Raw genomic sequence first — 72089 nt, forward strand, 5'->3', positions numbered from 1 at the left:
GCAAAATGTACATTCCACCGAATTCAAAAACATTCTTCTATAAACTCCACTCTCAAACATTGTCGGTAAACACATGGTTAGAAAGAAGAGGTATTTTCATTCTGTCTGTTAACTGCCGTCTATGTGAGGTGCCGGAAACTATTAAACATTGCTTTGTTAGCGGCAAAGATGCCATACTATTTTGAGATGTCCTTCAGCGAGCACTGAAAAAACGTTTCGTCATTACTTCTCACACAATACGTTATCTTCTACCAGAAACGCTTGATGAAGTACCATATGATATGTTTTTCCTCATGGATTTGCACAGCTTGTGGAAGACACAAATGCAAGACCGCAATGCAGAGCCCACCACCTCTTCAAGCGCACACTTCATTCAAATGGCTATCCAACTAAAAAACATTTACGACAAGCTAGACTTTAGACCAGACTGGTACTCCGTCTTAGAGAACTGTTTGACCTCACCCCTTTTTTGTTTGTATAACACGATGTGAAGAACTCTCCATGTGAGGAACTCGCGCTGTGTTAGCCATTTAGTGTTTATGAGTAACGCTTGAACGCTTACTTTCGCGAATTGATTGTACTTTTGTTCGCTTGATTTTGTTTTTATTGCCCAAGTACTTTAATAAATACCATAAAAAATAAAGCAAAATAAATTAAGTAAAACATTAGGAAATTTGACGTTTCGACAATCGCATGGAAGCGTACGGCAGATTTCTTGGCAGCGTTCTAAAACAGACGTAAGCTCATTTTGCTGGGCCGCATAAAGATGTGCACAAGGTTAACTGATGGAAACAGAAACGTCAGTTTTTTTAATGTTTTCTACCTTTCCGTTTTGGTCAGCGCTATTTCAATTTATTTGTTCTTCGTTCTTTCCTACTCTTGACAATACTATAATAATCGATCGCCCTTTCTGTAAATTGCTCTTGTGACCCATCAAGACATGTGTGAACCGTTAGCGTCTTTACCCCAAGAAATGATTTTGACCACTGATGTGATGGCCACCAAGCATTTTTTACTCAAGCCTTTATCACACGTAAGTGAATACGTACTCTGCAGAGTGCTGAAGCAGCAAATGGTGTACGCGCAAAAAGCGAAAGTAACGACCCCAAAGGGTTTACGAGAGATTATTTGCGGTATGAGGCCATCGTTAATCCTCATCAGCACCCGTGGCCTCGAGTACAAGCTGTCCCTCTCACATGCCCCACATCATCTGTTCAGCCGCGCAGGCGTGAGCCGACCGTAGTCGCCGTCGGTTGGCACTGAACAAATGACACGTCAGTCTCTGGAAGACATTTGTGGTTGCCCTGCAAACGCGAACCGGTTGTTGTGTGGCTGCAACGCCATAGGCGACTGCGACGTTTGTCTGTAGTACTGAAGATTACCTTTTTATCGTTAATCTCGCTTTCATGCATTGTCTATTACCAAGTGACTTCAGCTCGCAGTGCCTTCGCTCCGGGGGACGTGCTGATGTAGAGCACATGCTTTGGTGGTGCCCTTCGTTTAAGGACCTCACAGAGCATAAATGGAGCTGGGCGCTCAAGAGCTCGAAATATCAGCATCAACTTTGGGCTGTTCGGTGAGCCTGCGATGTGGCAGTTAGGCTAAGTATAACTGTCCCCCCCCCCCTAGTGGGGGCTGCCCATGGTGTCGCCCTAAGGCGTGATACTTTTTTTTATCTTTAAATAAAATTTTTCGTGTTGTACCTGACATTTTCTGTACAACCTAAAATGAAAATTATTACTCCTTTAAGATGATAGGAGTATAAACAAAATTTTGGTAATAAAATACGCTTTGGCGTCCAGAGATTGTGCACTTTACCTACTCAAAGCCGCAGTAGCATGTATCGAGCAGAGAGAAACGATGAAAGTGGTGCATCATGAAATATTCTGTTTTCCGCGTATGCAATCGCAGAGAATCTGTGTGCGAGTGATATCATCAGCGAAAGTAGAATTCTAATCGCTACAGCAACCTCTGTATTGACACCGGCAACCTGTCAGTCTTCAGCAACACCAGCTGCTTGGAAGCAAAAGTGCGATTTGAAACTCTACGTAAAACCAGTGACCCTTTCCTAAATTGTATTGTGTAAAGGTCGGTGTTTCGGCTGCCTAATATTGTTGATACGATAACGCTGAAAATAGCGTACCATAACACCACTCCCGTCGACGTCTATGGAGGGAGCCGTTGTTTGCGCTTTGCCTAGGTAACAGGCACGTTAATGTATACTACCTTGTTGATTGTGCAAAAAACAACGTTCTTGGCTGAGTAAAAATTCCGCTTCACCAACTTGGATTAACGAACGTCAAACGCCCGCTCATTACCAATCGGCGCCAAGATTTATGTTCCCCATCTTTGCCTTCGCGTCAAATAAAAAAATGTAACGGGAGCGTCACCAGATATTTCATAAATCTCCAAAAGAATAAAAGCAATCATGCCAACTGGGTATGCACTTAAAATCAGGAAATGGTCCTTGCATTGCGTTGTTCCAATCGCCCAGTATCTGCTTTGCTGTACCCTAATTTTACTGAAGTAAATCTCAACGCTTCAGAGAAGCTTCGTATTTTTTCCTTAAAAAATAAAAATTTTATTTATTTCCTTCCAAATAAACGTAAGATTTCGTCCCTGCTGGTCGCGCGAAAACGTATATCTTGGATGTACTTGCAAAACCGAAGCCTAAATCGCACGAAAACGGACTAATTGACGCAGTAACACATGTGCAGCCAAAGCTCCGCCCACGTAGCTTTGGCTGGCTGCAAGATAATGTTGCCACCGAGTATAGGTCCCACTACCATGGCCCCAATAATAACGTGGCATATGTGATCTCCGCGAAACACACTGACTGTCAGGGTGAGGGCCCCCGGAGTAAAAGTCAGGCCATGGTGTTCGTTTTGTCGATATTTAGCATCGTTCCTGTGTACACTTAATGCGCACTTTCACCTTTGATGTTTTAACTTGGGTTCGCAATATAAGAATGAACTTTGGTTCGCAATGTAGGCCACAGGAGCGTTTGCGAAGCCGTTTGCGATTTCCTTTGGGAGACGAGAAGAATACAATGCTAAGTTCATCGTTAAAAATTATCGAAACCAAGCATACTCGTTAAAAGTTTAACATTTCCAAATTATGAACATTTCCTTTTATATAGAAAGACACCGTTCGTTTCATGGCCGATCCTCCATGGTGGTTTGCGCTAGGATAAGAGGGACAATCAAACAAACAAACAAACAAACAAAGAAAAGCAAGCTTTTGTAATAGGTTCGAGCATTGGATGACCCACTCGCATTGTTATTCGCATTGTGCGACGACTGCTTGTTCGTTCGCTTGTTTAAAATGCTTTATAAGTCGTAATAATGCGATTTCTTTCCCGACATCAAGCCTGTCTGAGGCAAATTTGCCAACAAGTCCCAAGCACCGGCGTGGCACAATGGTGGAATACTGGGCCGGCACGCAGCGGACCCTGGTTCGAACCACACTGTGCCCTTGCTACTAGGTATTTTTTCTAATTTCGCGCGATGTGGCTACGGACACCGGCGGTGGCGGGGGCGGTCAACTACGGCGCTGGGCAAGACCCGAGTGGTGATCTAGTACAGCTTTCGCTGTAAAACTGACCACCCTGTACATGAAGCGTCCTTTGGCGGAATAGGTAAAATAACCGTGGCAGTATGTATACGTTGTATTAATACAAATTAATAGGAATTTCAAAATTACAGACATGTTAACTTATTGATCGTTGTCTACAGGCTATTGAAAAAAATAAAAGCTAATACTATAACGATGACATTCGAGTTCAATCAACCTGAAGACCACGCAGGTATTCTGTAGAGGCTTATCAAAATAAATGACGTTCTCACTATCAATCAGGCGATAGCAAAATGCATGAAATCCAACCAATATCTATACTTATGCTTAGGAGAATACGAGAGGATATTTCATTTTGTCTAGATGTCAGCAGCCATCCAAGCACTGCGAAATCTCGGGCTTAGAAGAAGTCTATTTGAGCATACTAGGAAAAATTTACAAGTACATAGCCAGCGTAATCTTTAAGAAAGAAAGCGACAAAATCCCCAAAAGAAGATTGTAAGGCAAAAAAGTTGATTAAAAAGTATGATTGAACGATAAAGTAGTGTTCAAGCATACCTTAAGCATCATCTTGTATGCGTTTGTTTGTGTGCGTGTATACACAACGAATATTGAAATTATGAAGGAGGGAGGAGGAAGGGTTTGGCACTGCTTCGTAACAACACCATTCTGAGGGCGGGCGAGATGAAGAAAAGTACCGGTATAACGTGGTAGCGGAAAGCCCCAGATCCGAGTGGTTGAACATTAGAGTAGTTTTGCCCTCTAGTGGGCGTAGTGGAACTGCTGATAATGAAAGTCATAATGTTTATGCGAGAAAAGAGTCCCCAGAAGTAAACTGGCAGGAAAGATTGCTTTTACGGTCATTGCTTAGGTCCCGCTGCTCTGAAAAGCAACTTCTACTGGGCGACAACCTTCTGTGGCAGCGCATACGTGGGTGGAGCTTTGGTACAGGTGTTACCATGCCAAGTACTCCGTTTTCGTGCAATTTCTGTTTCGCAAGCGCATCAAACATGGACATTTTAACACGAGTACCATACTATAAATGATACATTCATTTGGAAGGTTATCAACAAACTATGATCAATGAACAATTCATTTGAAGAAAAGAACACAAAGATTCATGGAAGCGTGCAGATGTATTTCAGGAAAAATAAAGGTACTGCCCAGCTGGAACTGGGTGATTTGAAAAGCAACGCCACGACAAGAAACCATTTCCTGATTTTCAACGCATACTTTATCGGCATTGCTGTTTTCCTACCTTTAGAGACACAAAAAATGGCAGCATATCCACGAAGTGAATGATGGAGAGTTGGGCGAAGCATCCGTCTGTCCATTTGTTCTTGCCTCCGTCCATCCATGCGTCCGTCTGTGTGACCGTCCGTACGTCCATCCACCCGTCCGAGCGTGCGTCTGTTCGTGCGTCCGCACATTTCATCTGTGCGTCTGCCCCTGCGTTATTCCTTGTATCCAGCCCTGCGTCCGTGCGTGCGTCCATCTGTCCGTGCAGCCATCTGTGCGTCTGTCCATGCGTATGCCTGTGTGGCCGTTCGTCTACATAATCAACACTCCGAGTACCACCACCTCGCATCTTTTCTTCATATATTCCCCATATAGAAGCACCGCCATCCAGTGGATGTCCAAGGACTAAATGAGAGGTGGCACACGTACACTTTCTTACGGCTTGCGTTTCGTGTCTACTTCCCGCATTTAACCACCTCGAATTCATGGTATATACTAGTTATCTGTATTCATGGCACCGCTGCCCAACGCTCGCTAAACCTTTCTAAAACCAAGGAAGTTACGCCCAGCGAGTTTAGCCCGCAACCCTTTCTTGTCAGATAGTGCTCAATGTACACGCCAATGGCTGCTAATGGGGAATAAGAGACAGGAGAATTCGGCTTTTACTTTTTTACGGCTAGCGCTTCGTATATATATACGTCCTATCTTTATCCACCTCAAGTTCATGGTATATACTAGCTCATTGTATTCATGGCTCTGCGGCTCAACGCTCGCTAAACCTTTCTAAAACCAAGGAGTTTACGCCCAGCGAGTATAACGTAGCAACCCTTTCTTGTCAGATAGTGCTCAATGTACATGCCAATGGCTGATAATGGGGAATGAGAGACAAAAGAATTCGGCTTTTAATTACCACGCACGCTGCAAATTTTTATTTGTTTAACAACACACAGGAGGAGCCTCCAACCGGTACCACCTTGCAGGTCAAAATGTAACACTAGTTACACACTGCGACTACGACTACAACTACTGCGAGGGACGAACCGGTGCCGCTCAGTCGTTTTGTTGTGCTCCTTTCGGCGTTCCAGTCTTCAACGCGGTCAGCGTTCTGGCGGCGTTGCTGCCGGGTGCCCGCTCACGGCTTTACCAGCCAGCTTTTTTGAGGCCTGATCGCATCGTCGTCGGCCCCTCCCGGGACCAGCGAGGATGGCGTTAAGGCCTGCGGCGCTCCCCCTCAAGGAGCACTGCTTAAACTTCATCGTCCCGGAGGGGACGGCGTTCGTCGACGAGATCATCGATGGTCTCGAAGACGTCATGAGGAGTGAAGGGGTGCTGTTTCTGCAACACCTCGAAGTTTCAAAGTTCTTAGTTGCGGCTCGGTCGGCTGCACAAGCAACCAAGTTGATGGGAAACCATGGGTTCATATTACAAGGTCACAAGGTACAAGTTGATGCAGTTGGTGTGCCAAGCGTACAAGTCAGTGGGTTCCACCTCCCACCGTACGTGTCACATGACGCAGTTATTTTGGCTCTTCAGTCATACGGAAAAGTCAAGGGTATCATATTTGTTACCTTGCAAAGATATCAATCAACGTACACTGGTACTCGCATTGTCCGAATCGAGATGACCCAGCCCACCCCTAACTTCCTATCAATTCAAAGTCACCGCGTAATGCTCGAGTATCGCGGTATGCGCAGTGTGTGCGCACGCAGCAGAGAAGGTCATGTTGCGGCTACTTGCACAACACCCTTTTGTAAACGATGTGCCAACTTCGGCACTACATCTAAGGGTTGTGCGTCCAAGTGTAAGTGCTGTAATGGGGACCACGCGACGAAAGATTGCTTCCGTCCCAAGTCATACGCAGACGCAGCTGGCGCAGAGCACCTCACAGTCACTGAAAGAATTCCCAGAACTTGGAGAGTCTGCTTCGAAAAGGATGATCCAAATTGGAAGCTCCTGGCACATGGAAGTTTTGCAATGCAAAACCAAGCCACGGCTACCGAAGATTCCAGATTATTGAGATGAAGACAGCGCAACAGAAACAGAATTTAATGATGCCAAGACAGATTACGCCAGCGGCGTTGATGCCACGTCGCCATGCACGAGTGACAACGACGTGTCTGCGCTGACTGGGGACACCACAGCGTTGTCATCTTCAACAACGTCGTCAGAGGAGCCCAGCAACAATGTGGAGACGCCGAGTGCGTCTACTACGTGTTCATCAGAGGAACTCAAGGCCACAGAAAATGAACAATCCTCGAATGCATCACCTCTGGAGGAAGCGTCCCAAGCATCTCAGGGCACTGGTCAATCGGGAAAATTGCTCCAACCTTCCGAAGCGACAAGTGCAAGTGACGAGTTCCATGAACGGCCAACTGTGGTCCTGGAAGGTAGCGTGAAGACGGCGCCCACGAAAGAAGTAAAGGTCACGTCTGCAAAGAAGCCTAAAACGCCTCGCACACATGCTGTACAGGCCCAAGAAGAAGCATCCGACAAGACATCGAGACATCGTTGGAGCCGATAATCATCACGAAAATTAAGGAGTGACATATTTTCGCAAGCCTCATGGTCGGTACTTTTGTCATCTGAAAATACGTGTTCTCCCGACAAGTTGTCTAGAGCCACCAACTCTCAGCGTCGCACCATGCATGGTACCTCAAGCAGTGGAAGTGATGTAAGCACCTCCGGAACATTTTCCAAAAAGCCTGAGTGGATGCGCCAAACCGAGATCCCTCACCTGATGCGGGTGAGGACTCAATTTTTTTATATGTGCTGACCACACCTATTCTTTTCGCGTCCTGTGTCCTGTACCGTTGCAATGCTTGCTTCTCAGCCGTACAACCACTATGCATTTGTTGTCTCTGATACATGCAAACTGTTTAGTATTCCATATGCTACTGTCAATCACGTTGGAACCTTCATGTGTCAATTAGAGAGTTATATGCTGTGGCGGCTATGCTCTGTTATAATAATTGCATCATGTGAGTTACGTTGCATGCTGTATGTACTATTTCTGTTAATATTGGTGTTGCTTACTGGGTCCGTTCTGTCTGTGCACGTGAGTAAATCTCAGTGTTAGTCGTTCGAGTATCATCACGTTGACTTCATGTACTGCCGCTTGACACAGGAGAGGCCGTGGCGTGCCCTGACTCATCGCTGTTAAAAAACGATTGTTTCGTTTCCCCCTAAATTTATTTTAAACAGATAGGCTATCTTTCATGACTTTTAATGTTCGTGGTTTCAAAAATCTTGTAAAACAACAGGATATAATGAACCTTGTGCGCTCGCTCGGGATCTACGTGCTTTCTCTGCAAGAGACCAACTTTCAAACGCGGCACAATGTCATGACCTTCCGTAATAAATTTTTGGTTGAAGCCGTCTTGTCCTTAACGCAGACGAAGTCGCGTGGCACCGGTGTCGTGTTTCTCAATTCGAGGTTCAGGCGGGGTGCACATTGCCTCTTCGATGCAGAAGGCCGTGTTATTGCGGTGGACATGTGAATAACGACCAGAAAATACGATTCACCAACTTTTACGCGCCCGTGAATAGGTCTTTTGTCAATGACTTTTTTACAGGGGCGAGGTCATTCCTGATAAACTCAGCACCATGCGTGTTGTTAGATAATTTTAACTGTGTTTTTCATTCAATTCGAGATGTCTGAGGCCCTAGTAAAAAACGAAGCACATTCCATTCAAAAAAGTTGCAGAAAATATGTAGTGTTGAAGCCGGTGGACGTAGTCAGGCTGCTGCTGCTGCTGCTGCTGATGATGATGATGATGTTGAATCCAGTCGATGCAAGGACAACGCTTCACGGGAAGACCTTCGGAGCCACGCGCGTTCAGGGCACGTCTCAGAGCAGGATTAACAGAGTCTATATCCCTGACGAGCTCGTTGCAAGTTTGGAGACATGCGATGTCATTTCTTTAGTGCCTGGGCAACGCAAGCTCAGCGACCACATGCCAGTGCTGTTCACCTTGATGGCCCAGCTGGAAAGACATTGCTACAAGTTGTGGTGAATAGATTCATCAATTTTAATTTATGAAGTTTGGGTATCTGAAATGCGCATGAATATCTATGCGTCTTTGGAAGACACGCTGCAAATTACGCCGACAGCATGGGATCTCTTGAAGGCCAGATGGCGTGTGATTGCGCAGAAGGCCGAGAAAATGCGCCATGCACGTCTAATATCACAAATAAATGAAACATTGAGGCGTATTTGAATCGTTGAATGCGAAGGTAATCTAACCGGCGTAATTCAAGAGTACATTGGGGCCGAAAAGGCAAAATACGACCTCTTGTTGAGGGCAATGTCCGGGGCTTTTAAATGCGCAGAGGAACTGCACCTGCCTACGGATGAACTAGGTAACGTGGCATACGCACAGCGAGTAAGGGTAAGAAAATACCAGCCAAGTATAATCGGTGCAGCACGGACATAGTGTGGGAGCATCGTCACAGATATCAAATCAATCGAGGATGTATTTAGAACGCATCTTGAAAGGCTCTGCTCTGCAGATAATCGCTGTAAAGACAGCAACCGGCGTGAACAAATCGCAGACTTTGTGAAGGCTTGCCCAAGCTGTGTCGTGGGGCGTCTGATTTGCTCTGTGCTGAGGCGACGAAAGACGAAATTTGGCTAGCCTTGAGGAATATGAATAATACCACGGCTCCAGGTTGAGACCGAATACTGACGGGTTTTACATAACTTTCTTCGACGTCCTAGGCGACGCACGTACTGACATGGTTAACGGCTTCATTGTTGATGGGCAAAAGCCGACGACTTTCAGTGAGGGCCGTGTAGTCTTGCTGCCAAAGGAGGGTATGCAGCCTGACGATCCATGGTCGTGGAGGCCGATTACGCTCCTTAACACGGACTACAAACTTGTACCTACGATCCTTGGCTTGTGGCTAAAACCTTTTCTGCCCGATATAGTTTCGCCCTCGCAAACGCGTGAATCCTATAGTTTGGCAAGTGAATCCTATAGTTTCGCCCGCGCAAACGTGTGCAGTGCCGGGTAAGTTAATCTTTCAAACACTTTCTCTGATAAGAGATTTGTTCTACTATGCCGACGCCAAAAACCTTACCGGTGCTTTCGTGTCATTGGATGAAGCTAAGGCCTTCGACAGGGTCGAACATGACTACCTATACAGTGTACTTAGGATGTTTGGTTTGCCTGAGCAGTACGTTCGCTGTATAGAGCCTCTTTACACCAACATGACCAGCCGACTTCTCATCAACGGCGTGGAGACAGCAAGCTTTCCAGTTACAAGAAGTGTTCGCCAGGGACGCCTAATCACACCGGTGCTCTTTGTTCTTTCCATAGATCCACTCCTTAGGAAAGTGGCGAAGTGCCCTAATATTCAGGGCTTTCTAATGACAATTCTGGAGTGAGTTAGCATCACTGCTTATGCGGATGACGTCTCTGTGTTCGTGCAAAATCAAGCCAGTTACCGCGCTTTTTTGGAGCTGTTGGAAGAGTATGGCAGTTTATCGGGTGCTTTCCTGAATGCGGAGAAAAGCAAAGCCCTTCGTTTCGGTGGCTTCCACGGCTCTTTGCCGGATGGTGTTCAATACGTGGATGCCGTATGAGTTCTCGGGGTATACTTTAAAGACGGGGAGGTGGCCAAAAGAAATTGGGAAAACGCCGTACATAGAGCAACGCAGGTCTTCGCGTATGCCGCTGACTTCAATTTGTCACTTGACGCCAAAGTGACGGTGGCGAAAACCAAAGCATGCGCATATGCTTTTTATATCGGGCACATTGCACTCAAACCCAAACATTTTGAGAGCCGCCTTGCGTCAATTGTTGGAGCCTTCCTGTGGGACGGGAAGAAAAACGATTCGCCACACAATGTTTGAATGCGAGCGGCCAAAGGCGTGAGGCATGTCGTGAGTCGCCAATTCGGACTGAAGATGACGAAGCTGTTGCTGCTTGGCTAAGTAGCTCTGTCTGCATTTATCGTTTATTTTTGTTTATATTACAGCTCAGCACTGCTCAAGACGTCGGACGACTCGAAAAGGTACCTGCCGTATCGGCGACCGACGGGTACTGCGCAGCCCGCCGCGTCGAAATGTGCTAGAAGAAACGAAGCAAGCATCGGTGAGAGCGCCGCCATGACCTCCCAAGGTGTGACACCAGGTCAGAAGCACCAGCTGGCTCGCGCGAGCATACCTGACGGCAAGCGACAACACAGCGTTGCATCAGAGGACGAATCAACTGTCGTCGGGGATCACAACGGGGCGAACCTCACAGATCAAGACATGGACGAGGGTGGTTTCCGCCTTGTGCGACATCGCAAAGACAGGACGGTGGGCTTTCCTGTGTTAATTGCTCCAACATCCGAAGGAGCTAACTTGAGGCAAGTGAATCCTATTGACCTATACTCGGAAATTGAAGCGATTCTCGGTGGAGCCCCAGTTAAGAGCCGTTTCACAGCACAGGGAGCCCTGCTCTTGGATATAGAGACAGAACACCAAGCTAATATGCTTCTAGAGACCAATACTATCTGCGGCCTTGCCATATCTGCCCGTGTACCACACAGTTACATGAAAAATACATGCATCATAAAAGGGGTCCCAAGATGGTACTCGGACGAAGAGCTGTTAACCTACCTGAGACCTCAGGGAGTATACCACGCAAGAAGAATCATACGTCGAGTCCAAACCTCATCCAGCGAATGGGAATCAAGGCGCACTGACTCTGTAGTTCTCACATTCGCTCCAAATTCGAAACGCCCAGAGAAGATCAACCTTGGCTTCACCAGACACGAGTTGGTAGACTACGTGGAGACGCCACCACCCTGTTTTAAATGTCAGCGTTTTGGACATGTTGCTAAGCACTGTCGTGGGGAACAAAGATGTAAGCGCTGTGGGGGGCCTCATGCCTTTAAGACGTGTACAAGTAAAGAAAAACTTGTGTGTGCAAACTGTGGCGGCGACCAACCAGGTAGCTACGGCCGATGTCCAGCACGAACAGCTGCGCAGCGAAGAAATAAGACGTTTGTTCTCGGCCCGAAGACTTCGAACGAACCATCGCTCACAAAGAAGACGTCCGGCGCGCCACAGCATGGCGGTTCGGATAACGAGTACGCAGGAAATTTTCCGCGCCTAAAGCCGACAAGAGCTGGCACTGAGTCAACGCAAGTGCTCAACGCTGGTGAGAAACGTATCACGAAAGAGTCCGCCAAGCGCACCTACGCTGATGCACTGAGCCCACCTCAAGTACCATCTGGAAGCCAACAGCAAGAAAACCTCGAGCACGTTATTCGCGCTCTGTTCACCGCACTATGTTCACACGTCGCTAAGATGCCTGCGAGTTCAACGAAGGATATGTTGGAAGCAGTCCTGGCTCTAGAGTCAGTGTTACTTTGCTCTGCTTCCACAAACACACAGTAGAATAATGGTAATGTCTCGCCCACCTGGTCTATTTCGTCCTTCAAAATTGCCCTTAGTAATGCAATGGAACTTCGCCGGTCTTCTAAAACGCCTGTGCGAACTCAACCTTTTCCTGCGCGACATTCCAATACCGATTCTAGCCCTCTCCGAAGCCGGTCTACCGAATGCAAGGACGCTCCCAAGGTACACCCGACACGGCAACCCGAGCATAACGTCGTTTGCAAATGGAAGCGCAATGATATACATAAGGCGGGAAATCCCTCACGTCGCCTTACCAGTGCAAGACCTCTGTTACAACTCACTGGAAGTCACTGCTGTGCAAGTGTGCCTGGGAAACCGAAAACTGAGTGTGGTATCGGTGTACATAAGCCCACGAAAAAAGGTCTCTATGGAGACTTTCCTAAAGGACCTTTGCACTCGATGTCCCGCACCTCGAATAATATGTGGTGATTTTAACGCGCACCATCCTCTCTGGGGAAATAAGAGTGTCGATTTTCGAGGCAAGGAACTTCTAGCAGCTGCGGATGCTGCCGACTTATGTGTGGCGAACGATGGTAAACCTACATTTTTCAGGCCACCAGATTCATGGAGTACAATAGACCTTGTACTTCACTCCACGGACCTTCTGGTATCATCGACCACGGCTCCAGACAAGATGGGCAGCGACCCTTTCCCCATCTTCACCAATATCCTGGGATCTCGAACTGCTGGTCGACGATTCTGCAATGTAACACGCTGGGACACCTACAGAGAAGTGTTGGACAAATCCACTGGTGAGCTGTTCGCAGATATGTTGCAAGGCAAGCGATCAGCAACTTCATTGCTGAAACTGCCCGACCATTTTCCTGCTCCTGACTTGAAATTGAAGAACCTCTGCGCAGCACGTAGACGGGCGGAGCGGAAATTAATGAGAACAAAAGGAAATCCGTCTGCGAAAACCGAATATAACAGGATAAACGCTGCGATTCGTCGCCATACAAAAAATTAAGACGAAATCAATGGGCCACTTTCTGTGAGAGTTTATCAACGTTTACGCCCTTGACAAAGATATGGGCAGTAATAAATAGTCTTTCTGGGAAGATCCGAACACACAGGCCATTCGAAGCACTCGCTTTGAAACAAGGGATAGATGTGCAAACCCTTGCAGAGGATTTCGCAGACGTGTACATATCTGGTAGATCAGCAGGAGCGGCGATTCCTGTGTCACCCCAGTTTTTTCACACGATGGATACGCCATTCACCTTCCGAGAGCTCGATATGGCACTTAGCAAATTAAGAAGACGCTGTGCCGTGGGTCCCGATTTGATCAGCAATCAAATGCTGACAAATCTGCCATATGAGCGAAAAAGGGCCCTTTTGGACATATTTAATCATGTCTGGAGCACGGGAGAGATCCCATTTGTTTGGAAGACAGCTTGGGTGGTGCCAGTATTAAAGTCCGGAAAGGATCCTGCGAGCCTCGCGTCATATCGACCGGTATCTCTTACATCATGCGTATCTAAGCTGATGAAAAGATTAATATGTACAAGAATAACTTGGTACCTTGAACAAGGAAGACGATGGCCATCGTGTATGACCGGATTTCGCCTACGACTGAGTGCCCAGGATAGTGTTTTGGACCTATTAAGCCACATCGAGCACCACCGTGTCCGCGGACTCTCGACACTCGCCGTCTTCATAGACGTTGCCAAGGCATATGATTGTGTGCTTCAGGCAGGCATCGTGAACGGGCTCCAAGCCATGGGTGTGTCGGGAAATGCTCTTCGGTTCATACATGAGTTTCTCAGAGACCGTTGTGTCCGTGTTAAGCTTGGAAATGTAATGAGCGAAGAGAGACGCGTTTCCCTCGGCGTCCCACAAGGAAGTGTTCTATCTCCCTTGCTTTTTAACGCTGCCATGGCCAGCCTTCCTGACACTCTGCACTTAGCTCTGAAAGCAGTTAAATTATCCATCTATGCCGATGACATCTGCATTTAGATCTCAGGGTACCAGCACAAACGTTTGGCCCGGATAGCACAAGCGCTATTTGAATCATTGAGCGTCACTTGTTGACACTCGGCCTATCTTTATCAGCGGAAAAATCGGCCTTCATGCTCTTCCCGGGAGCACGACGGAAGTCAACACGTCTGTCGCTGAATAGTCGAGGCCACTCCATTCGTTGTGCAAGAAGTGTCCGTTTCCTGGGCATTACCATCGACAACAAGCTATTATGGCGACGTGCGGTTGATGTTATAGTCACTGCATCAGTGCAAAGGATCAACGCTCTTCGTCGCATGGCAGGGGTCTGTTGGGGCAACAATCCTATGTCCATGCTTAAATTAAATGATGCGCTTATAACAAGCCGAATCATTTATCAGCTGCCCCTGATATCACCATCACCAAGCCAGTTCGAACGCCTAGAGGCAGTGCACAGAAAGGGCCTTCGCTTGGCGATGGGAGTCCCTCAGGCGGCTTCAAACACGAAGGTCACCAATGAAGCCGAGTCTCTGCCGCTCCGCCTTTTGGCATCTCAGGCCTTATTGACGCAGCTGTCAAGACTGGGTGAGTCATTCGCAGGCACGGCGCTTCTCCGGCGGCTAAGAGCAAGAACTGGCTCACATTTCAACGCGGCACTAAACACATTTCATTATTTAGGCTTGAAACTGCCTTAACGGCGCCCCATGGACCCGCCATGGTCTTTTGTGGATGTTGCGTGCAACTTCAGCGTACCCAAGCTACCAGCGAAGCGCACCATTCCAGCCGGGGAAGCAAAATTTCTTGCGCTGGACCACTTGAGCACCATGTACCGCGGCCACCTACAAGTGTACACCGACGGATCAGTGTGCACACAGACGGATAGCTGCGCAGCGGCTTTCTGCATACCCTGCCTGGGCGTGTCATGGTCGGGCCGCCTGGATCGCGTGGCTTCGTCCACAACGGTAGAAAGCGCTGCAATTACGGCGGCTTTGCGAAAACTGCGATCCATTTCTGCACAAGATGTTGTAGTGCTGACGGACTCCAAATCGGCGCTACAAAGACTGCATCGTGGCCTACCTCAAGAAAAGTTCACCAGGCAATCTCTGACACTAATCAAACACCTAAATGGCAAGAGTTTTAATATAAAGTTCCAGTGGATCCCATCCCACGTTGGCATTGAGGGCAATGAAAAGGCTGATGCCCTTGCTTGCGAAGCACGTATATCGTTTCCAAAAGTAAGAATTCCCAAGACTTACCAGAACAACAAAGATGTGATACGCAATCATTTCAAGGCGATCTACAAGTTTCCATACCAAGCTTGTGTAATTCATGGACTTTCTCGTGAAGAAGCGACGCTGTTGTACCGCATTAGAACCGGCTCCGCATACACCCCGGCCTGGTCATTCAAGACTGGGACATACGCTTCCCCGTTCTGTGCCTTCTGTGGTGACATTGGGGATATTGAACATTTCATTTGGCTTTGCCCACAGTTTGACGTGCAAAGAGCAGCGATGATCCGCACCTTGCGAAAAGGCTGTCATAGACACCGGACAGTTGATGACATCATCTTTCCTGAAGGACCCGCGGCAACTAGGAGGAACGTGCAACAAATTTTGTTAGTCTTCCTGCGAGACACTGGGCTGTCTGACACGTGGTGACATTTTCCAAATTCAGGAGATGCTCAGGCGGAACAATTGCCGGCCATGCAGGCCAGGCTAACCCCGCCTGCTACAACACCACCACCACCACCACCATCGCCAATTCGGAGTGCCAATTCCTTCGAGCCAACCGCACAGAAGGTGCTTATTTGAACAACTCGTACTGTACGTCACAATGTGCGTCTTGTGGCGTCACCGCTGTATGGCCGAAGCCCGGCGACGACCCCAACGAGTTGCATGCCCAGTGTTACAGAAGATTAGAATGATCATGGTTCGGTACCATAACGAACAGATTGAAACTCAGGGTGAAGGAGTCTTTATCAGAAGGTGGCATAAACGTGTTTTTGGAGATCGGAATGGGACTATTGAATTTCCTTTGCTACCGTTTTAACTCGGAAAAGGGGAAAAAATTGCTTCTTGTCGCACGTAACATGTGACTCTGTTCCAACTTTGTGCTTTTTGGTTTTCTTTTTCTCTTTGTTTTTTAGTGATTTGTGAACTGTGAGAATATAGGTGACTGGTAAATTGGGCAATCACAGGAAACTGTGGAAGCGAAGGCTTCCGGTTCGACGCACCACACAAGCCAACAGTGCCACGCGCGCATTTTAGTACTGCTCAGTTGAAAAAAAACACCTCGCCGTGAAATGTCAGTGCATTCTTTATTTTTTTTTCAACCGTGACTGTGACTATGACAAGCTACGAAAGTTTTGAACGGTCCGGAACTTTTTTGACGCACTAAATTGATCTGAAAACTTTTATGCTGCTCGGGGGGCGGTCAGTTTGGCTAGCAGATAAGTCGATACACAACACAGTTGTCCATGCATGATATGGTACAGCAGATAAAAAGTCGCCATTTTAAAGAAATCAGGGGGTGGGGATGACTGTAGCAGTGTGCTACGAGCTCATTTCGAGATCGCTGCTTCGGTCGACATCGTCAGTTGATCGGCATAAAGCGCAACACTTATTGAACGCGTTAAAATTTTTTTCTAGCATTTAGCGCGCTATAAGATGCATTCTTTAGTCGAAGTCAGATGCTTATTTGAACGCTGATCTTGGTCCACCTGCATAGCATGGCGGCTCATAAACAATACAGTAAGACATAGACGGGGCCGAATAATCGAAATCCTGCGCTTGTTTAACACACTTCTTTTTTTGGGTGCCGTCCTGGCGCACAGTTTGACCAAGATAAACTGAAATGAACTCGTCCAGTGCTTCGTGTACACTTACTCTTGAGTGAAGTTTCGCGTTTCGCGTTAAGACAGGTAGATTTCCCCCACTCGTTCCCATAATGTCTTTGCTATGTGCGCCTGTGCGACAATTTATTTCTCAATATAATATTCATAGCAAATTCATACGTAAGATTTTTGTAGTGTGGAATGCACACGTACCTGTGATAAACTGGTTTTCGCGCATTCTGGCTTCAAAGTTCCGTAATCAAAGGCTCCCTGTCGCTGTGGCTCTCTTCACAGTCACGACCCACCTCTTTTTTGTCGTTATTACATGGCAATCGGTACTTGCGTTTGCCTTGCACGCTCGAATCAAAGCAGCCAACGGCTGAACAACCGACCATGGTTTATCAGGACGAAGATAATTGGGCGACCGTATGTACAAATCCCGAATAATCTGAGGCTTGCGGCGAAGTGGTTTGCCATCGTCTACTCTTCTCGAACCAGAAGCCGGTAGCAGACGGCAGAAATCCAAAATCCCTCGCTCTTTTACTGGTCACCTATTGAAGTGCTGTGTCTTACATCCTGTCTTTGTTTTCTTGTTTGTACACGCCACTGAAGTGATTTTGTTACACCAGACAGTTGTACTGGCCTAAATATTTGTTACCAGTTTGCCATAAACTTCCCTGTTTTGAGGAGCTTCACCCATAAAACTTTCTGGAAATGCTCACGTTATTCTTTAGGACACGCGAAGGCAACGATGGAAAGCAGCAATCTTGGCAGTTATTGATCATAAGCGGGCCTCTGTCGCTCTTAAATACGAGTGGGTGAAACGCAATCTTTACTCGGATTAGAACGCTACTTTTGCACAGTCAATACGGAAATATACATGAACGTGTTTGTGGCCAAGGACAAGCTTTGCAGTGGTAGTTTTATCTTCGTAAATTGATGTCGTCAGAAAGCGGCAAATAACCACTCCCTCTGTAGACACCGACAGGAACGGTGTTACAGTACGCCATCTCCAGTGTTTTCGTATTAACAATATTCGGCAGCCAAGATACTGGCCAAGTATGCAACAGGAATTGGAAAAAGGTTCATTGCTTTCACGTTCAGTTTCCTATCGCACATTTATTTTTAAGCAGCTAGTGTTGTTGAAGGCTGGAAGGTTGCTGGTGTCATTTTAAAGCGGCAATAGCGATTAGAGTCTTGTTTTGCTGATCGTATCACTCGCACGCAACTTGTCAAGTATTGCTTCTGCAAATAAAATATTTCACGACGCACCATTGTCTTCGTTTCGCCCTGTTTGATAAATATAAATCACCTAATAAACATGCACTCATGCTTGTTTACGCACTTTGATGTGAACCTACTGCAACTGTGCGACGCCATCGTTGTGTACCGGGGCAGGAATAAAGAGAAATGCCACCAGGAAAACCAGAAAACTAGAAACAGCAAACAACGAAGAACCAATAAGTCATGATTCCTAATAATTATGCGAAACATTTTGAACAGAAAACCTGCATATATCTATAGTTTGCATTAGGCTGCACAGTATACAAAGGTTAGCGTTCGTGGACTACGTGCAGAAGCATATTGAAAGAAGGCATGTTTAGGGTTCATCACCTTGGCCTCGCTGACACGGAAAGTTGTAACCGAGAATAGTATACTTGACATTCATTCTTCAATCAACATTTAACGTATGAACGAATGCCTTGATGACAACGATTAGGGCACCTACGTGGAAATGATGAAGGAAGCAGAACGGGTGGCATGTCACGTTATCGTAACGACAACTGCTTCATTATTTGTGCAACGACAAGTTTTTCTTCCCTGATCATTTTTCTTTAGTGCAAGTCTTTTTTCGTGCCTCTTATCATCAGTTTAGGTTTTCTATTGATATGTGATAAAAAAGCTTCTTGGCCCAATTAAGAATGTGCTGATATATTCACCCTCAGCAGTCAGCTTACTCTCCATGTTTATACCACTTGGAAAATCATATTTTTGATGAACACCTAACGCTACACATGTTGAAGATGAGTTTGAAGTCAAGTACAAAAAAAGACATCATAATATTTTTTTCCGTATATACTTAGAGCGGGCCCGGAGCTCACACTAACACGCTAAGAGAGAAAGAGCACAGAAAGGAGAAAGATGGTTGCCTTTGTTTCATCCTTAAGAAGCAGCGATTATTGTCAAAAGCCAGAAACACTGCCTTTTTTCTACGTAGTGGGAGAAAAAAAATAATTTGAATATTTGGTCAATCGATAAGCGGAGGCTAAAGCAAATACAAACGAGAACGAAAGGTTGCGACAGTTTACACCCCTTTAAAAACGATGCAGTTACTAAGTCTTCAACACAAGATGATATGCGATACACCATGCGCAGTTTATAGAAGGCCCTTATGAGAGTAGAATATAGAGAACGAGAGCGGGGAATTATTTTCCAGAAACCGCGAATTTCATCTAACTAAACAGAACGCCTAGAAAAGTCTGGCACATATTGTCAGTTCTCTCGGGTATCCTCTGCCTCATTGCCTCGTCGCATTCGATAAGCTGCATAGTTCAACGCCCCTGGGGCCCCACTTGGTCGCTTTATTTACGTAACAGCTTAGCGCTGTTATGACGTAAGTAGGTCGCCAACGTCCTCTCCTTGGCGAGTATCTCACTGAATCACTCAGAACACGTGGTCTGTTTTGCACGGGAACTTGGCAAGTAAAGCCTATTAGCGGAGACTGATCGAGCGCTGGAAAAATGCGGACCGATTTCCCCAGCGAGGAGAGGACCAATTTTCTCCTTCACTTCGTGCTTCCCATCCGGGTCCCCGTCCAGCGCATCTCGCCACATTACTCCGACCCGCTTTTCGGCACAATCCAATTTTTCGCCTCTTATCGTTCTTGAGAGTTTTTGTTTAGATCTATTGAGTGACTGCAACCGTAGACGGAACCAAGGCTCGTATGTCCCTTACCTCCCCCTTTTATGTGCAGCGAGCAAATATTAGCAGTTCAGCATCCCATCTTTATTGCTGTCGATTACTAAGTTCTTCAGGCAGCTCTGTGAACGGAAGATTGCGGCATGGAACATATCAAAATTCAGTGCGTATTTAGTGTTGATGAAGTGCTAGTAATGTTTATGTATTATCTTCGTGAATTTCTCAGAAAAAAGCGTGAGGGATTCTGCGAACAAAGTTAGAAAAGGTTTTCTTATGTGCCAGTGCCAGTAAAATTAAAATGGTGTTAGTTGATTGGACTCGATTTGCAGCAGCTAAATAGAGCTACTTCAACCATTGTCAGCCTAATGTCTGCAGCTTCACCCTGTTGACCCACCAGTGGTGCTCATCAGGTATCTCATTCATCAATTAGAACTCTCACTGAGCAGAGTCCCCACTGCTTCTTATTTTATTGACATGAGAAGTGCTCGTAAATAATTTTGTACGTGGACAAGGAAGAATAAAGGATCTGCCATCATTCAGTTCTTCACTCACGTATTCACAAATGCTCCTCAGCTCGAATTTCAGGCTTCACTTAGAGTTGCGGACTGCACCGCTGCTCGGCTGAAAGTGACACTGTGCTTCCCACGAATCTCTGCACGTTATCTACGATAGCCAGTCTCTTGTTCTGGCTAGATACAGCACTACCGTGGGCTTTCACGAGTCAAGGTGACGCGCTCAGTGCGTGAACGTTGTGGAATACGGGGGTTAGTTATATGCACTTTATATCACTTCAAACACAGCTATTTGCTCTTCCTTCTCATTACAAATACCATCATCATCCACAACAGCTGCAAATAGGGGCTTTGTCCCGGCCTTGGCAAGTCAAATACATCTCCCATGTTTCTCAATTCTATCTTGTCATGTGCTTGCAACAGCCACGTTATACCCACAAACTTCATCTCATCTGCCCACCTGAGGTTCCATCTCCTGATGGTGCATTCGCAATGTCTAAATATCTACGTAGTCAGTTAACCTTAATAACCAGCGATTATTGTACTAATGCGCTTCATGCCCCGCCTATGTCAATTTGTTCAGCTTGATTTCGACTCGGATGTCTTGAACGTCCGCTTGTTTTTTGGTTCATTCGGCTCTCTGCCTCTTCCTTAAATTTACACTCATCATTTTTCGTTTTTTTTGTTTGAAGCATCGTCCTGAATTTCAGTTACGCTAAAATTTTCAAAATACAGTTCAGCTTAACAGCTAACGCATCTGGTTTGTTAACCAATGGTTTTAGCCACAAGTAATACCCAATAATTGTTGCGGCATAAACAATATCTGAAACACGACAGTAGAGGTCACTTTAATCTAATTTTTATGGCTTTCCGTTAATAGCTGAATAGGACTCTGCCAGTAGTGCTTCATGTTCGTGTGGATTCGTCGATTTTCCAACATAGGCTAATCATATATATGGATGCTGCATTTTATAGAAAACGGTGTGTGCTCGTAATTAAGAAAAAATGTTTATCGTCTTCTCACATTGTGTGCAATGCTTGTTTTAAGGTTTGTGAGCGAATTTTATTGTTTTTGTGATAAGAAGAGTTTCTCAAGAATTTTCCGGCATGCATTTAATTGAATGCACAGTATATGAACGACCATGACGATGAGAACTAAAGCAACGAAAAAAAATTTTGCTCGTATATGCAACAATAACTAATGTCATTTACCACCTATTTCACATTATTATCGGAGTAGCTAGATCGAGTGATCTAGAATATACATTGATAACAGACCTGAAAGGAAGTCGCATGTATAAACTGTAGGAATAAATGTTTTCATATTTCTATATCTGTGCATGGTTTGACTTTTCGAACTTATCCGCTTATGATTGCACACTTTCAACATTATGTCAGTCCTGTAGTATTACTACCAAATCGATGATTTTGGATTTTAAATGCTCATTTTTTCTTATTTGCAGAAAGGAAAAAAAATGCCGTTACATTTGGCGCAATGTTACACATAAACCTTTTCTAACCCATGCATGACTATAATTTTCCACTTCTAAATTTATTTTTGCTTTCTTCATACACATGTTAACTCAGACCTGTAATCGTGTTGCCAGTTTATGTTAGAGAAGCTAGAAATTGCAGTGCTTAGTCCGAGTAAGTGCCTTCCTGAGGGCTGAGGAATCTCATTGAGACGGAAATGCATATGAAGCCTAAAAGTAGAAACAGTAGGTATGGTGTTCCCATGGTAATGAGACGTTTTGATTCCAGTTTTTTGTGAATAAGTCCTAACTCTATAAAGTTATTCACCATAATTTTTAAAGCTAGAGCTGTAAAGAAATCCAGGCGCATCTTTTTTCAAGGTAAAAACAGCATAAAAACCACTGATTGGTTGATTTATTGATATTTATAAAAAGTGTTTTGCTACGCATTTGCATAAATAAACGAAGCAGTATTGTATGCTACGTTATGTTCATTGTTCATTCAGTTCGACTAACAATACCTTGCACACTTCGGCAAAGCTCATTCTTTTTATTGCAGCACCAATCTGCCCGCAAATATCAAGGCAGCCAAGTTGCAATGGCGACAAATGACAGCGCGTCGAAGTGATGTTTATTAGTTTCCGTATTTCTTACAACTTCTCCTGTCTCCTCGGGTCTAGACGAAATGGTGTGTTCAATATAGGCGGAATCAGCGCAACATCGATGAACATAAGACGGACAGGATCAAGACTGAAAACATGTAGCACTTCACTTCTTCCGTGCTGTTTACGTTACTTACGGATGTCTCCTCCACCTGCACAATCGACATGCACCCTTTTTTCCAAAGCGTGCTTCAAAAGTAAGAAAGAGCTTAAAAAAAGTGGCGGAAGCTTAGTGAGATATCTCGCATACCGACTGAAAGTCGGCGTGTACTTCTCCGACTACGGCCCTCCACTTTCTATGAGAGAGCCGCGACAATTACTGCGCGAGAAAATCGAGAGTCATGAGCCGTCTACGCGTGTAGGTGGTAATTATTCTAAAGATTACACAAGACTCTGCTCAGTTGCACTTAAAAGAAGGTACTCTTCGATGTGTATTTCAGTGGGCCATCGCTACTGCTGTTGCATTTCTTGATTCTTAGAATAGCGCAAGCACCGTCCTTCTGCTTCTGACATTGTAAGTGAAACAGAAGAACTCTATGAAAACTCAGCGGACGAATGTGGGAAAAGGGTTGTACGATGCTGCATTAGAAATGAGGACAAAACGCTCCTGCAGGAAAGCAGAGGTTCGGTATCTATCTAATTGGTTCTATAGGAACAAGCACCTCTCTGTGGTGATGGCGGCGGCTGCGGAAACCTCGAGCGTGTTCCTTTGATCCGTCAACCGCTATGCTTTCCATGCCTTCCTGTGAATACCTTTCCTTTTTGTTTCTTCCTTGTCTATTTTGTTCCCCTCAACAGGTTTTCAGGTAAGCCTTGCATAGAGTGGTACAACAAAAGTGAAAGCGCTAGACCAATGCATTAAATGGGAATGGTTTAGGCGAACCCACTGCTGTATGACCGTTTCTTTCTATCTATCTATCTATCTATCTATCTATCTATCTATCTATCTATCTATCTATCTATCTATCTATCTATCTATCTATCTATCTATCTATCTATCTATCTATCTATCTGTCTATCTATCTATCTATCTATCTATCTATCTATCTATCCATCTAACTTTAAAATATTGTCCACCAATGCCTACCTGCATATCAGGGCCTATGACGTATGGGTATGCTGCTCAGGTTATTTGCACGCTATATTATTTCACACTTTGTGAATTTTTCCTACGTAAACTTGTCAGCGCAACAAACGCAACGGGCCCAAACAATTGCAGACCAAATCTTATAATGATTCACATTAGAATGATATACAAAAAATAGCTTGCGGGACAATAAAATACACAAGGACGAGTCAACTGAGCTGAACCGCCGTCCAGAAATGACCTATTAATCTAAGATGAAGTACTAGACATTGTGAAAGCTATCACTATCGGTGTCTTTTCGTAATAAAATGTATTCAGGGATCTACCTAGTTTTCGTGTGATAATAGGAGCATAGTACAGACGTGCGTGAAAATTCCCGTGAAAACCACCACTATCGGCGTCATTTCGTAATAAAATGTATTCAGTGATCTACCTAGTTTCTGCGTGATGATAGAAGCATAGTACAGACGTGCGTGAAAATTCTCGTGAAAACCACCACTATCGGCGTCTTTTCGTAATAAATTGTATTCAAAGATCTACCTTGTTTCTGTGTGATGATAGGAGCATAGTACATACGGGCGTCGAAATTCCCGTATGCTACCACACTTCGCGCAAGGGCCGCATTAGTGCGCTGGCACTGACAAAGTCCTGTAAAGCTTTCTCTTTTCCTACTGCCACAAGTAATTTGCTCGAACGAGGTGATGCGCCTCAACATTATTCTAGAAGACCACAATTTGCGCATGCATCACGGAAATCCCGTTTTTTTTTCTTTTTCAGCATTTTGCTCAGTGTGGCCGTAATGCAGTGTTTGACCAAAATGCAGCCTTGAAAAAACACGATTGAGAAAAACCAGATAACTCCTGAAGTAACTGCATGAGCAAGTGGCTGCTTGCCTTGACCCCCCCTCCACCCAAAAAAAACTAGAATTTCATAACTGCGTAAACAATTAAACACACCTATGACGTACATTCTGTTGTTGTCTTCTTTGGCATTCATAAGTATTGTGCATTTATTACGTCAGTTGAAAGTGTCATACTGAACTTGAAGCTGGTTGCTGGATAGCTCACATGGGCTCACGTGATGTAGTATGCCGTCATGTATACGAGGACGTACCTAATGAAAAATGGACTGGCAATGCGTTCGGTGGAGCTAGCGTGCACCACTGCGGCGCCAATAACAACCAGTCGAGTGTATACTGAATATCACATCAAGAACAAATACCACTTTCAAACACAAATTATAAATTCACTAAACACGTTAGGAAACGTGCATGTTGTCCAGGGGGCAGCAATGGAAATAATGCTAGTGATAGTTGCAAAGTAAAAAGCATCACTGATGACAGAGGTACTGGGGAATGCGAAACTTGAATGTTCTTATTTCTGAAAGAAAATATATGTGCATTTTGCATTGTTTGTCCGCATTGGAAAAACATTATATGCATTGACAATAACTTCTTGATTGCTTTGATATAGCAATATTGCTGCTATTGCAAGTTTTATTACTATAACAATAATATTTGTAGTTGTAGTAGTAGTAGCAGTAGTCCCGCTTTATGGCTTCCAGCCGAAATGCATGCTTACTGTGCTCCTATATATATATATACATATATATATATATATATATATATATATATATATATATATTGTCGCGAGAGGAAACGATAGGCAGGATCTCGAAGTGGAGGACTGTTTATATATATATATATATATATATATATATATATATATATATATATATATATATATATATATTGTCGCGAGAGGAAACGATAGGCAGGATCTCGAAGTGGAGGACTGTTTACTCAGCCAGAGCTGACGTTGACTTCTTCGCTCTCGTCTTCTGCCACCAACACAGCGTGGCATTACCCTCTCCCCAATGAAAAAAAAAGAAGAAGAAGCATCGAATGAATGCCATGGCTCCTAAAAACAACGAAAGGTAGTAAGAAATGTCTGTGTCCATTGAAAAGAAAAAGGACGAGATGAAAAATAAAGAGGCAAGAAAGTAATGTGCAATTGTCTTGAAGGATATTGCCACATCACAAAGTTCTTGTCTTGCAGTCAACGAGAATAGTACGGCTTCATCCTGGAGACGTGAACCACATCCGAGGAGCGGGGTCTGCGAGAACGGTGTGACGTGTCTGCTGGGACAACTTCGTAGTTCACTTCGCCGAGGCGATGAAGAACTCGGTAGGGTCCGAAGTACCGACATAACAATTTTTCTGAGCGTCCACGTTGACGTATAGGAGTCCAAACCCAGACTAGGTCTCCGGGTTCGTATATTATTGCTCTGTGGTGGGTGTTGTACCGGAGAGCATCTTGATTTTGCCGCGATAAAATGCGAAAGCGCGCTAGCTGCCGGGCGTCTTCGGCACGCTGAACAAATACATCTGCGTCCGGGGTGATCGTGTCCGGCAGAGTTGGTTGCAGCATGGTGTCAAGCATTGTGGTGACGTCGCGGCCGTAAACTAGACGAAAAGGAGCAAAGCCGGTGGTTTCCTGCAAAGCCGTATTGTAGGCAAATGTTATATACGGGAGGATTTCATCCCAATTCTTCTGATCCTTGGCGACATACATCGAAAGCATATCTGCAATTGTTTTGTTAAGACGTTCGGTTAACCCGTTAGTCTGTGGGTGGTACGCAGTTGCTGTTCGGTGCGTCGTGCCGCTCAGCAACAGGATCTGTCGGAGCAACTGTGCCGTAAAAGCAGTACCACGATCTGTGATGACGACAGCGGGAGCACCGTGGCGGAGAACGATGTTGTTGATGAAGAAGTCAGCCACCTCGGAAGCAGTTGCTCGCTGGGCGGCTTGTGTTTCGCAGTATCTGGTCAAGTAATCGGTGGCAACCACAATCCAGCGGTTACCAGCCATAGACTTCGGAAACGGGCCGAGTAAATCCATCCCGATCTTTTCAAAAGGTTCGTGGGGGGGTCGCAAAGGCTGAAGCAGACCGGCTGGTTTCGTCGTTGGAGTTTTGCGGCGCTGACAGGCTGTGCATGTCTTGACGTACTGCCGGACGGTTTTCGTAAGTTTCCGCCAGTAGTATTTGTTCTTGATCCGCGCCAGAGTACGCGCGAAGCCAAGATGCCCTGACGATGGCTCGTCGTGACTAGCACGCAAAACATCATCGCGGAGAGCAGCAGGAACGACGAGGAGGTAAACAGTCTTCGTTGAGTGAAAGTTGCGCTTGTAGAGGATGCCTTGGCGTAAACAGAAAGATGACAAATCACGCGCGAACTGATGTGGGGGTTGTGGGCGACGTCCCTCAAGGTATTCGATCAGTGGTTGCAATTATAAGTCTTCGCGTTGCTGCTCAGCCACGTTTAATGATGCGAGAATAGCAAGGCAGCTGAAGTCTTCATCATTGCCTTCTTCAGCGACCTCGACGGGTGCGCGGGAAAGATAGTCAGCGTCGGTGTGTTTCTGGCCAGACTTGAAAACCATCGTTATATCAAACTCTTGTAACCGAAGGCTCCATCTTGCGAGACGGCCCGAAGGATCTTTCAGATTCGCTAGCCAGCAGAGAGAGTGGTGGTCACTTACGATTCGGAAGGGGCGTCCGTACAAGTAGGGCCTGAATTTCGTTATGGCCCATACAACCGCCAGACATTCTTTTTCAGTCGTCGAGTAGTTCTTCTCCGCAGATGACAACGTGCGGCTAGCGTAGGCGATGACGCGCTCCACGCCATCTTGATATTGCACGAGAATAGCACCGAGGCCAAGGTTGCTCGCGTCAGTGCGGACTTCTGTGTCTGCTTCGGTGTCGAAGTGACCTAGGATCGGTGGCGTTTGTAGGCGTTGTTGAAGGTCGCGGAAAGCGCTGGATTGTTTGGAACCCCAGACGAAGGCGACGTCATCCTTGACGAGTTGTTGTAGAGGGTCGGCGATTTTCGAAAAGTTTGGCACGAAGCGGTGGTAATAAGCACAAAGTCCCAGAAAGCGGCGTACATCATGCTTTGTTTTCGGTATTGGGAACAAAGCAACTGCCATAGCCTTGTCAGGATTGGGGCGAACACCACTGCTGCTGACAATGTGGCCAAGGAATTTCAGTTCCTCATATCCAAAACAACACTTTTCCGGTTTCAGAGAGAGGCCGGCAGTGCGAATAGCCAGAAGAACCGCCTCAAGCCGCTCAATGTGCTGTTCAAAAGTTCTAGAAAAAACGACTACGTCGTCTAAATACACTAAACAAGAGTACCACTTCAAGCCACATAAAACTGTGTCCATCATTCGTTGGAACGTAGCTGGAGCGGAGCACAGGCCAAAAGGGAGTACTTTAAATTCATAGAGACCGTCCGGTGTAATAAACGCTGTTTTTTCTCGGTCCCGTTCATCTACTTCAATCTGCCAATATCCGCTACGGAGATCCATGGAAGAGAAGTAACGGGCGTGTCGCAGGCGATCCAAGGAGTCATCAATACGAGGAAGAGGATATACGTCTTTTTTCGTTATCTTGTTCAGTTTGCGGTAGTCGACGCAAAATCGTAATGAACCATCTTTCTTTCTAACCAGAACAACTGGTGACGTCCAAGGACTAGTCGATGGTTGAATTACGTCGTCGTCGAGCATTTGTTTTACTTGATGACGTATAGCATCTTGCTCCTTCTGCGACACGCGGTAAGCATGTTGGCGCACGGGTTGCACGTTGGGCTCAGTGATAATTCTGTGCTTGATTAAAGTAGTCTGCCGGACTTTCGAAGTAGTGGCAAAACAGTCACTAAAGGATGAGAGGAGACTGAGGAGCCTTGCCCTCTTAGGTTCTTCCAACTGGCGATTGACGTTGAGGCGACTAGTCACGTCAGTATCGCAGCTGTTCTCAGTCGAGATCGTCGTAATCAAAGGGAAGGCGTCCAAATCATCCAATGCCTCTAAGTAAGCTATGGTTGTGCGTTTCGCAAAATGCCTGTGTTCTCCACTGAAGTTCGTAACTAAAACCATAGTCTGGCCATTTCGCAGTTGAATGAGGCTTCGAGCAATTGCCACTTCCCTATCAAGCAATAACGTCAGGTTACTTTCGGCGATGCCCGTAATCGACTGCTCCCGTGGACACTCAACAAGCACGAAGATACTACTGCGAGGTGGCAACGTGACGCAATCATCGACTACGCGTAAGGCCACGCCACGATGTTCGTTCTCGATGTCGGAATCTGGAGAAACACAGTTAACAAAACTGACGAACAAATCACGCAGATTAATTATCGCTCCATACTCTTGCAGAAAATCCATTCCCAAAATGACCGGCCGAGAACAATTGGGCAGTACAAGGAATGATGCTACAAAAGCCGACGCACAAATCTCAAGCCTGGAGGTGCACCTTCCTATTGGGGATACGAGGTGTCCTCCAGCGGTGATTAGTTGAGGGCCGTCCCACGTTGTCAGCACCTTGTGTAGACGGGTGGCCAATGAAGCACTCATCACCGAGTAATCAGCTCCCGTGTCGACAAGCGCAGTCACCGGATAACAGTCCACGGAAACAGTAATGGCAGCGGACGTTCTGTTGGCGGTTTCACAAACAGGCTTTAACGGCACGTCGTAAGGCAGCGGCGGAGGGTATTTGTCGGTTCGCGTGACAGCGGCCTCACCTCCGGAGGTCGCCGTTTTCAGTTTCCCCGGCGTGGGCTTGCGCCACTGACACCAGGGGACCCAAAGGCGGGTCGGGCGCGGTGCGTTGATGTGGACGGACGGGGTGATGGTGACCGTGACTGTCGTCGCGGCGGGACAGGGGCGTGATGACTACCCTCCAAGTAATCCGTAATTTCCTGTGGGCGCTCACCATAGCGTGGACAACGAGCATCTGGGTGGAATCCGCGTAGGCCTATTCGTCGGTAGTAACAGTCGCGGTACATGTGTCCAACTTCGCCACAATGGTAGCACAAAGGACGATTGTCGGGTGCACGCCAGACGGTGGACTTCCGCGGGCCAGGACGAAAATCGGTCTGAGAAGGCAGGCGACGGGCTGGACTTTGAAAGCGTCTGGTGGTCCCGGTAGGTGCATGAACAAAATGTGCCGTCGGTGGCGTAGAGACGCGTAGGGCATCCGCGTAGGAAAGCGTGGGAGGTTCGACTTGCGATGGTGGTGCAGAGTGAACGAACTGCCTGATTTCGTTCCGAACGACGTCCGTAAGAGCAGCGCTACTGGGAGGGGACGCTGCATAAAATTTCCGAAGTTCTTCTCGTACAACTTGCCGTACGAGTTCTGTGAGGACCTCCCTGTTATCACCTCCTGGTATAAGCGAGCACGCAGCGGACATGGCCGTCTGACGCTCATACTGCGACAACCGCTGCCGAAGCATGCGCTCCATAATTGTGGCCTCACGTATGAACTCGGACACGGTCGTAGGAGGGTTGCGCACAAGGCCCGCAAAAAGTTGCTCCTTTACACCTCGCATTAGCAGGCGCACTTTCTTGTCTTCTGGCATGTGGGGGTCAGCCCGTCGAAACAATCGCGACATTTCTTCGACAAACATGGCGACGCTCTCGTTCGGCATTTGAAATCGTGAAGAGAGTGCCTGCTCCGCTCTCTCTTTCCGTTCGGGGTTACTGAACGCCTCGCGAAGCTGCCGATGGAACTCCTGCCAACTTGTGAATGAGGTTTCGTGGTTCTCATACCACACTCTTGCCGCGTCTAAAAGGGAGATATACACGTTCTTCAACTTACGGCGATTGTCCCAGTCGTTGATGGCAGCGATCCGGTCGAAATGGTCAAGCCAGTCTTCGACATCCTCACCGGCATCCCCGTGGAATGGGTTGGGTGTGCGAGGCGTGTTGATGACACAGGGTACGCTAGCGAGTGGGTCATGCTCGGTTTGGGTTGCGGATGTGGCAAACATTGTCCTCAGGGAACTTGCCAAGGGGCCGTACTGTGGTGGTAGTCCTTGAAGGCGGCGGCTGCTTCGATAGATATCAGCAGATCCTGGTGCACTGGCGGTGGTTGCTTCTGGTTCAGGACCAGCAGGCATAAGACGTTGCAGTACAGTACCCAGCACCTCCACCAGTCTGTCGCGAGAGGAAACGATAGGCAGGATCTCGAAGTGGAGGACTGTTTACTCAGCCAGAGCTGACATTGACTTCTTCGCTCTCGTCTTCTGCCACCAACACAGCGTGGCAATATATATATATATATATATATATATAACGTGTGTAACCTGGCCTGATGAAGAACTGGAACTTCTAAAGTCTGGATCCTCGTCTTTTTACTGCAATTTACGTTATCCGGGCCATGGTATTGGTAAGTCCAGCGATGAAGACTCGGTGGCCTGCTGCGGGGAACAATGCAGCTCTTAAACCACTTTCTTTACCATGTGCGCGCTGCTGCTTGTGGTCTCGCCCAGCTACGCCGCCTGCTCCTTGGCGTGTTGAACGAAATTTCGTTCCTGGTTGACGAGGTATCCAAACTATGCGAAGAAAACGAGTGCCTCCGTAAGGATTAGTCCCGAGGAACTGAACAAAAGCCCATGTCATTACCTTTCTTCAGGAGGGTGAGGTGCTGAAGTATCGCACGGCCACCTTGCATATGAAGGCAACCGTTGCCGCCCTAGCACAAGAAAACGCTGACCCATCTGCAGCTGCCAACCCGCCTGTGTACTTTGGACAAGCACTCTCCGCTACGTTTTCGCCGACAAATTCGCCGCCAGCTGAACACATGCGTCTGAGCGACGCAGCATCATTCCTGCACTAGCCTTTTCTGCAGCTCTTCTTCTATCTGAAGTTCGAAAAAAGAAGAAACCTGCCTAGTTTGGAGCTACGATGACATTTTTGCTTATATCTTTAGCTCAACGGAAACGTCAATCGCAACCGGCAAAGGCCATGTTTTTATTACAAAGCTGAGCCTAGATACCACTGCTGCAGGCATGAAAAACTTATTACTTTAATAGATCTCTTAACAGTGCCTTCACACTAAATTTCACTACCTAATATTCTTCTTACATCGAGATTAACAGGGTAACTCTACAGTGCTTGAATCACGTTTGGATTTGGTCTCAAGGTTGTTTCTTCAAACCTTTTCGTGGGGTGCTGAGTGATGACATGCTTTATACCTCTGAACTACTGCCTAGTGTGGAAAGTGCCGTGTAATGTAGACATTCTCTACCAGAATTACCATGGTTAGCATAAAAAGACTAACAAGCTTTTCACTTATGTTCTTTCATCTCTTTTTTTTGCTACTATCGCTATTTTTGAAACCTGGCTGTGCTCTCAATTCAATCGTCGGACTCTTTTTTTCCGATCTTCACCACTTTCCGCGGCCGCTGAGGTTTCGAAGCAACCAAACAGAAAGGCGGTGGCATGCCGATTGCCTTTGACAATTTATGAAATCTGTTAGGCGGAAATACCTGGGATCTTTCGAAGAATCGATCTGGCTAGAAGTCAGCCTGCAGCGCCGGCAAAATATGTATTGGATATACATGTTTACCACCCAGCATTTTTCCTGCATTAATTCATGATGACATATCTTCATTTGAACTTCTGATACGTTATTTTGAGCGCAGAATTATCGTTCTTCGTAATTTTAATGCACCTAGAATTGACGGATGTACGTTTACGTTTTCTCATTATAACAGTTTCATTGAGAAAAGGCGCAGCATGTCTCGGATACCCTTGGGATTGATTCCCTACTCCAACATAACAAAGTCGTCAATAGCACAGGCAATGCCTTAGAGCTCTCTCTGTCAAGCAGTCAACCTAATAAAGTTTTGCACTCCGACATCTTTTTTGTTCGTCCTGACAAATTACACCCACCCCTTAACAATGGATTATCTGTGTGTGCTGAAACATCAACCTACAGCAGAAAATAATTTGCTAAGTGAGGTTTCAAGAAATGTGACCGCAGGGGCTTTTATTCTTGCTTCTGAACCGTTGACTGGCGACAGTTCACCAACAAACCAAATCTTCATGACCAAGTTCAGCATTTTATGAAGCTTGTATTAGGCAGCATGCGTAGTTTTTATTTCGCAGTATAAACTTAAACAACGTAAATATCTCTACTGCGGCTCACCTGAATCTATTATTGCATTGAAGAATAAACATTGCTTTCACGAAAAAGCTAAATGATCTCCGTTCAGCGAGTGGAATGAACAGCAGATTTTTCCTAGCTCTATTTAACGAATGCTTTAGAGACCCCAGTTCTTATATTCAATTATTAGAGGAAAAAAACGATTCTGACAGGCCAGCAGAGTTTAGGAAGTATGTACAGAAATGTACTAGCAAAAGTGACGAGTCCTTCAGACTATTGGACTCGGACCGTTTTAAAGTGCATGTCATTGCTGACTGCTTTGCCACGCAGTTTCCATCTGTTTAGAGGGCCTCAAACTCAAGAACTGTGATCACACAACAGCCAAAGGCAGTTAAACTATATGGTGGTTTGTCATTGGATGAAGCGCTCATTTGCTCATTCATTAGTCGCTTAAAACGATCCTTTTCGTGTTGCCCAGATCTCATTACTTCCGGCATACGGCATACTAAAACTATTGATACTCTATTTGCCCCAGCACCGACTACAATGTTTAATAAGTGTCCGAACACTTTCGCTTTCTCCAGGATGTGGGAGACTGCTCGGATTCGTCCAGTATTTAAGTCGGGCTCCAGAATTGATGTTCGTAATTATCGCCAGATTTTTCTACTGTGTACCACATTGAAGATCTTTTACCTGGCTCTTCACAACACACTCTATGTTAGCACAAATAATTCGTGATTCCCAATCAACGCGGCTTTCTCGCTGGCTGTTCAGTTACCAAAAATCTTGCTGGTTTCATCACTGAAATCTCCCCACCCATATTTCAGAAAGGACATGACGTGGTCTACTGTAAAATGAGCAAGGCTTTTGACGTAATCAGCCACTCACTGTTTCTTGTTACACTTGCAAACTAAGAAGTTAACTTGTCAATTATGAATTTTCTGCACATATATCTGCTAATATATGATGTTATCTTGCTGTAAATGGCCGAACGTCTACCTTGTATAAAGTGAGTAGTGGAGCCTCTCAAGGGCCGGTATTAGGCTCTCTCTTATTTTTGTTTTACGTTAATAACAATTCTTGTGAAGTTCGATGTTTTTTACTCTCTTATGTCAATGAAAATATATTTGGGTGAATTCATTCAGTTAGCGACTTTCACTCTCTGCAGTGAAATTTGCGTTCTTTCTCCGAATGCCTTGACATAAACAACCTTTCCCTAAATACCTTAAAGACCAAAACCATAAAGGTATCCCGCAAAACTTTCATCGTGTCATTTCAATACTCTGCCAATAGCGCGTTTTTGTAAGGTATATGGGATAACCAATGTTCCTTTGATTTAGGGTTGCATCGTATTTGTTTCTGCTGACACTAAACATGACGCCATGCGAGGCCTTCCTTCTCCCGGCTGTGTTTGTAAAATGTCTCGAGAATTCAATTATGATACAGTAATGCACAAATTGTACACCGCATTATGTCTTGCTCTACTTGAGTAGGCATCTGTGATCTGAAATGGCATTGCTAAATCCATCAGTAACGCCAATGAGCGAGCACGAAAAAAATGATAAGTATTAACAGCAATCATTTTGCGAGAAACGACTCTGTATCTCGCTTTAATACTGCTCATCACCGTCATTCCTTTACTGCCAATGAAACTGCGCTGACCTATTATTTCCTTACACGCTAGTTCATGGTTGGACATCCTGCCCTTAACTTCTAGGTTGCATTATTTTCAAATTTTGAGTAGATTACCCGAAAAGATTCATCCGTTTCATATATTAGCCAACTTCTTCCAACACTCTACCATTCAGAGATTATAAAGTCTATTTATTGTTAACCTTTTTGATCTTGATATTTTTGTAGTCCACTGCAGTTTTGTGCTGTCTTGATATAGATTTTACCTGTTGTATATTCTTCCTTTTGCGTCTTTCAGGAAGCCTTCCGCATTGTTTGTGTGTATTCCACATGATCTTTTTACTCCTATCCTATTAATCTCATCTTCTCTTGTTATTCTTCCTATTCTGCATTGATGGATCTCTTTTTGCGCGATTTGCTCTTTTTATTTCATTTCTTTATCTGAAGACCGTCTCTATTGTGTAGTTTATTGTTTTACTTTTGCGTACGCCCCGCACAAAGACCTTATGTTTGCTCCTGAATGAATGATAGGTTGTATATTACAATAATAATAGTAATAATAAAATATTAAGATTGTATGTTGTTGTGTTCCAATTTTGCTGACGAATTCAAGGTATGACACACTCACTTCTCTTTGCGGCGCCTTGATATAGTTCTTTGGAATTTGTAGAATACTCCTTTTGTGTCTTTCAGGAAGCCTTCCGCATTGTTTGTGTATATTCCACAAAATTTTCACTCCTTTTTATTAGTCTCAGCTTGTTTTGTTATTATTACCACTGTGCAATGATGTCTTTTTATGTGTGATTTTCTCTTTTTCTTTCATTTCTTTACCTGAAGACTGTCTGTATTGTACAGTTTATTGTTATTCTTTTGCTTGCACCTGCGCAAAGACCTTATCGTTGTTCGTGAATGATTGATAGATTGATTATTACATTACTATTATTACTAAAATATTTATTTATATATGTTGTTGTGTTCCATTTTTGCTGTCTGGTCCAAGGTATGTTACACTCGCTTCTTTAATCGAGGAGATCTCAGCCACAGATGCTTCAAGCACCCCTTGCAGACAGCCGGAAGGTATGAGGGATCCCCTTAAAGTGAGAGCAGAAAGCCGAGGGAGAAGTAGTAAAGCTAACACAATCCGCATAAGGAAACAGGTGCCTTTGATTTCTTCCTGGCACAAAATTGTCAAACTGAAGTGCTACGTCCATTTCATTTCGACATATTATCAATCAGTTGTACAGGATGCAGGTATCTTAAGTTTGTTCTTAGCAATGTTTCCTTTTTAAACATTAAATGATCTCGGAAAAAGCGTGCTCGTTAGCATGTGTCGCAGAAATATACGTCAAACGCATCCCACTCACTTTGAGGTGTCGGCATAACATGACTGTGCTCTATCACACTGCGTGATCGTTTGGCGCCGAAGCATATAAAAATATCATTAGGGTGCTTTAATAGGATATCGTGTGCCTCCAAAAAAAGGGCTTTTAAAGCTTATTTTGCATATTTGACTTCATAGAGAAGACTTGCCAATACCACCACTGGGTGTAGCGAATTCATTGTGCTGGCTTACAGGTGAAAGTAAGTGCTTGTAGACTCAATGAACGGCTGCTTTACTGCATTCCTTGGGGTGAACAGAACAATAGCGTTAATATAGTCGTTTATATTGATCTATCGCCAGAACCGTATGAGTTCTTTTCTTTGCTGAAGGATCAGTGTTAAAAGTATCGTGGTGAATGAAACACACCTAATAGATTACTTATATGATAACAATGAACAGGTCAAGACCATGTCTGTAATGCCTTAAAGTTCATTATCATCTGAAAGGCGCAACTTAGAGTGACGCGATCGGTAAAGTGAAGAGGACCGGGTGTTCGTAATCACCTGAGGTAACGTTACCAGGCTGTATATCAGATGTCCCGGTCACGTGTCAAAAAGGATGGAGGTGACAAACGAAATCCCTAACTTCATACTTCAAGCTACAGGAACTCTAAAATACAGGTACTTCCAAAATTAAACAAGAAAGAGTTGCAAAATCAGAAGCGAACGGCAAGGGTGGGAAATCGGTATTAAACCAGGGCTCGCAGAGTGACTCATCGTCTATCGCTGATCGAGTTGTCGAGGGCTGTTCCGGAGTGTTTGAGGGGAGATGATGACGCCGAGGAAAAGGCGAGAAGGTAGGTTCGCAGGTTCTCCCAATGTCTCACATCGAGGCTGTAGCGGGGGAATGCCAGCTGAATAAATCTTGCTTCGGAGACGCCTCCACTAAAGGAGCTAGCCCAGCTTTGAGTGGCCCTTCAGCCTCGAAAACTATTTTATTCCTCTGACGGAACCCGACTCGTATGTATGGACGTTACTGGTGGGGAGGTCATTCTCGCCAGCGTTGGCAAATCGGCCCGCACACTTTTCTGTTGACTGTTTGCTGCCCCCAAAACAGGCTGCACGAGCGTGTTTGACCTCTTGTCCTCAGAGGTGAGAAGATGAGTGGAACCGCGTTCGCTGGTCGTCGCATGAACCACGCAGGGCGAACAAGGGCGTGCACTGTAACGGCTTAGTGGGTTACGACTGCATCACTGCCAAATTTATCTGCTTGCACCTAAAAAGCAAGAAATGAGAAAATATATTTTAAAGGGCAAATGTAAATAGTAATCTTATTGACAACAACGTTATGCATGAAGACCGAGCGAAATGTTTCACTTCTTTTATAATAATTGTGCACATACTTTAAAACTATGTAAAAATTTTTTTTCAGAGTAGTACCACTCAAGGGAACTGTAGATGCGCTTCGCTGTGTAATTCGCGCAGACGCAATATCCCCCAGAAATCAGCTAGATTGATAGCACGTCCTGAACATTCAATGTGTCGATAAGCGTAACTGCCAGGTTTACGTGTGTTTTGTGTATAGGGATATAAAGACTGCACAATCCATTGGTTTTCTCCGTGGGTAGCGACCTCATGTCCGCGACCTCAATTGATTGGTTAAAATAATATTAGAAGCACAAACTCTGTTTGAAGACTTTAGTATACGGACAAAGAGATACCAGATGGCTCACCACCACACAAGCGAACCAGCCTGCTACTCTATATCAAGGTCTTTAAATATTCTATTACTTCATCTTTTTCGAACGTTGTGAAAGCCTGAAATAAATGTTGCAAAAATCAACAAGATTTGGGCTATAGTTTTTTTATATCATTTGTTCTGGCGCATGTAAATGCGGTACAATAGGCTCATGTCGGCTCTTTCATCCTCGTCTTTGTTAGCTCTGAAAGAATTCCAAAAAGTAAACATTATCGACTCTCGAGGATCATTCGTAGAATTCTGCCGCTACGTTTTAGTAGCTACGCTACCATATCTTAGACAGTCTAAAGAATCTCGAAAACTTGACACCTTATGACCCCAAAGTATCGTACCTTGAAACTTAGCCAAAACCTCTGCGTGGCTACGCCGGGTTCTTATTGCCAGTCTTAGAAATGCTGCGCCACGGTATCCACCCACAGCTCCATTACGCTTCAATGTGGCACTTTCATTCTTCCAAACTGGCGCGTAGGCATTCGTCATGGCTTTTGTCAGCGGTGCCATTCTTTGCAAGAATATATAAAATACATTCACCCCTCTTTCCTCGGCAAATAGAGTTGCGGCATTGGCGGACGTCTATGGAAGACCCACGTGCCTGGCCTGCATCAATGCGTTGCGGCTGATGTCATAATTGCAATTTCAGCGGGCGGGCACTAGCTTGCGATTGTTCACAATCACGAGGCCCAGAGACAAACTTAAAGCAGTGAAATGCGAGTACAGCTGATTAAGTCACGGCTCAAGTTCCGGAAGTGCATGGTGCTCTCTGTGGTTTTGTGCTGCGAGAAGCAGGTTGATTATTCGTTTGTTTAGCGATATGCAGGGGCACACCTTACAATCAAGTATCCAAGCCCTGTTTCAAATCTATTCTCAAGCACGTTAACACCATATACAAATTACTTCACGAAGAAGGCCTTCATACCACGAATGAAATGTTCAAAATTAACGATATGCGCAAGTTCTAAATGGGGCCTACTTCGTATCAACTTTCGCAGAAAGACAACGGTTTATTTCGAGGTACTAAGACCCGCAGCGCTACATTTACCAAAGCGGCGCATTTTTCCCCACCTTGCTTCACAATGTCTTCCTAATTAAAACAATATCAGTTACATTAGGCAGGTGAAGGACTGATATATTGCAAGGGTTTTTAGGATAACATAGCTGGTTGGAGTAATGGATCACGCTGGAGCAATAGATCACGCTGGTGTTCACCATAGAGGCAGGCGTGTCCCCCATACAACGTGCATGCGTGTGGACATTGAAAGAAACGCATTCTGTAAGCGTGAGTTTCATGATGGAATGAGATTCGCGAACACAGGCCACAAGTAATTATAATGTCAAGAGGAAGTTCTGTCGTCGAATAGGAAGTTTTTTGTAGCAGTAATTTGTTGTAATATGCAATACTACGGTGTATTAAAAAAACTTACCTCGCCTTGCAAGGCGCTCGCGTTGTCTAGCGTAGCAAGTTCGGTTCATGAGTAACGTTAATGTGATTCGAAACGGTAGACAGTAGACACGCTAAGACATTTTTCTACTAAGTACATCTTCAGGAACGCAGATTTATAATGCTGATAGAGGAGAGTAAAAGATTCAAGCTACACTCGAAGACAAGGACAGGATGACGCACATGACTTTTTCTCGAGAGTTCCAGCTTTCCTAGTACAATGCTTCAATTTATTGGACGCGGCAACTCTCTTTACTGATTACTATATTCTCGTCGAAGAGCTGTGCTTCTCGAAAAGAGAGTAAACATGTCTCTTCAAAGAAAGTCACATAGGTGACAAGTCAGTGTTTGCCCAGAAGATTAATACCTGCACTTTGTTCTTGCTATTATACTGCAGAAGAAAGCTCTCGGGCACTTACTTTCATTCTCAATAGCATACAATCCTCAAAACAAGGCAGTCCAACGTCTACAGTTAAAGACTAATGTCTGTGAACCGATCACCTAAACGACCAGAGTGAATGACGCTTCCATGGCAGAAGTAGTGAGACAAATAGAGCCAAATTGAAGCCATCGAGCATATTGACTTTGTTTTTGTTTCCTTGCGGTAAAAGTTTGGTGTCACATTCAGATACCCAAATTATAGAAAATGTACCCCCACCCCTCCAACTTTTATCACTTTACACGCCAAATGTAGTCGTGATGGCATTGAATTGGTAGTCTAGACAACTCATGGGGCAAAACAAAAATATTGTCACGTTACAATGGCGTCATCCCTTAATCAGGACATTTAAAATAGATGAAAATTTCTCGCACACATTTAAACTGTCTGTTTTACTTAAAATAATGCTTTGAGAAACTGGGTTTGAGGGCAGACACTCAGTCATTACAGGTAGATTTCTTTTATTTCAGTTGTTTTGTCTCCCGCATCATAGTTTTGTTATAGGCGTGTTGTGGGTGAACAGAATGAGGAGGTAGCCTTTCAAAGGAGTGACATGTCTTTTGAACGCTCGTAAATTGCTATATTCAAGTTATGTTCTCTGTTCCAAGATTGACCACTATTTAATATATTTTGAGAGATCTCGCACATTAGGATAACCACTTTTGTGTGAAGCCAAGACTACACATAAAAGTCTAGAGTGTGGGCTCTGTGGCTGTGCGCGTATTTTATGTCACACAAGTACGTGTACTATACCGGCGAATCTATGGTAGCTCAAGTCCCGTCGCAAAATTGCCACTCATGACGTACCTTTTATAGTTGTATCACACAGATGTCCTTTTCAACCAAACAAAGTCACAGAAGCGTGCGCGTGCTGGGGGTGCTTCTGTGTTGAAGGATAAACCGTGTAGTTATAGAACGCCAAAACAAAAAAAAATATCTCTAGTTCGGGGTATACGCACTGCTTCACAGTCTGTAGCCTGAAACTTAAGTGAAGCTTATAGATTGCACCGCTTTGTGGGGGGGGGGGGGGGGGGGGGCTTGCGGAATGGTTGCATAATGAGACCTAGAAAAACATGCAGCAGACAAGCTAAGCAGAGTAAAATATTTTTAAGCGGTGATAATTGAAATAGGCTGGTATAAAACAATTACTTTTTAATACAGAGTAATTACTTTATTCCATGGTGAGGATATATTTCACTTTGATTGTACAACCAAGTAGTCATTCCCTGTACGGAAATCGATGGTTTTACGAGGCATTGTGTTGTCGGGTAGAAGCATGAAGAAAAATCGAAATGGAATAGCAGCGACCGAAATGAAATGGGTTAAAACATTAGAAAAATTGGTGTTTTCACTATCGCAAGCTACCGTACCGTAGGTTTCTTGGCAGAATTCTAAAACGGACGTAAGGTCATTTCACTGGGCCACATAGTTGTGCACAAGGTTAACTGGCGGTAGCAGAAACGTCAGTTTTTTTTTAATGTTCTCAACCTTTTAGCTCCGGCCTGCGCCGTTTCACTTCACTTGCTTTTCGTTCTTCCGTACTCTTGACAATACTAGAAAATTGACCGCCTTTTCTGTGAATTGCTTTCGTGACCCGTCAAGACCTGCATGAACTATTAGCCTCTTAACCACAAGAAATGATCTTGGCCGCTGATGTGATTGCCCCCAACAATTTTGCACTAAAACCTATATCACCCGTAAGCCAATACGTACTATGCAGGGTGCTGAAGCAGCAAATGGTGTACGCGCAAAAAGCGAATGTAAAGGCCCCGAAGGGTTTACGAGAGATTATTTGCGGCATCAGGCCATCCTTATTCCTCATTAGCACCCGTGGCCCCGAGTACAAGCTGTCACTCTCCCATGTCCCACATCATTCGTTTAGCAGCGCAGGCGTGAGTCAACCGCAGTCCCTGTCGGTTGGAAGTGAACAAATGACACGTCAGTCTCTGGAAGACATCTGTGGTTGCCCTGCTAACGCGAATCGGTTGTTGTGCGAGCGCTGTGCCGTAGGCGACCACGTCGTTTGTCTGTGGTTCTGACGATTATTTTTTTATCACTATGTCGTTTTCATGCGGTGTCTGTTCCCAATTGGCTTCAGCTCACAGTGCCCTCGCTCCGGGAGAACGTGCGAAGAGCACATGCTTTGGTGGTGTCCTTCGTTTAGGGACCTCCCAGAGCAGAAATGGAGCTCGGTGCTCAGGAACTCGAAATATCAGCATCAACTTTGGGCTGTCCGGAGAGCCTGCGATGCGGCAGTTAGGCTAGGTATGACTGCCCCCCCTCCCATGTGGGAGCTGCCCACGGTGTCGCCCTAAGGGGTGACACTTCTTCGGATGTTTAAATAAAAATTTACGTGTTGTACCTGTGATTTTCTGTAGAACTTAAAATAAAAATTATTACTCCTACAAGATGAAACGAGTTGAAGCAAAATTTGGGTAATAAAATTCGCTTTGTTGTCCAGAGAATGTGTACTGTACCTACTCAAAGCCGCAGTAGCATTTATCGAGCAGAAAGAAACAAAGAAAGTAGTGCATCGTGAAATATTCTGTTTTCCACGAATGCAATCGCCGAGAAACCTCAATATTGGCACCGGTGACCTGCCAGTCTTCATCAACATCAGCTGCTTGGAAGAAAAAAAGTGCGATTTGAAACTGTACGTAAAACCATTGGCCCCTTTCCTAAATTTTATTGCATGCAAGGTCGGTGTTTCGGCTGCCTGATATTGTTGATACGATAACGCTGAAGATCGCGTACCGTAACACCACTCCCGTCGGCGTCTACAGAGGAAGCCGTTCTTCGCGCTTTGCCTGGGTAAAAGACACGTTCAAGTATCCTACCCTGTTGACTGTGCAAAAAACAGCGTTCTTGGACGAGTAAAGCTTGCGCTTCACCAACTTGGATTAACGAACGTCAGAGGCCCACTCATGAGCGATCGGTGCCGAGATTTCTGTTCCCCATCGTTTCCTTCGTGTCAAATAAAAAAAAATTAACGTTAGCGTCTCTAGAAATTTCTCGCATCTCTAAAAGAATAAAAAAGAATGATGCCAACCAAGTATGCACTGAAATTCAGGAAATGGTCCTTGCTTTGCGTTGTTTCAATCGCCCAGTAGCTGCTCGGCCGTACCTTATTTTTTTTTTCTCAAATAAATCTCAATGCTTCAGAGAAGCTTTGTATTTTTTTACTTAAAAACATTTTATTCATTTCCTTCCAAATAAATGCATGATTTCTTCCATGCTGGTCTTGCGAAAAAATACATCTTGGATGCACTTGCGAAACCAAAGCCGAAATCACAAGAAAACGGTCTACTTGGTGCACTAACACATGTTAAAAGCTCCGCCCACGTGGCTTCGGCTGGCTGCAAAAGAAAGTTGCCGCCGAGTATAGGTTTCACTACCGTAGCTCCAGTAATAATGTGGCATCTGTGATCTCCACCAAACATACCCTGACTGTCAGGGTGAGGGCCACCGGCGTAAAAGTGAGGCCGTGGTGTTCACTGTGTCGATATTTAGCATCATTCCTGGGTACACTGAATGTGCACGTTCACCTTTGCTGTTTTGAACTTGGGTTCACAATGTAAAAACGGTGTCGGATTGGTCATGATTGCATTGAATCGATCCCAGAGTTCAATCCAGCGCTGCTGCGGATGAGGCTAACCGTACCCCGCAGCCAGTGGTCGCGTTGCAGGTATTCGTGACCTTACGATGTACTACTGGCGTAGTTAGGGAGTGAAAACTTGCACAACGTCCAAGGCATGTAATACTGCACCATGAATAAAAGTACGTACTAATGTGCTGTTTTATTTACGGGTTTATTTGCCGAGACCTCCGGCAGAAAGAGACGCGTCGATTGATTGATTGATTGATTGATCGATTTATATATGTAGGGTTTAATGTCCCAAAACCACCATATGCTTATGAGAGACGCCGTAGTAGAGTGTTGCGGAAATTTCGACCACCTGGGGCTCTTTAGCTTGCACCTAAATTTGAGCACACGGGCCTACAACATGAAAGAGATGCGTTCCTGCACACACCCTATAGAAATTGATTCTGAGGATTTTAGGAAGACGCCAGGCAATTTCTTTTGAGTCATCGGGATGACTCAAAAGGATGCCTCTGGATGACGCACCACTTGAATTTACCTTGTCTGACAGGAAAACATTGTCTTTCATTGCGAAGTATACGTACCTTGCACCAGGTCCGCTGTTGCTGTCTGTGTCGAACGCCACTGCTGCCACCATAAGCTCTCGTTCTGGTTTATTCATGGTCTCTCGAGAACGTAACCTTAAGAGTAGCGTTACGCACGCAGCATCTTGTTTCTGGCGTACGCGCGCATCGCTGGAAGGGATACGTTACGCACTGCACATGCGCAGTTCTCTCCCGTGGCAGTGTTGCGTACGTGGGCTCGTAACGTGTGTCTAATTACTCGCCTTAGCAGACGCCCAAAAAGGCGTGGCTTTTGCTCTGAAGCATTTAGAGAGGAAAAAAATCGCGCTTAGCATGACCGCTACCGCATCCCATAAACCAGCTGTCCGAAAACCTGCGCGGGCTCGTATCACTGCCCATTTTATCTCCAGCCACTTTCTCGCCTCCAGCGACAAATCTCGACGCTGCATTCGATTGATTGAGTGACTGATATGTGGGTTTTGACGTCCCAAAACCACGATTTGAGTATGAGAAACGCCGTAGATGAGGGCTACGGAAATTCGGACCGCCTGGGATTCTTTACCATGCGCTCAAATCTGACCAAAGAGGCCTACAGCCTCTTCGCCTCCATCGAAAATGCAGCTGCCACAGCCGGAATTCGATCCTGCGACCTCCAGGTTAGCAGCCGAGTACCTCAGCCACTAGAACACCGCGGCGGCGCTTTATGCGGCATTCGTCAAGCGTCAAGCGCTGCGGATAAGAGCTGGTCGGCCTGACAACTGTAAGATATGCATCGCAAGAAGCATAGCTGACTGCGTCACGGAAAAGGAAAGGTAGTGCCAACTACAACCCTGCACAGACCTGATTTTTCGGCTCAGGCATGCTTTATGAAAACCGATCCCTGCCTGCGGTTTCCAAGCCCTAGGGTGGCCTGCGCCTGACCATTCAGTACTGAACCTAAACACGACGCACGTGTTCATTTTCAGGCCCCGAATGGGCCCGCTAGAAGTTATTAGTTGTTAATGATTATTATAGATGGCTTGCATCGGCAGCAGGTCATCTTACGGAAAAGCGGGTGTCTACATGATTCGAATTGTTGCTTTGGCCGTGGGGGTATCTCAGTGGCTAAGCTCTTTTGCTGCTATGTCTTAAGACGTGGGTGCGATTACTGTGGCCCCGCGGTTGCATTTCGACGGGGGCAAAACATGGATGGAAGAGAATAGAGGAGTGAGCATGACGTCACGCAGCCAGGCTTGCAAGCCAAGCCGTTTTGAAGCCAGCACTATCGGCTCAATGCCTGAACTTTTAAACAAGGTTACTTCAGCAACGATATTGCCAGTGTGGGTACTTCGAAGCAAGGCATCTCGTAGCTTTTAATTGAAATGCGTTTGATCGGCGGAAACTGGCAGCGGCTCAAACAGGCGGTTAAAAAACAGAACATCATCAGTACTACTTAAACCTACCGCACGCTCTGACTTTTTGAGCGCGTGTTGAACCGACGTGGTGCGCTTTTCTTCTTTGATGTAAAGCTCCCTCATTTCTTTTTTCTTTTTTCACCAGGCTAAATGCAAGAACACCCGTTAACATATCTTCAGGTTCACCCAAAGAACTCCAGGTTGTCGAACTTATTTTTGTTTACACAACAGTGTGTGTTATAAAAATAATGTGGCTTTCCCACGTATTACTATTGACAATATGTAGGGTTTAACGTCCCCAAACCTCCATATGATTATCAGAGACGCCGTAGTGAAAGGCTCCGGAAATTTTGACCACCTGGGGTTCTTTAATGTGCACCAAAATCTGAGCACACGGGCCTACAGCAATTTTACCTCCTTCAAAAATGCAGCCGCCGCAGCCGGTATTTGATCCCGTGGCTTGCGGGTCAGAAGCCGAGTACCTTAGCCTCTAGACCACCACGGCGGGGTCACGTAATACAAATGAATGTAAATGAATTGTTGCCATTATGGCACAAGGCAAGTTAATACGGTTAAATTAGAGTGAAAATAAACACAGCAAAAGAATATTTGAAAGGAATTGTACAACTAACGGGAAAAAACGCATCGAAGCAAATGCCCTTTTCTACACTCGCACTGCAAATATTATTAATATGCAATATTTTTAAACAGGCTCTTGAACGGGGAACAGTCCCCAAAAATAAATGAAGTGTAAATCATTTATATTCTAACGTCGTCACGCAAACAAAATCACCGCGTACAATATAATTATACAATCAAACTGCTATGGAGCACACTTGCGAAATTCCAGATAAAAAGCTTAATCCCTCTTCATCAAACAAGCATAAGAATGCACTTGAGATGACACCCGGTGACACAAAACCACACCCGAGAATGATGACCAGGATTATAAGTGTGAAAAAGCCAGCCTAAGGCGAAAAATTTGCGTATTCTAGAGCAAACTAAAGACTGTCCAGGTTCTCCAGTTTCAATCAGGTCCTTCTGTCTTGAAATTAGTACCCAGCTGCTTTAAAATCACGTTCGCTGCTGGCCCTCGTGGATAGAATGCAAAGTACTATTTTTGAGAAAAATGAAGCCACAGGCCATTTCATACACTGCGCTTCCCAACAGTGAAGCAGTTTCTAAATGTCTTCACACGAGTCACTCTTCAGAATGTAATTGTCAAGGTCATTTTGGGCTGGTTGAGTCAGCCCGCGGCATTGCGTCACTTCTTAAATTCCTCAAAGGACGTACATTTCACTGCGGGTGCGCTATCCGGCTTCTCTGTGCTCGCTTCTTTTGGGAAACGCAGATGTACATCAATCAACTGTTCGTGTACTCTGTCGTGAACAGTTTTCCTCTCCTGCTCATCCAAAACTCGGAAATGGAAGAAAGGCAGCCACAAGAATTTCGCCATACTGTGAAGCTCTCTTAGAGGCAGTTTTAGGCGAAGAAATTCTAGCGTACTCGACGTGAGCTTCCACAGTTCTGATGAGTCATTACAGCCGAAATGTGCTTCTTCGGTTTTCGGAAGCAGATCAATTCAAGCGGCAGCGTTACTAAGCGCTGCTCAACGCTTTCCCTGGCCTCCGTCAACATGGTCGTATAGACGTCCTACAAGAGTAGATTTCTCGTTCAATGAAAGAGTGTGTCTATTGCATCCTGCTGCGTTAGCATGAACTGAATCACAGCGAGCTTCGAAATCTACCAACTCTTAGTACGTGTCACTTCAATATGGCACAGAATGCCTTAGGCTATGCAGTGCATGAAGTTAGGGCGTGCTCAAAGCCCGACTTCGGCCTGTAAATGGGCAGTCCTCAGTCCGGCGTTGCCCACAGACTCAAGACCAGGCCCGGGCCGCTGCGTGGGCGAGGCCGGGCCCGTGCAGTGCTCTACTGGTGACAAACTTTTGCCACGAATATAGACAAGTCAACGCCCTCAAGATCGGCTATTAGCAAATCAAGGTGGATGAGAGATTGAGAGAGGAATGAGTTTATCAGACCAGACAGCCTCTTTCAGTTCAAGTTCATGCCATTCGGTTTTCGCTCAGTGCTGCGACGTTCCAGCCTGCTGTGCACACCGTGCTGGCTGAATTGAAGTGACAGATTTGCCTCGTGTACTTGGAAGACGTCATCGTTTTTTTTCGAACATCAGGATGCATCGCCTACGCCTTGAAGCAGTACTTCACGCTATCATGGCCTCCGGACTTGCCTGAAGTCTAAAAAGTGCCGCTTTTTGTGCGAGGAGCTCTTGTTACTGGGACACGTTATTAGCTAGCCTGTAGTCCATCCCAACCCACACAAAACAGTCGCCATCATCGATTTCCCGCTGCCCGAAACCAAAAAGACACACTATCCGACTCCTCGAATGGGGCTCCTAATACAGGCGTTTCGTTGAGTAATTCTCACGGATCGTCTAGCTGCTCACTCAATTCACGAAAGCCGACGTCAAATTGTCGGTAGATTGCGCCAATACTTCCGCGTTTCGACGAATAAGCCTAAGCAGAAGTGTACACCTACGCAAGCCACGTAGGACTCAACGCCATATTTTTTAAAGAACCGATGGCCGGGAAAGGGTTTTCAGTTATGCCAGCCGGTCACCATCAAAAGCCAATGCCAACTGTTCAACAATAGAAACAAAACTGCTTTTCTATGAGCTGGACAGCGTCAAAGTTTCGCCCTTACCTCTACTGCAGGCCTTTCAAAGTTGTGACCGACCACTACATCCTGTATTGTCTATCGTACTTGAAGGGCCCTTCAGTTGGTCTCGCACAGTGGACTTCAAAAAATTTACATTACCTCCTTGTACAAGTAAAGAAGGAAACACTCCGGCACCGATTGTCTGTCTCACTCGTGCTCCCACTGATCCACCACTTCTGGAGGACCAGGATGATGGGTGCTTCTTAGAAACCGTAAGTGCCGACGACTTTGCCGAGCAACAGCAAGCCCACCCGGAACTGATGGGCCTATATAACACCTCGAGGGCCGGACCACCATCAACCCACAAGTATACAGGTGAGGATTGGCGTCATTTTTCTTAAAAAACAACATCCTCGAAAAGAAGATCGTCTCTAACTTCTCTCCGGCACGAGTCAACTATGTGATTATTGTTCTTACCGCAATGGAACCAGAAAATTTTCCGGTCTTAGACGACAACCTGACGGCTGGACACCTGGAATTCTCCCACACGCTCGCAAGAATACACGCTCGCAAGAATACACGCAAAGAGTACTGGCTGCGCCTTGCCGCTGACATCTCTCGCTACGTAAGAACGTGACGATAATATCAGCGACGTAACACACCGTGAACAAGACCAGCAGGCTTTCTCTAGCCAATCGAACTTCCCCGGCGACGTTCCAGCAGATCGGCATGGACCTCGTGGAACCCTTACCAATGTCATCTGGCGGAAATAAATGAATCTTCATAGCTACTGACCATCTCACAAGCTAAGCCCAAACAAGAGCTCTGCCCAAAAACAGTGCCACCGAGGTAGCCAAGTTTTTTGGTTGAGAACATTGTTCTTCGACATGGCGCCCCAGAGGTCCTCATCACTGACAGCGGTACACCGTTTACTGCTGACCTGGCTAAGGCAACCGTGAGGTACAGCCATACAAGCCACTGCCCGATAACCGCGTACCACCAGCAAACCGAGGGCCTGATCGAGCGTCTAAATTGGACAATCACTGACATGCTCGTCATGTACGTCGACGTCGAACATAAGACGTGGGACGCCATTCTTCCGTACGTGACCTTCGCATACAACACAGACGTGCAGGATATGACGCAGATTCTGCCATAGAAGTTGGTCTGAGAATCAACGTGGGAAAGACGCTCGACGCCATGCTGCCCAACGTCACTCCTGAGGAAACTTCGACGTCACCATCGGCCTTCAGTGCACCGAAGAAGCCTGAAAACTCACCCAGCTCCACAAGAACTAACCGACTAACGACAGCCGCCGTTACAATCTTCGACGAAATTTTGTGGAACACCAACCAGGTGACAATGTTTGAGTATGAACGCCGATATGCCGCAACGGACTCGGCAAAAACTTGTGCGATGGTACTTCTGACTGTACAGGGTAATTCAACGTCCTGGACCACACTACTACATGGTTCTCCGCGACGGCACTACGAACTCTTAACGACATCGTGCACAACCTGAAGTCATCCTATCGTGCGCCTCAAACAATTTCATGAGCGTTAATGGACATGAGGACTGTGTTTTTGTTGTTGTTGCTGTGCTTTACTCCTTGTGCTTATTGTTTAATAAATGCGAAGGAGCTCTTCGACTAGCCTGTGTACCGCTGTCCATCTTTCCGTACCGTGCTCCTTTGGCCACAGGTGAAGGCAGCACTAAGTAGGTCACGCGTTCACTCACAGTGCGCGCGCGTTGACGTCACTCTTTCCGTAGCCTGTCGTCACTCGCCGCGTGTCACCTCGCTCGCTTCACCGTCCATACCACTCGCAACATTGGAGGAGTCGCTGCTTACCCTCAGATTCGGCGTGCGCTACACGCGTTTAACGTTGTCCTGGAAGAACTTTCTAGAACTTTTCGAACACGCTCCTACTCCAAGTGCGTTGCTGTGCGTGTCGGCAATGTCGCGATCCTCGCGCTGTACCACGCTCCCAACCTGCCGAAGGAACAGGTTCAGCGCTATCTGGAGGAAACGCTGACGGATCGCGTCGAGGTGTGTCGACACGTGCCTGTTATAGTCGTGGGAGACTTTGATGTTGACGTCCTCAGAGGAGGAGGAGGCGAATGGCTCGTCGATCACATGCGTGACGTCCACTCGCTGAAGTGCGTGTCAGAGGAACGTAAACTATCCACCACGATAAGGGGAACGTGCATCGATCTGGTCTTTCCCAACTTGGACATCGATTGTTGACAGGAACCTCTCAGCGTCCACTTCAGCAATCACGAGGCCGTGGTAGTCACGGCAAAACGTGCGCCAGCTCTGGTTCAGTGCCCGTGTCCACTTTGAAGAAACCATATGACCTACGCCAGCCATCGCTTCAAACGAATCTTCTAGCGCCTAATGCAGCACCCGTGTTAGCCCCGTTCAACCGGTGACACCACCCGTGCGCACCGCTGCTCCTTCACATGCCATCATGGTTACTTATGAGGGGATTTAGTTCATTTTCTGTTACTTTATTCTACTTTCATATTTTGGTAAAGAACAAGGACGTTGCCTTTATCATCAGTGGGGAGCAACGCCACATTCCTTAAGTTTTGTTATTGGCCCGTTGGACTTTAAATAATTCCCAATGCAAACCGCACCAGCAGTGCTCAAGAAGGTTCAAGACTACAGTAGATTTTTAATACTACGCATACAACGCGGATATTACAGATTACTCTCGAACTTACGCAGGCGCTAGCAATCAAGCTAAAAGATTCGACAGTACGTGTATAAATGTCGACGCGCTCCGCCGCTTCTCAGGTGATCAACAACCGAAGCTCTGCTCGGCGCAATCAATGCCAATGTGTATCGCTGTAATGTGACTTTTCGTTCACCGGCCACGAATTCGGGAAAATAAACAGTTTGATCTGTGGCCTACAGTCTGCTTGCTTTGTCGATGTCACAACACAGCGACTTTATCCCAAGCAGATAGCTGTAGGACAAAATCATCATGTTAGATATTCTCATACTGTGACTATTACACCACCATCATGGCGTCACGAAGACGTCATATAACAAGAAGTTCCACAAAGACGTCATCTTATGGCATCATCGGTTAGTGAAATGTGGGCCAATCATAGAGCCCCACCGTTGTTAAAGCACTAAAGTTCAAGCAGAAAGAGTACATCTCAGGAGCACCAATATCGTATGTAAACAAACTGTGGAAAGTGAGTAAGAGAGGTGTCTTGTACGGGGTAAAATCAGTCCTCTCGGCTCTTGAAGAATATTCTACAGTTTTCCCAATGGTTCAGAGGAAAACGAAGCAAAATGATAAAGAAGCGGCTGCCGAATGCAACATGTCACTACGTTTCTGCCCTGTGGGCGCGGTATCGTTTATCAGATCAATTTTCATGTGGGTGGTAATACGTGCGGCAGAGTGGCCGCTGCGTTAAGGTGCGCCTAAGAGAGCACGAAAATTTTTTGAGAAAAGCAAACGCTTCGCATCCGACATCGCACTGCCGCCCTTGCGGATGTTCACCTGTTTTTGCCGATACAGAAATCATGATCAAGCAACATAGTAATATCTGTGGTTTAACATCTCAAAACCACTATACACTTATGTCAGAAACCGTAGTAAAGAGCTCCAGAAATTTACACCACCTGGGGTTCTTTCGTGCAACTAGGTATAAGAGCGCGCCCTCAAAGATTTTCGCCTCTATCGAAAATGCAGCCACCTTAGTCTGGATTCTGTCCCGTATTTTTAGTTATATCAAAGCATAGCTCTAAGATAAGTGGGAAATCAATAGACACCTTCCATATTAAAAGAATGGATGACGCATGCGTTAGAGATGCATTATTGTATCTCACAAATGAAGAGTTCGTCTATCTTTGTTAGGTGATACGCTATGTACCTTTTTCTATTCAGTTTCAACTTTTCTGCGCAATGTTCATATGTTTTAGTGTTTCTAATGTTTTCATGCATCTCTATATGTTCTTCAAATGCAACTCTTCTATTGCGAGACAGCGCTTGTCTGCGTTTCTTCTGTGCTCTTTCGTATTGCTCGGTCGGACGCTGTACCCAAAAACGCTGCCTTGCCAACTTTCAACACTCCCACAATATAGAAATAGCTACGTCTGGTTTCTGCGCTCAGCATAAATGTCGTTGTTGAGACAATAACATCAAGGCTTCTCAACTGAGAAATGTAGTGCCCCTTTGTGCTTCAAATTTGTCTTCGACGTGATGACTCCACGAGTAACTTAATAACCGACTTTATGACATTTGTTAAATCCTTTTTTGCGTCTTTGGTACTTATGCTCAATGTTTGGAAGGCTCTCTACGCCTGGCAGTTGAAGTGTCAGCTTGGTAGAACCAAGAGAAAGTCCGGATCTCATCTTACGACTCACTCCTGTTTGCCAGGCCAACACCTATTCTTCGAAGAAGTCGTCCTCTAAACTGAAATTATGAGGTAGAGGTCCATGAGCTTCGTCATGGATGTATTGATTTTCACTACTGCCTCAGCAAGTCCAATACTAACGTTCTTGAAGTCATAGTCTTTGACTGAAACCAAAAACTCATTCGACAAGACTGCTGGCTAATGTCAGAAGCTGCTTCGGTAATTATGTGTTGTTCAAAAAATTGCTGGCAGTAGTAGACTTGCAGCGCTCTAAATTAGCTCGATGTACCTTGAATAATAAGCTGCAGCTATCAACACTCCTGTTGATGAGAAAAACAAGCCTATCGCAAGACGTTACTGCGGTCTCCACGGAATCGGGAGCTTATTAGTTGCGTTTTGCTGTTGACTTTTGTATCCGTGAATTGCTACCTTTCCTTCAACAAGGACGAGATTTCGGATATGTGGTCACCTGGCACAGTCTCTAGCTCGCGCAAGTGTTTTATATGTTGAAGCGTCCTTCGTGCCAATGTCGAAAGAAATCGTTTCAGCAAGAGTCAGAAACAACACGAGAGACACGGAGGAGTGAATCATTCTGCAAAGTGAGTTGGTTTGGGTGATCGTCCAAAGTGAGCTGGTTTGAATGAAGGTCCAGTACTAAGCCTGTTCTTTGCCGCACTTTTTCGCAAAGCAGACGAGTTGTTTGAAAACAGGGTCAGCCTTTTGAGACGTCTTTCGCATTTGAATACAGCGTTGCATTATATCAAGCGGGGTTGGCATCGATTACTGGAACACTTTGACGCTTTTTCGTAGCTTTCTGTTTGCTCTTTTTTGCTGAAGCACAGTTCAAAGTGATTGTGTGGCTACAAGTCTTTTGCCTCAAACGTACACACCCTCAAATCAATATCCCATCTTTGACAACTTTAGCCTCTGCAATCTGGACGTCAATTATTCGAAGTGAAGATAACTAATGATTTGAGCTTCATTTTCAGCTTTGACCGTTTGTCAAGAAAGTAATTACTAAATTTATCGCATGCTATATTCATACGATCAACTAGGTGATTGAAAAATGCACTGAATACAACCAACCCTGATTCATAGCTTTCATAAATTACAAAAAAGCAATGAATTGGGTTGAGATATAAGCAGCTAGTATGTAGGCACTGCATTATCAGGACATCGGCATGGCCTTTATAAACACACAGGAAACAATCTAGAGTAGAACCACAGCCACCATAGTCATCTATAAATAAAGTGAGACAATTCCAATAAAGCAGGGCATAGGGCAGGGAGACATGATCTCTCCAGTACTATTCCACACGTGTTTACAGGAGGTTTTCAAGTCCCTAGATTGGAAAAAGTTCGGGATAAGAGTCAATAAAAATATCTTAGGGACGTGTGATTTGCACGCGACATTACGTTGATGCATAACTCGGGGGATGAATTACAGCTAACGACTGCTGAACTGCACTCGAATAACAGAGCAGTAGGTGTCTGCAAGCACCACAACCCCACTCTTTTTCTCTTATGAAAACCTCTCTCCTCCTGAACCTACTTTGTCACCGATCCATTCAACTGTCTTCACAGTTGTCTCCTTCTCTTAGTTCGTTTGGATTGGAGAAATAGGTAGGAAGCATGCACACAAGCGCTAAAGAATCACTAGCGGTGTCAAAAAGGCAATTTCACCTGCTGAAACATCGCTGCCAGCAAACAATGCGTGCTTACGAATATCTAGTCGTAAACGTCATTTTGCCCTTACTTGCTTTTTTAACAAGGAATGTAACAACTTATGCACAGTATTGTGCGGGAAAGATTCGCAAATGAAACGGATAACAAGTAAACTTCTTCAGTGCACTGACGCATTGCATCATGCACGGTATTTTTCTTCCCTTGACGAAATTTTTCACCGCCACCCCTAAAAAACGAGATAAAAGGGCAGTCCTAGCCTGTGCTAGGAGAATGTTTCATTTTAAGGCCCATTTGTGGAGAGCCGCACGCCGGGTGGGATTGAATTGCTTCCAAATTATCCAAAGGACAAGCATGAATTATGCAAAGGGTAAGTGCGCAAACCTCTGTGACCGTTCCGTTGCACACCACCGCTTCTGACCACCACTCCTCCTCGCTGTGTGAACCAAGGAAGTCATACTTGCATGATTTTGATGCCTCGCTTGTGTATTTTGTAAGTGTGAATGGAAGCAATAAGTCACCGCACAACGGGCCAGCATAGTCGAGAAAATAAAACCATTTTTATTGGACTCAACGCCTGATGGTGTCAGTGAGGCTAGCCGCCCTTGTCGATTCCTTCCTCCTCAGCTTCATCTACTGATACGCAGCAAAGCCATCCACACTCACTCTAATTTGTTCGCACTCAAATAATCCCGAAAGCCCTTTGTCTGTACACCACTGAAACATTTGGCATACCTGGCCCGTTGCAACTTTTTGCCGTAGGCCACGCGCCTGCTAATGACTTGTCGTTTTAGAGTGTGTTTATCATGTAGTTTTATTTGAACGCTTTCTTCCACATTGAACTGTAAAAGAACAAGCGATAAGCAAGTCTTTGTTTGTAATGAACGTGGCTATACTGATACCCACTTCTGGAAGCTCTCTCAAGTTATGGTGTGCGAATATTCCTAAACGAGCAAAAGGGAAGAGCTATTATCCGTAATTTTGTTTTGCGCAATACAAACTAACACTGAAGCCTTACACGCCAGTATAAACACTTCCTTATAGTGTGCTGTCTTTTTCTTCTATCTTCTTTTGTTTTCACACTGTGCTATCTAAAAATGTATCAAGATAATTCATCTTGTTCTGCCAATTACAAGATCACTTTTCTTTAGTTTTACGCAATTCACGAACAACTCAACTAAATGAAAATTCGGCAGATTCTTCTAGAGGCTGCCTAATAGGTTTTTCTATTTTTCAGAGCTCCTCTCTGGCATTAGAACTTTCTTGTCGCTAAAATGCCTTAGCAATGTATATTGCTAGCTTTATGTGTAACTGTGATCTCCTAAGCACACACTCTAACACAACGTAGCTAACCGATGACCCACTAAGACATTTAATTCTGCACGTGCAGCCTGCACATAGCGAGGCCGCCTAAAACCAGTGCGGAATTCAAATAAATGGGTAAAACGGTCATGGTTGCTTTATTGTGACGTGTGACAGCATTTCGGGGTTACACAGGACGAGGGCAGGGGGTTCCTCGTCTGAAAGCTTAAAAATGTCAAGAAAAGATTTACAAGCTACGAAAGTTAACAATGAAGTACAGCTTTACCTAAAGGGGTGCTTCCTATACAAGATCACTGACCCTATTCTGCCGTTAACACTCGGAAATGCCCCTCAATGGGAGCTGCAGAATACATTAAAGTGTTATAACATGATCCCTATTTTATTATTCTGCTTTTGCTTATGAATGTTCTTACTTGACTAAAGTCGCTTCTAGGGCCGGTTATACGCTGCTCCCTTTCTTCGCGTCTGTCCCGTGGTTATAAATTGTCCCCTGCCTCGTAAATGACCGCTTAAAGAGACGGGGAGTGAGTCATGCCGTGGTGAATTTAGATAGCCTTTTTTCAGGGGGGGGGGGAGAAATAAGGTCGCTCAACAAGTATTGATGACATTTTTCATTGGGGAAGAAAAATGAAGGCCAGATATGTGCCGTAGTGGTGGAGGTAAGGGCAAGACAAGTGAAAAATTAGGAACGCTCTCCCGGCTATGTAGAAGGACATGCGTGGATCCTACACTGGGTGACGTCACCGCAAGCCAATATTGCAGCACCCGTTGTCTGTGCTCTACAGAGGTCCCCGGTTTTAGCGAGCATTTAGGCGAAGTGCCGTATTTTGATAACGGCTTGTCATTTCTGTTTTAGGCAAATAAGGACCCCAGTTTCTTTTTTTATTTCAAAACATCTGTTCAAGGACTATAGAAGCTCATTACTCCCCTCAGTAAAAAGCTATTTATAATACCTACAACTGTTCACAGTCTTTCATGAATCACACACTTGTTTTATCACTGTTGCCTCCGATTACTTGATATTTTTTGTGAACACTCATTGCAGAGCAAAGCTATACTACCACAGGTGAGTAAGCTGCCACAATTAGCGGACATTTGGGCTCCCGAACATATTTGGTTGCATATAGTTACACGTCTTGGACAAATGAGATCGTTATGTGTGTCGCACCTTCTTTTTTGAAGCATCTTTCGCAGTTTCTTTTTAGTACCCTGTGTATCACCATGACCAACTTACTCATAGGTTTTGTCTACGCTGCAGAGGGCAGAAGGAAGATTTTTTAAGCAGAGCACCATCAAATGCGTTATTCAGAATAATACTATTTCATTCCAGGAGAACATTGCGTTGATGCTATTTTTTTCAGAAGTAGGTTACAAGAAGCCGACCTATTTAGATCTCGTTTTAGGCCAAGTGGCAAGCATGGTTGTTCCACCTTTATTTAAATGTTTTTGCTGAAAACTAAGAGCACTGCATATGAGGTAGCACGCAGAATCTGAATCGAAGTTAGAAAAGGTTGAAAGTTGCCAGCCTAAGAACTCGCTAGAAAATTCTGTATAGCTACACTACAACAGCTGTGCAGCTTACTTACGCCAAGTAAACTAAATTCACGGCGCCAAAGTGAGATTTGCTATCCACGTTTATATAACCCTATATATATCAAATTTCGGAAAGGAAAGTGTTGTAGATCCTAGTAATATACACCTTCAAATACTGCTCTCTTGTGTAATGGAGCTTCTTCAAACTGTGTGTTCTCATGAGAGCAATTAGTGTTAATGTATGTTCCTTTGCTAATTGTGTTGGCTTCGCTAGCATTCACATTGTCTTATTTTCCATTGCAGAAGCTTTGAGGCACAAACTACACATGATATCCACAATTTTTTTTCATAGATTACTCTCAAACTATCATCACTATTGCAAGTTCCTCAGTATCTGTTCAGAAAGTAACCTAATTGTCAACGGAAAAATAAAAATACGAAAGGAATCAGCGCTGCTATATGCCTATGTTTTCGTGTATGACGTCAGAACACCGACGACTGAAAGCCTGTTCTTCAGCCCATGCATGTATAAGAATGCGTCAGCAAGATTTGAGACCACCTCAAGCTACTCCTAATGGGGGAGGGGAAGAGGGTAGGAGTCTGAACGCAGCCACCTCGAGAACTTAGTGGGGCAAGTCCGCGCTTGAACATAGACGAGGAACAGTGCCCACTCACCGTCCATCAGGATTTGGCTGGCACCCGTGTTTATGACCCGTAACGACACGTGTTGTGGCATTGGGTCGTGGGCTCCTCGGTGACTAAGAGACGTGGCTCCGATTATCCCGAGCTCACATACGTAAGCGGGCCACTTCAGGCGCACGTGTCGGGATTCGGTTCCGTGACGACGGCTCCACGGCGAAGCGGCGACTCGCTATGCATTACTGCCTTGGTTATGGTGGCTTCTCCAGCTGCATCACTGGCAGTGGCCGTGCTCGCTTGAGGGAGAATTCGCAGCTCCTTGTTTATCTGGGGACATCTTTGTCTGTACGCATACGACACGCCTAACCCTCAATTTCTAGGCAACCATAACATCTATATATCTGTCATTTCGCAGAAGCGTGTAATAGCATTAGGTAAACTCAGGCAAACTATTAAGGAATGCTAACGTACTGCTGCGTATCACGAAAGTTGTGCACACTGAAATGTTGAGTGCAACTGAAACTTTTGGACAACACCCTTTCGTGTGCCCTTGTAACGTCAATCTTTTGTCGTGTGCAGGAAGCGAAGAAGCAAGCCCGACCATATACTCCGCTATTGTGGCTGGCCGCAAGAAGAAAACATTTCGCAATAGGAATCACTGATCCAAGATGCGTGCATAGTTTGCTGAAACCAAAATAAAAAAAAGGTAAATTGTCCACAAACTTGCATAAACCTTAAATTGTGTAGAGAAAGTATGTGGGTGTCATTTAAAACACCAGGTGAACACGCATACGTGTGAATGGCAGCAGTTATACTTTTCTATTTGTCGGTTAAAGTCTTTTATCATGGCCATATAAAACAAGTTGCACCGTAACAAAAAGAGAAAAAAGAGATACTTTGCTCTGATACAAGGCAAATAACTTTCAAGATTTGTTGAAAAAGGAAGCCATCTTCCGTCCGACCACACTCTCGTGGCTGAATAACCTTTGATTACGCTGTCTTGCTCGCAAGTTTTGTTTCTAATTCGTACTAGCCAGAGCAGCAGTTTCACTGTGTTGCACCAGTGCTCATTTAAACACAGATATTTACACAGACATGAAAGTATGACATAGTGCTGCATCTAGCCAACGTACAGTCTTTATTGCCACAAGTATGGCCTCATTTCAAGTTCTGTTGTGTCGAGGCGATTGAATTATCCCTTACGAAAATTTTTATTAAAAAAAAACCAAAGACAAGGTATTGAGCGATGAGAATAGTTGGCATTCAAAATACATGAAGGTTGAATTTAAAAAATTGTTGAGGAAGTTGTTGAGTGGTATTGAAAATTGGCCCACAACTTTTAATTCAAAAGTCATCAATGAACTCGATATAGATTTATAATTGAGATAAAATGAAATGGTGATGGAAAATACTTTGTGGATCAGTTGAAGTAGCACTAAGGCACTTGTTGACAAGTATAGTGAAAATTGGCCCATTACTTTCAATTGAAAAGCCGTTGCGGAAAAAGAAGCGTTGTTTTACTCATTCGACAGCGGTTTCTCGCCGATTTGCGATGGATATTATAACTATAGGTAATCAAAAAGCCATTGGTATCATATTCGTTTAAATCTGCGAGATGACCATGCAAACCAAACTCAGCACTGGATTCGAACTCGGGACCGCATGCACACGAAGCAGACATCTTACTCATTGCACCGCAGCGCCAGCGCGCGAATACGAGTTTTTTTGCGGATATAATATCTACCAAATGGCTTTTAGCAAACCGTTAGTGAAACTTTGAACTCGATTGGTGCCATTAGCATTTATTTGCACATGCATTTGTTCCGCGATTAGTTTGTAGGGCCTAATGAACTCGAAACAACCACGGTGAGCACTTTCGGCTCTGTCATCGGTTTCTAGTGCACCATTCTGCAAGGACAATTAACTTGTGTTTGTGCGTCGTTTTAGTGCTTCACCGTGCATTGCGTGTTTCGCTCATTAAAATTTGCGGATACCAGCGCAACGAAGCAGTTTTCGGCTGTCGAAACTTACGTATGTTTCTCAAAGGTGCGTGTGCAGTGAGCAATTTCGCTTATTTGTGTCGTGAGGTACACACGTACGCGTGTTATTGACAACAGTCTATTCTGAGCTGTTTGAAGACAATGCGCTTTCGCACGTTAGCATTGCATTGGTATTTTGGCGTGCCTACGCTAACAATTTCATTTCCTACGCGCGAACTTCCGCGAGCTGAACGCTGGGGCAGCAGCGCCTTTTTAGCATTTCATCGACTACTTATTTCCGCATGTAGAATTCAGCGCATTATTTAGCAATATAGATTGCTTTTTACAAATTTTCAGTCTTTAATTGATGTAATTTATGTGGAGTGGCTACTCTTACTTTTATTCAGCATCACACCGCTGTTAAAGTGAATGCTGAAACGCGCGCTAAGGTCATGTAGGACATACACAAATTCCTGACAGACAGGTATACGTCTCCCTCCAAATAAATATTACACATCTCTTTCGCAAAGGTCCGGTTGCAGCTTAGTTGAAAAAATGGTGCAGAAATAACCTCAAAATCTTTATTGTTACTTCACGCAGTTGTGTTTTAGAAAATGGGCATATTCATAGCTAGTACATTATCTCCCCTGCAGTACACTGGTTGTTTGGTCGTGGTTTAATGTTAAAAATCCACGCTGGAATATGAGAAGTGTATCTAATATCCAAAAAAGTGAGCAAATGTCGGTGGCATACGCTCTCCTGTTGACTTCTGCACCTGACTTCTGACTTCTGCGTACTTGATTTTCTAGTTCATCCTCAAATAACGCAACCACTAGTGAAACAAGTCTCAACCGATTTTCAACTTTGCTCTTTTTCTGTCTCACTGCCTTCCGTTTATTTTTTTCTTACCATGCTTTCCTAAAATCATTAGTTCGGCTTGTTTTGTAGAACACGAGCATCAACATACAGGCCAGTGTTTCAGTACTGCCGCGAACTTGAAACTTAGCTTCCGTGTTTATTGCCTCTGTTTCCTTTTTCTTTTCCCCATCCTTCACGCACGTGCGCCGGAGAACATGAGTGGGCGGGCGTCTCGATTTTAATTACGATATATTGCTTACAAAATATTTCGTCCATAGTTTTTTCATATAATTGACACAATAAAGTTTTATTGCAAAGTGCTCAACAGAAATATTGTTTGCGAAATATTTCGTCCATAGTTTTTTGATAGGAATGACACAATAAGATTTGTATTGCAAGGTGCTCAGCAGAAATTTTGTTAACAGAATATTTCGTCGATGCTTTTTATAGATATGATACAATAACATATCTATTTTAAAGTGCTACACATAAATATTGTGTCAAATACTTCCTTAATGGTATTTAAATAGAAATGAGCCTGAGACTATTTTAATGCAAAATTCTCAACAGAAATATTGTTGACGAAGTATTGAAGCAAGTAAATGACTATTGCGAAGCCATTGATAATCAATAGAGTCAATCATTTTATCACATTCTGAGAATAGAATGTCAAGAGTCATTTTCTTAAGGGACAGGGCAAACTCTAAGGCATGCAAAAGTTTTGATGATGTGTAGCTTCCGTGAGAGATAGACATGCGTAATCGGATACGTAAAGCGCCAAATCCCGGCAGCGGCGGCTGCGTTTCCGATGGAGGCGGAAATGCTGTAGGCCCGTGTGCTCAGATTTGGGTGCACGTTAAAGAACCCCAGGTGGTCGAAATTTCCGGAGCCGTACACTACGGCGTCTCTCATAATCATGTGGTGGTTTTGGGACGTTAAACCTCACATATCAATCAATCAATCGGATACGGAAGGCGCTGGGGTCAGATGCGCAGACACAAATGTTTTTACTGCAAGCCGGAAATGCCAATTGCCTCAAGATAAAGAAGAACGCCTGAGCACACTGAAACATTGCGGTACCACGACCGCTGCACTGAAAAACCGTGGCACCCTGTTGATATGCGGAGAAGGTTTCCAGAAGTCTCCATGAGTCGAAAAGCCTTCAAACCTTTGATCCTGGCCTCGTGTCGAAATATAATTCACACAACTTTACAAAATGAATGATGATGAGTAGACAAAGCATGGTCCTTTGATCCACAGTGCCCACTTTGAAGTGCCGAATAGTATAGGTGTTCGTGCTTGCATTTTACTTGTGCTGTTCTCTCACGCTACTGCTTAATATAAACCTAGTATTAAATATTTTTTGTGCGGGTCTCACATCTACGAATTTCACTGTGATGGACCGGGGCGTGGACGGACAAGCCTCAACTATTAAGGTGTATTGCCCCTAAACAAAAAAAAAAAGATGTCCTACCTAGTAAGCTCATCTCCCGTGACTCCACAGCACTATTGTCTTCGGCAAGATGTTGAAAGCAAGAAAGTAATACTCAAGAAAGAGCTGTTTGTAATCGTTCATGCACTGATTGATTATGCGATTAAGCCTTCTTTTGGCAACTTGATGCGACACACTACGCCCCGCCGCGGTGGTCTAGTGGCTAAGGTACTCGGCTGCTGACCCGCAGGTCGCGGGTTCGATTCCCGGCTGCGGCGGCTGCATTTCCGATGGAGGCGGAAATGTTGTAGGCCCGTGTACTCAGATTTGGGTGCACGTTAAAGAACCCCAGGTGGTCAAAATTTCCGGAGCCCTCCACTACGGCGTCTCTCATAATCAGAAGTGGTTTTGGGACGTTAAACCCCACAAATCAATCAATCAAATGTTGGCTAACTTGCGGTAATGGCTCACAAACGCCTTATATGCAAGGAGTGTAGAGAAGCGTTAGCGTAGACATCCATCATCTTCACCATCATCATCATCATCATCATCATCATCATCAGCCTTACTACGTCCACTGCAGGACAAAGGCCACTCTCATGTTCCGCCAGTTAACCCGGTCCTGTGGTTGCTGCTGCCAATTTATACCCGCAAGCTTCTTAATCTCATCTGCCCACCTAACCTTCTGTCTCCCCCTAACCCGCTTGCCTTCTCTGGGAATCCAATTAGTTACCTTTATTGATCAGTGGTTATCCTGTCTACGCACTACATGCCCGGCCCATGTCCATTTCTTCATTTTATTTCAGCTATGATATCCTTAACCCCCGTTTGTTCCCTAATCCACTCTGCTCTCTTTTTGTCTGTTAAGGTTACACCTACCATTTTTCTTTCCATTGCTCGCTGCGTCGTCCTCAATTTAAGACCTCCACCAAGACATCCTTATTCCCTGTGAAGACGAGTGAATATTACTTCTGCTCTCCAGAACTGACACTTAATGGAAGCTCTACATGGTTGCTCGCAACGCGCGACGTCGCAGTAGAACGAGCCACATTTCAAGCACATCCGACTGCATTCCCTACAACCAACACCTAGTCTCTAAATTCCTCCTGAACCTCACTTTGGGGACGCTGGGTTACTGTGCAGGCTATCCTTGGGGGTCGAATTCGGTTATGCGTACGTCTTTTGGATAGAGTTTACGACACTGCAAATGAGAACGCTGAGGCAGTAAGAAAACAATGTAGCGTATTCGCTGCGGATTCCCACCATACTGTTTGCAGACGTAATCAATTCGGGGTCATTCTAAGCCTAACGTAGCAGTCGGTTTCACTGCGATAGCCTTAAGGAGCTCGTGTCGCGGAAAACATGCCGCCAGCGGCGGCCCCATTGGTGGTGAGCGAAAAATTGCCTGTGCGTGTGTGACCAAAAAATGATATTACCGCAATAGCCACGGGAAGCCACTACTTGTCCACGCGTCCACGCGCTATCACGCTGCAAAAACCATGCATTTGAAGAAAAAAGCGCTCAAGGTCACGAGGCGTGGTAGTTTTTTTGCCCCGCTACCGCTCCCTGCTTAGCTACCAGTGCTCTAGTCGGGACGAGAGAAGAGATAATGTAATTGCAGCATGCGACAAACCTTTGTAACTCCACTCGCTCTGGACGGATTCTTAAAATTTTTGCGGCGTTGAATTCTTGAGGCAATAAGCTTTTCCAGTGAATTATTACCATGGTTACTTGAAAAAGCGTTGCGAGCCCCCTTAGCACATTTTGTACAACCGTTGTCATGATGAAAACGAGCCCATTCAGCGATAATAGCGCGTGCTGGTCTGATCTATCCTGTGCGTGTTTGTGTGCGTGCATGAGTATCTAACAAAACATAATAATAAGTGTGCACTTAGCGGTTTAAGGGTGCGCTAGGACCAGATTTCGCTATTGTGTTCAACTCATAAAGGCGAAGCTTAAGGGTCCGCCAATTATTTGTGACCGTCATACATGTATTTGAAAGAATTGTGCTGATTTAATCGATTGGAAACAGTGTGTCGGAGCTAACACGGGAAAGATCCAGTCCTGACAGCGTTAAGGTTTCGAACTGATTTTTTTATTATCGCGCTGCACCCGCCGCGCGGCCCAAATGCCAACATCTTCTTCCTTGACGAGCGGCGCATTGAGGCACTACAGGGCTCCCCCCCCGTAGAGCGAGAGCCGTAGGAATCACCAGAGGAGTTGCCCAGTGGATATGCTTGGATGTTGGCATTTGGACTTTAGAGTCGATCAGCAGCCACGACGTCTTCACGGCCATTGATGTTCAGCGTGAACGTCTTAGGTGTACGATGGTGTACGCGGAATGGGCCATCATAGGCTGGTGTTAGTGGTGGCCGTATTTGGTCACGCCAAACGAAGACGTGACTGCAGTCAAGCAGATCCTGACTGACGAAGACAGACTGGGGGTGTCGGTCGGCAAGAATCACAGGAGCAAGGTCCCGAAACGTGGTGCGCAGCTCTCGAATGTACGTGGAGGCGTGATGAGTGGAGGGTGGCGATGATGGCTCGAAGAATTTTCCTGGAAGACGCAGGGAAATGCCATATACTAGTTCGGCTGATGAGCAGCCGAGATCTACTTTCAATGCTGATCGAATGCTCAGAAGTATGAAGGGGGGGTGGTCGAGCCAACGTTCCCTTGGCTGGTGAGCAGTGAGGGCAGCTAGCTTTCAGTTGTCGATGAAGCCGTTCGACCATGCCATTGGCGGAAGGATGGTAGGCAGTTGTGTGGATGTGTCGAATGCCCAGGATATTGGCAAGTGCGGTGAAAAGGGCCGATTGAAACTGACGACAGCGATCAGTGGTGACGACAGAAGGGCATCCAAAGCGCGACACCCAGCCGTTTGTGAAAGCCTTGGCAACTGTTGGTGCTGTAATGTCGGAAATGGTAAACGCTTCCAGCCATCTGGTCAAGGGATCCACACATGTCAGCAGGTAACAGGCTCCTTGCGATGACGGAAGAGGACTGACGATGTCGAGATGGACGTGAGAAAACCTTGCGTCTGGAGGCCGAAACGGGGATGTTGCCGTGACAGTGTGACGGTGAACTTTAACGCACTGGCACTCAAGGCAGTTTCGCGCCCAGCGTCGGACATCAGCACTGATGCTTGGCCAAAGGAAACGAGATGTGACTAGCTTCTGGGTCGCACGAATACCAGGATGACTCATGCTGTGCAATTGATCGAAAATTGCACGACGAAAAGCTGAAGGCACGAAGGGCCGAGGGACATCAGTAGACGTTTCGCACATTATTAATGAGGTAGAAAATGGAGGCGGGCACTCCGTGAACAATAGAGACGTGGATGAAGATCGAAGACGACGCAGCTCAGGATCGTTGCTTTGGGCAGCTGCTAGCTCTTCCATGTCTAGTGGTGGCTGGGTCGACAAGGCATCGATGCGGGATAGTGCATCAGCAGCAGCATTTTCCGGGCCATGTACGTGTCTGAGATCCATAGTGAACTCGGAAATAAAGCATAGTTGACGGATCTCCCGTGCAGTATAATTGCTGTGATTGCGATGGAAGGCAAACGTCAGGGGCTTGTGGTCTCTAACGTCGTAAAAGTCTCGGCCCTCCAATAAATGAAGAAAATGATTGATGGCGAGGTATACCGCGAGGAGTTCTCGGGCAAATGTACTGTATTTTGTCTCTGGTGGCTTCAGTTTTTGCGAGAAAAACCCATGGGGCTGCCAACCGGATAAGTGCTGCTCGAGAACGGCGCAAACTGCCACGCTTGATGCATCGGTGATGAGACAAATTGGGGCATCAAGGACGGGATGTATGAGCATAGTAGCGTCTGCCAGAGCCTTCTTGGCAGTGCCGAAGGCAGATGCAGCGTCCTCGGGCCACTCCAGTGGCGCAGCCGGGTCTTTCTTTTTAGCCAATAGGTCGGTCAAGGGCTTTATGAATGTGGCGCACTTTAAGAAAGCGGCAATGGAACTTTAGTAGGCCGAGAAATTCTCGGAGTTTCTTCAGTGAAGTCGGGGGTGGGAAGACTTGAATAGCCTTCACTTTGCTGGCGAGTGGTTGGATACCCTTAGGAGTGACAAGGTGGCCCAGGAACTCTATTGTAGATACGCCGAGAGGCACTTATTAGGATTAATTACGAGGCCGTAATCATCCAGGTGGTGGAACAGTGTGCGCAGATGGGCTTCATGCTCAGGGCCGGATGAGCTTGCAACAAGGAGGTCATCAAGGTAGGCAAATACGAAATCGAGACCTCGCGTGACCTTGTTGATAGTGCACTGAAAGGTCTGTGCAGAGTTGCGCAATCAAAAAGACATCCTCACATATTCCAACAGACCGAATGAGGTGGTGATGGCCATCTTCGGAATGTCGGCGGGTTCTACAGGAATCTGATGGTAAGACTTCACTAAGTCAATCTTAGAGAAGATCGTGCACCCAGCCAAATTTGATGTGAAATCCTGTATGTGAGGAAGTGGATAGCGGTCTGGTAAGGTGTTGGCATTGAGACCGCGGTAATGCCCACATGGTCTCCAGTCACCAGGATCTTTCTTCGGCACCATGTGGAGTGGCGACACCCAGTTGCTGGAGGAAGGCCGCACAATGCCGAGTTCAAGCATGTGCTCAAACTCACGGCGGGCGATGGCGAGGCGTTCTCCAGATAGTCGACGGGGTCGTGTATAAACGGGAGGTCCACTGGTCACAATGTGGTGAGTGATGGAATGCTTCACTGGTGACTCTCTCGTGTGCGGCTTCGTGATGCTGGGAAAGTCGTCGAGTATTTTTGCATACTGCGAAGCAGGTTTGAGAGCTCACAGTCCCGTTGGCGAGGAAGTACAGAGTACACCGTTGATGGAGAGGCGGGTGTTGAGATCAATGAGGCAATGAGCATGCATGCCCACAGCAAGGTTGAAAAAACTGAGGAAGTCAGCTCCAAGAACAGCTTGCGAGACGTCAGCGAGGATGAAAATTCAGCGGAACGTACGGCGTAGTCCAAGGTCAAGTGTAAGAGAGCGTTGGCCGTATGTGCGAATGGCGGAATTTTTGATCGCTTGGAGTGGCCAGGTCTGTTCGTTGCGACGGCGATCTGCACACGAGGCCAGGATGACGCTAACCTGGGCTCCTGTGTCGACTAGGAAGCAAGCGCCTGTGATCTTATCAGAAACATGGAAAAGACGGCATGACTTTCAACCAGTACCACTTGCCGCCGTCAGTGGCCGGTCGTCGCATTTCCCGACCAGGAGCACGGGCGAGTGCACTTGCGAGCAGAGGCACCGAATCGGCGGTGGTACCAGCACACGGTTGAGGATGAAACGTGCCGCGGCGCGTCGGGTTGCCGAAGTTCCGAAAAACGTGGGGGCGTCGAGGAGCGACTGTGTATCTGGAACCTAGATGACGGTCGACGATGCGCAGGTACAAAGTCATCGAGGCGCCTGACAAGGACGTCGTCCAAACGGTTCTCGATGCTCGTGAACGCCGGATCTGCAGTGGTGGCCGGTGGCAGTGTAGTAACGACGTTGAGGCTATGTGCCCGCGAGTAGTCCACCACTCGGTCAGCCATTTCAGCGAGTGTGTCTACTGGGACATCTCCTGTAGCTACGAGGACCGGGACCGTGCTCTGCGGTAAGCGCTGGAGGAACAACTCACGTAACAGCTTCTCCTCGTGAGGAGCGGAGGGGCCGCCAAAACGCTGGCGCATGCGTCGCAGGAGCTGTGATGGGCGACGGTCACCAAGCTCTGTAGCCGTGATGAGCTGTTGGAGTCTGCTGTGTTCGGACTCAGACTTGCGGGAAATGATAGCTGCCTTCAACGTGTCGTAGGGATGGCTCGGGTGCGGCGACTCTAAAATATCAGCTAAGTCGTCGGCTACGTCCGGAGGTAAGCAGGATACCAAATGCCAGTGCCTGGTCTGTTGGCTGGTGATTTGCCATAGACGGAAGTGCGCCTCGACCTGCAGAAACCTTGTGCTGGGGCTGTTGGGCCAAAATGGTGGCAGGTTGACATTTTGAATCACAGCGACTGCAGCACCGCTAGGTCTGGCGTCTTCTTGGGCGTCAGGACCGGTAGGTTTGATGGCAGAGCCGGCGGGATCCATGCTGGATGATCGGGGCGGTGTGTTCTTTATCGGGTCACCAATAACTGTCGGAGCTAGTACGGGAAAGATCCAGCCCTGGCAGCGTTCAGTTTTCGAACTGATTTTTTTTATTATTGCGGTGCACCCGCCGCGCCACCCAAATGCCAACTTCTTCTTCCTTGACGAGCGGTGCATTAAGGCGCTACAAGTGAATTGCTGGATTATTTCAGACAGAAAGAATGTTGAGTGTTGTATGTCACGTGCGAACTTTCTCAACTTCCAAGAATGCCATCTGGGTGTTGTTTGGTAAAAACATATTTAGAAAATGTTAACCTGTTTATTTCTATACGAAAGTTAGTCTACATATTTGGCAATAGTGTTTGTGTAAGGTATTTGAAGCTGAGTATTATCAGCGCAATTTTCGCCACATACGCCTCAAAGAATCTGTGTGTTGCATTTATTCTACGGCAATACTGTACTTTCTAAGGATATCTACGCAATAAATAGTTCAAAAAGGGAATGTTTCGCGAGAGAAAGATTTTAAACCCTTCGAGCTACTAAATCTTAAGAGAAAAAGTCACAAATTTTAGAATAATGTCTTTAGGAGCGAATCTGCTTACACCATGAGTCGTACATCCAGTGTTTTAGTAGTAGCCACCTCTCGTTTAGTCCTTAGAATGCCCGCTGGATGGCAGTACTTGTATATAATGACTATATGATGAAAAGATGTGAGATTACGGTACTTGCAGGGTTCACTCAATGAACCCATCGATGTTCACCCATCGAGGTTTCCTCGATGGGTGGACAGACAGACGGACAGATGCACGGACGGTCGCACGGATGGGCGGTGGCATGAGCGGACGCATGAACGATTGCATGGACAAACGGTCAAAAGCACAGATTTACTGATGGACGCTTCGCCCCACACATCATCATTACCTCGGTGGATATTCTGAGAAATATACCGCTACTTGGACGGCATATGGCGCTAGATGAAGCTGTTTAAACGGTGTGTTGAAAGACAGCAATTGCATCGTCCGACCTTATAAAAAACACTTGCTTTCAACGCGCTCTCTATTTTGTGAATATTCAGAAGAAATTTCCACCATGAGGTGCTCTACTTAAAAACTACATTGGTACCTAAATAGAAAGAAAAGAAAAAGTTCTTTGGCAAGTTTTTGTCTACAATTTTCGTTATACGAACGAAAATTATTTTCATTGTTCCCCGTTGACGGCTATCTTCGCGTACAGCTTCCGATTTGAAGTTCCCCGTTGCACTCAAGGGCAAACATCAAAAACGATTTTCTTCCTTAAAACACAAATAGCAATAAAGAATCTTGGCATATAAAAAGGACGTATAATTAATTTCAATTTAGCTATAAAGATAATGTACCACCACTTACTGCTAATTTTGTCGCAATGTAGAGAAAAATGACAGTGTTGTGAAATTCGGGACTTTTTGCAAAGTCAAGCAGCTAGATGGATCTAATAGCATTTTTTTCTTAATATATACCTTCTTTGAAGTCGGAATTCATTGGTCACATAATAATACAAAGTATGTACTGCCATACGAGTAAATTCAGATATAACACGTTCGGCCAAACGTTTAGGCGTATGCGGCCAAAACGTTGTGCTAATATTGCTTAGCTTCAAACATCTTATGCATTACCTTCACCTAATAAGGAGTCCGATTTTGACATAGAAAAATAAACTGTACTTTTCAAAATATGTTTTCACACTGAACACCCGGACGACATTTTGGGAAGTTTGGATGCAACTAACGTATCCAAAAAAAAGTTTCCTCTCTGAAATCGTCTAGCAAATCACTGTTTTCACTGCTGTAAATCAGTACAGGTTTCTTGTTACAATTGAGATGGTTGCAAAAATGGCTGGGAAGTACGGCTTGGAATAACCTTATGCCATGTGTTCGATCAACTGGCCGACCGCAATCTCTGAGAAGAATGAATCGCGTGCGGTAGACAAATCCTAACGTCAGAGAAGAAGGCTGTCGAGGTGATACCGCATTTTGTGAGTTCAATCAGTATTCCTGAACTTGTCTGATTGGGACGTCCGATATGCAGTATATGCCTGCATTCAGTTGGCTTGTATTTTCAATTTCTTTCTCTCTCTGTCTGTCTTTTTTTCGATCCCTTTCGGCCCGCCCTTGTGCAGAGTAAAAAGCCAGTTTTTCCAGCAGATAAACAACCCTGCTAATATTTTATTCATGCCTTTCTCACTCTCTCTCTCTCATAACTTACCCAACAGAGCAACAATTTCTAATGATAGTTCCAGTTGTAATGATAAGTTTATTTCAATCATGGTGGGAGATTTTGGGGGCGTTTTATTGGTGGCTTGAAGTAAACACCAATTACAGTGCTCTCCATTTGATTCTGAAGTAGGCTAAGTGCTTTGTTTTAATTATCCCCCGAAGCTCTTCCTTGTCTTACAATGTTCATCACAGTGGTATGCTGAAGGTTACAGTTTGTCAAAGCAGTAAGAAAACTTTGGCAATAAAGGTTGCATAAAGCAGCATAAATGGTTGGTATAACTCGCTGGTGTTAAATTACTGGTAACGAGTGTTAGTCTCGGGCATAAAAGCTCAAAGCTTTTCCGTGAAAGCTAACCAATCAATGCAATAGCAACAAATAGGAAGGTTACGCACAGATTGGCAAGCAGATCGAAACATACTTCACGTTTCTCACGCACAAATGACGCACGAAACGTACCCATAGGTACAGATGAACGTGAATACTCGTGTCAGATGTTACTTTGCTGTGTCTGAAAAGGACGCCCTTTTCGCACACGGAGACTGCAACGATTGCAGTGACCTATGCGCGCCTGGTAACTACAGTGGAGTCGATCTGGTGAAACTCCTAAGCCAGCCAAGACGTGCGATCCTCCCCACCACGAGATAAGGGCGCGTGAGTGAGCATGCACCTGGGGTGCCTCGAAGAGGTGCATGCATCGAGGCCCTCTACGTTCACCTTCCTCCGCACCCCAGTGTAGAGAGAGAGAAACAAATTTATTTCAAGACACAATGATGTTGTGGACTTCAGCGTGCCGGTGGTGCGGAGGGCGGTTTCCAGTACCTTGCCACGATCATTTTTGCCCAGGTGACTGCTTCTGCCTGAACATGGTAATCAGTCGACGATAGGAATGGCCACCACTCTCGAGTGAGAAAGCTGGCAGTATGGTCTTAGGTTGAGGGTATCCCTCACATTCCCAAAAGTGTAGAGTGTAAATTTTGGGGAGCCCTCATGCAGTCACAATATATGCAGTGATGTCGAATGTCTTCTGGGTAATTTTTAGACAGCTGATGGGGTCTCGGAAAATAATTTGTTTAAATTTACTTCCAGATCGTAGCCTGTTCCCTTGTGAGGTCATTAGGTGGGGCCGCGTATGTTTTCTGGTTCTCTCTGTAATAAGCGCTAGTTTCGTTGTAACTGGTAATCCCTTCCTGCGGCAAGTCCAAGGGTGAAGATTCTATATTCCGGTTGATTAAACTTTGGGCTACATGGTGATCCACCTCATTCTCTAGACTCCCTGCGTGAGTGGGCACCCTTACAAGTTCTAGCTTATTTCTTTGTTGGTTATTTTTAAGAATGTTGGCCACGATCAGGCCAACACAACCCATCAAAAGTTCGTGAGGGCCCTTTTAAAATCTGACAAGATGTAATTAGTCGCCTTAACAGAGATGGCTGGCGCAATGGCGGCTTCTTCTGCCTCTTAGGCACAGGTTGTTTGTACAGTGCCAGCAATAATAGGTTGCCCATGGCTGGTCACCGCGCATACGGTGTAAAGGTCTCTTGACCGTCGGGCAGCGTCGACATGAGGTACGTTTCAGCGATCCTGAAAGATTTGCGCAAGTTTCGCTACCCTTACTTTTCTCCTTTCGTCACTTATTCCTGTCAGCATGTTTTCGGGGAGGGATTTACTTTGAGGTGCACACGAGTTGCCGCTGGTAAGATAATCCGGTCGGTGAGTGTGCAACTAGTGCGTCGCCCGAGATGGCTGAGTATGTGCAAGTTTGCCTTGGTGCGTGAGTCTTTCTTCTTAGGCTGTTAGGTGCCTTTTGATTAATTCCTCCACTGTGTTGTGAATACCTAAACGCAATGGTGTTCGGTGCTTGCGTACCTAGGAAGTCCCAAAACACGCTTATAAATCTGTATTATCAGGGAGTTTAGTTTTGTTATATCTTCCTATCTTAGATGTTGGTAGGGGAACGAGTAGGTGACGTTGATTACACAGGCATGAAATATTTGGTAAAGGTCTTGTTCCTTAATTCTGTAATTCTTAATTACCACTCTGCTTAGAAGCCTTGTGGTTTGTTGTGCTGTGACCTATAGTTGTTTTATAGTTTCTGCGTTATAAGTGTATGCTTAATAAGCATTCCTAACACTCTGATTGTGGGAACAGTAGGGACAGTGTTTCCTTTTGCTATGATATCAATCGCAGAGTGCACTTCATTGTATGGGTCATCCTTCTTGCTCCTGTTTCTTCTTAGAAAGTGCTCGGATTACTTGGGAGAACAACTAAAGCCCATTCTCTGTACGCATTCCTGTACAGTGTCTGCTACTGTTGGTAATGCTTCGCAAGTTCGCCCATCTGAGCCTGTGCAGGTCATTGTGGTAATGTCATTAGCATGAAGTGAGTGTATAATGTGCGGGTTCTGATCCAAAAGCATGGGCAAACCAGGCACGGTAATGTTAAAAAGGTATGGGGATAACACGGCTTCTTTTGGAATGCCGCGTGTTGCCAGGGTACTTTTATCGCTTTTAAGGTAA

This window comes from Rhipicephalus microplus, chromosome 3, assembly GCF_043290135.1.
Source record: "Rhipicephalus microplus isolate Deutch F79 chromosome 3, USDA_Rmic, whole genome shotgun sequence".
NCBI lineage: Eukaryota > Metazoa > Arthropoda > Arachnida > Ixodida > Ixodidae > Rhipicephalus > Rhipicephalus microplus.